General features: G+C 39.0%; 3 protein-coding genes and 1 long non-coding RNA gene across 4 annotated transcripts; 3 read left to right on the top strand and 1 right to left on the bottom strand.

The window, feature by feature from the left end:
* The first annotated feature begins 22,718 nt into the window (after window positions 1-22,718).
* On the top strand, window positions 22,719-26,334 carry LOC104453219 (probable carboxylesterase 2). Its single transcript, XM_010067743.3, has 2 exons — window positions 22,719-23,224; window positions 25,595-26,334. The coding sequence occupies exons 1-2, from the start codon at window positions 22,767-22,769 to the stop codon at window positions 26,160-26,162; spliced, it is 1,026 nt and encodes a 341-aa protein (XP_010066045.2). The 5' UTR covers window positions 22,719-22,766; the 3' UTR covers window positions 26,163-26,334.
* Window positions 26,335-30,273: 3,939 nt separating this feature from the next.
* LOC104422921 (probable carboxylesterase 12) lies at window positions 30,274-35,401 on the bottom strand. Its single transcript, XM_010035388.3, has 2 exons — window positions 34,797-35,401; window positions 30,274-30,939 (listed from the first exon to the last, which is right to left on the bottom strand). The coding sequence occupies exons 1-2, from the start codon at window positions 35,341-35,343 to the stop codon at window positions 30,419-30,421; spliced, it is 1,068 nt and encodes a 355-aa protein (XP_010033690.2). The 5' UTR covers window positions 35,344-35,401; the 3' UTR covers window positions 30,274-30,418.
* A 6,716-nt stretch (window positions 35,402-42,117) lies between these two features.
* LOC104455377 (probable carboxylesterase 12) lies at window positions 42,118-42,878 on the top strand. Its single transcript, XM_039317680.1, has 2 exons — window positions 42,118-42,579; window positions 42,873-42,878. Exons 1-2 carry the CDS (start codon window positions 42,118-42,120, stop codon window positions 42,876-42,878), a joined length of 468 nt encoding a protein of 155 aa, XP_039173614.1.
* Window positions 42,879-48,712: 5,834 nt separating this feature from the next.
* On the top strand, window positions 48,713-49,795 carry LOC120295437. Its single transcript, XR_005552821.1, has 3 exons — window positions 48,713-49,132; window positions 49,292-49,405; window positions 49,689-49,795. It is a non-coding gene; the product is annotated as an uncharacterized LOC120295437 (long non-coding RNA).
* Window positions 49,796-72,089: the final 22,294 nt, after the last annotated feature.

Genomic DNA, 72,089 nt, shown 5'->3' with positions numbered 1-72,089 from the left:
AAATCTCCTTTCATGAATGATAAACTTAAAAGAATAACAAGTTTAAGGATTCTTACTGCGGGGAACAAACAAGGCAAAGAAAAAAGGCAAATGTTCGATGAAGTTGGAACAACCCTCGAACTAGATTCGCGGACGCTGGTATGACTAATGAATCCTTCCGTACTCTGCGTACTGCCTACCGTCCGCGTACACTCGTGTCCTTTTCTTTTCAAGAAATCTACGGTGTGGTGGTTTTTAGCGTGAATATCTTCCTTTTTGTGAATGATTTTTCGTAAATTCATCCATTCACGATCGCTAAGCATGTGAAATTATGGAAAACAAATTTCAGGACACCCTTTTTTAGCAAAACACGCACTCAAATGATATGCACTTTCAATTTCGAATTGGTGATTTAAACATCGAATCTTTCGCATTTAATGATAAAGAGATTATCATTTATATATGTCTAACTTACTAGCATCATGCTCCCTATTCAATCAATGAGCCAATCTAACAAGGTTAGTCTCCTTCAATAAGTTATGAATTGTTTACAAGATAATATTTTTGTTTTTATGTTTGGTAAGGTAAGTAATATTAAGGGGATGGTCAAAATGTACAGACAAATGGCTTCAAAAAATTGTCACTCAAGATGAACAAGCTCATGATGAGTGAAAGGAAGCCAAAAAAAGGCCAATCGGCCGATAGCACCAAAACAAGAAAAACACGCCAAAGGAAGGACACGAAGTAGCACCAAGTGTCTACCCAGGCAAGGCCAACTCAGACGTTGAAGATAGCAGGGTCCACTTCCCAGGAACGTTGCACTCTTCTATTTCTTGGGGAATCCTCCACATTCTTGAAGGTGCAAGCCTTATCTTTAACAACCTTTAGAAGGTGCTTCTTCATAGCCGAAGTTACAAGATAATGTTTTGTTGGCCAAAAAGTTAAAAAATTAATTAATGTTGTTGAACCTACAGGAAAAAAGAAATGGCACCTCAAAACCATCATAGAGCGACTATGAAACTCCGTGATATCATGTATATATGTGCATCTGCATGTCCATTAGCTCATTGTCCTCTCATACCATTTTCTCTTATTATTTCATATGACAAAGTAAACTTAAAAAATGGTTTCAATTTCTTTTTTTATCAAGGACATAAAAAAATCATGGTAAATTATAATAGTACAATATCAATTGAGAAAACAAAATATAGTTTCAATTAAACAGTATTTCTAGCACTTCAAAATTAGGATTACTTAAATTTCTAACACCATCCAAACTTAAATTTGGATTTTGTTATTCTAGGCAAGTTAATTTTTTCTCATTTCCCAAAAAATGAATCATCTCTCAAATTAGACAACATTATTATTACAATACTTTATATTTTATTTTCTTCCCTTTCTTTTTTCAGGACTAATACCATAAAAAAAAACTCAAACTAGTACATCTATATTATATTTAACAAAAATTAATTTTCATATCACAAAATTTTTTATATTGTTATACTCATGTCATATTTATCCAAAATTTGCAGTAATTTTTGACATTAAAAATTAGTTCGGGATGACATTTGTATCCAGTTGGAGAATATTTTAGGTAAAAAAGTTAATTAATGTAATAGAAAATCAATTTCATGCACTTTTTTTTCTGGTGAAGGATCAGATCGAGAAGTCAATACGCTGGAAGGACAATTCATTGAAAAGATAATTACGCCCTTCTGGAGTCAAAATATAAATTGGCTCCGTGTAGAAGAGCCCCGGGCATTTTTGCGTGCTCTCTCCCTTTCTCGCAGACACAGTTAGAGCACAGTTGCTGCGAGGACCGACCGAGCTTGCCAGAGAAAATCCACCGACTCCGCCGTGAAAAACTCCTCTGAGATGGTGGAGAAGAGCAAAGTCCTGGTGATCGGAGTCAACGGACTCATCGGAAAGTTTGTCATGGAAGCGAGTGCTAAGTCCGGCCACCCCACCTTCGTTTTCGTGGAACCGCTGTCCACTCCATCCGACGCTGCCAAGACCAACTTCATCCAAGGTTTTAGGAGATTAGTCGTTTACGTAGTTCTGGTGAGTAGCTAGCTATGCCCGTGTGATCGCGTTCGTTTCTGACATCTGGTTCTGCTTCGAGGAACTGAAAGCATCGCCTGCTGTTGAATCTTGTTCGTCGTTCTAAGTGTGAATGCTAGTATGAGCACCTAGAGGGGGTGAATATGTGCGAGAACAAACTTTTGCGAAGTACAGAGTAAAACCTTAAGTTTAACTTGAATCTGTTTAACAATAGACTTTAAAATAGAGGCGAGACTCTAATAGTTAAATGAAATTACGAGTAAAGTAAAAGAGTTTAGGGAAGAGAATAAGAACACAAAGTTTATAGTGGTTCGGTTTAATCCAAGCCTATGTCCACTCTCCCGCACTGACAGCCCATCGGCTGAATTTCATTATGAATCAAAAGAGTCGTTACAGTATCGCGTCCTTAATTCCACAGTATAGAGACTTTGCTACACTTCCTCAAGATCTCACAAATGTATAAACTCTCTTTTGAATACAAGTTTACGCTCAACAATTGAATTGACAAAGAACAAGGAGCTTCAGACTTTGGAATTTATCTATCGCACATACTCGAATAACTGGAACATCTTCCTTATATACTCCTTCATGTTTTCATAGCCGTTGGCACTTTTCAAAAGAGCTCTTCCAATCTACCCGTTGGACAAAATCAATTAGGGAGATCTCGAGTTATTTAAGGAATATGACGATAGCCCACCAATCATGCTCATCCATACAATTAGGATCTAGGTTTGCATAAGTAAAATCTTCTAAGTATGCTTCGCCAATCAACGGATCTAAATTACCCGAATTAAAATCAAAACGAATAATAGATTCCGAGATGCTATATCCAACCGAAAGATCTTCTTCAGTCGATAGAATCAAATCTTTAAAGAAATACTCAATTATGGATAAGTCTTCTTCGACTGCCTGGAAATTATCAATGAGGGTAGACTTTGAATCTTGAGTCTGGAGGTTCGGCGGTCTTCAAACTTTGACGAAAGAGTCTACAAGTCTTCAAGACTAGACTGATGGAAATGTTTTGTCAGCTTCAAAACAAATACAGAATTTTTCTCCAACACCGAGAAACGTCTTCGGTAGTAGAATCTGAGCTGATTTTCGTCTCCATCTCTCATTCGATCAAGCTGATTGGAGTCACGTTGTGATTTGGTGTTGTTCATTATCTTTTATGATATTTTGTCTTCGTATGTTGGCAAAATAGGTGAAATTTTTTATGACGTCCTTCTCATTTTCTCACTTGCCTAATGATTCATCTCAGCTTTGCGCGTTGATTCGAACGTGCGCATTTTTAGACAAATCTTACATAAACTTCCTTATGCCTTAGCTGTTTATGAGACAGCTACAACTACGTAGTAACTACACTGACCTATTGTTCAGATGCCACGGAGGAGAATTCTGTGGATAGTAGCTTTTTTATTTTATTTTATTGTCATAGTTATTTTTTCCCCTTGCCTGATAAAGGTATTGAAGTCTTATCTTCATCGGTTATGAATTCCATCGACAAAATAGGATTTTTTTTTTTGGTAAAGGACAAAACAGGATTTGTTGATGATTGCCGACTTCATCAATTGTTTATTCATGCTCTTGGTCATGGGGGTGAGCATCGGTTCAGGGTCAACCCTAGATCAACCTTGGACCGGCCCAACCCTGCCGGTCCTAGTCCGATTCCTAGGAAGATTGGGTCGGTCTTTAGTCCTAGAATTCCTGGACCAGCACTGTGCGGGTCGGTCCTCAGTCCTGATAGTTCTGAGTCGGTCCAACCTGGACCAACCCTAACTATATATTTATAATTTTTATATATAGAAAACCTTATATTAAATAGAGTCAATGATATTAAATAACTCTTTAGTGAGGAGTTCAAGTAATTTTACATTATTCTTTAATAACTTAGATTTTTAATGTCTTTTACAGTGTCAATAGTCATAATTTACAAAGGAGAAAAATATTTTTGTGAGGAGTTCTCACGACGTCCAAAAATGCATAAATGGCTCATTATGGCATCCTCCTCTAATATGCGTTCTCTTTTGTATTATTTGTCCTCTTATTTTTTAATTTGCTAAAATTGAAAGAAACAACTCGTTCGCTTGTCACTCGACACTCGCCTCGCTCACTTTGGGTCATTCGTGCTGCTCGCCACTCGATGCTCGCTTGGCTTGTTGCTCCTTGCTCAACATTCGATGCTCATTTTGTTCGACACTCACCTCACTTGACCCTCACTGCTTGCCTTTCTTAGTTGACTTTGCTCATCATCGAACCCATTGGGTTGGTACAGTCCTCGATTATCCTTTCAAGGAGTACAAAAAATGAAATAAAAAATTATTAGTTGGTCTTGGGTTGACTTGGAAATCGGACCAAACCCATTGGGTCGGTCCGGTTCTTGGTCCCAAGCTCAATAGGGTTGGTATTCAGTCCCAAAAATTGAGAATCAACACTGTGTGGGTTAGTCCTAGGGTTAGGGGGTGGACTAGCTCAACCCGAACCATGCTCATCCCTACTTGGTCATTTGATTCTCAGGGAGACATAAACGTTCCACATACTTTGGTGAATGTGATGAGGTAGGTTGATGTGGTATTCTCCATTGTTGAGACATCGCCGAATGACCAATACAAGATTGTTGCTGCCATTTTGATGGCTGGAAATATAAAGGTGGTGTTGTTTCTAATGATTTTGTTTTCTAATCATTGTTCGTTTAGCATTCGACTGATGATATAGGTTGTGTTAGCTTACTTCTTTTCTTCTGGTATTAGTGCATCACGTTCTCCTTGTAAGCTTCATTTGATCAAATGGGATGCATCGACTCATTTATCTGTAGACTTCACATCTTTTTTCATCTTAATCGGTCATGATTTTGTGTAGAAGTCCTTATGGGTTTGGGTTTCCTCTAGGTCAGCCAAAAAAAATATAACATAAAAAGTTTCAATTGAAAAGGCTAGTAACAACACCTAGAGATGGGTGAATATGTGTGAATAAAAATTTTCGCAAGATTTGGCAGAAGTAATTTTGCTTTTAGAAGACAATAGACTATGAACGAATTCAGCTTTAAATTGTTAGATAAAACTTCAAATGAAATTGAGTTTACACTTAAGTAGTTAATTAGGACTACGAATCAAAGTAAAAGAGTTCAAGGAAGAGAATAAGAACATAAAGTTTATAGTGGTTCGGCTTAAATCAAGTCTACGTCTACTCTCCCGCGCTAATAGCCTACTGGCTGGATTTCACTAAGATTCAAAAGAGATTTTATAGTCTTACAGTCTCGACTTCTTAGTGAAGAACCTCTACTGTTCTCTCACAAAGTCTCACTAAGGGTTTTTCTCTTTTGTATACAACTTTGAGCTCAGTGAATGAAATAACAAGGAACTAGGAATCTTCAGACTTTGAAATTTCTCTTTCACACACACTTTCAAACAACTAAAGAGTCTGTCTTAAATACTCCCTCATGCCTTTACGACTGTTGGCACTTTCCAAAGGAATTCTTCCAATCTACCCGTTGGATAAAATCAATCAAGGAGATCTCTAGTCATTAGATAATTTGTGATGAAAGCTCATCAATCTTGTTCGCCCATACAATCAAAATCTTGGTTTCCATAAGTAGAACCTTCCAAGTTTGCTTGCCTTACAAAAGATTTGATTAATGGAATTGATTCCAATAAGGATAGTCAATCAAGTAGATGTTAAATCCAGTCATAAGGTCATTCATAAACCATACGAATCGAATCTTTAAAGATAATTTCACAATGGATAAGTCTTCATTCTTTAGTTTGGAAATTGTAGTGAGGGCAAACTTTGAATTTAAAGTTTGGCGGTCTTCAGACTTTGACACTTGAGTTTGGATGTCTTTAGACTAGACTTTTGGAAATGTTTTGTCAACTTCAAAACAATAAAAGAGTTTTCTCCAACAATCTCCCCATTTTTTATGGTGACAAAACTTTCCTGTAGATTTAAGAACTTTTGACCTGTAAAACAATTTTGAAGCAATACATGATATCTTATAAGAATAAGTAGATTGGAACCTGGATAGCATCGATTCTGCGGTCACAGAAAATATGTTAATCCTGAACAGGATAAGACAAATAACTATCCAACCACAATCAGTATCACAAAAGTAAATTGCTGCAAGCATCAAAAAGTTCAGCAAAGATTCAAAGTCAAACAGTAATCAAACAAAAGTCCAAAGTCCAAACCAATAAAGTACCAAAGATTAAAAAATAAAAAATAAAGTACCAAAAGTCAAAAGAATAAATCTACACACATTCTCCTCATTTTTGTCAACAACAAAAAATGGAGAAGGATTAAAAAAGAGTTGAATAAAATCAGGGCTGTTTAGGGATGCGAACGAGCTGGAAATCCTCAATCGACTGAACTGTGTCCTCCAACTTTCGCAGTGATTCCTGTATCTTCTCAACATCTTCAGTCTTGGCAATCCCTTGAATTTGAAGCTTAAGGTCATGTACCTAATCGTCAAAAGAGACTACATAAGCTTTTAATGCAGATTGGAGGTTCTAGATTTCATACTCCATTCCATATTGCCGTGCTTTACAAGGAGCTCTAGCAACCTTTGAAAGTTTGTTGTAATGTTTGTTTGTGTACTAACTTTAGCATGTTTAGTTTGTGGAGTGTTGAAAGATGAGGGGACATCAGCTCCTCTACTTCCAAGAGTTGGAGAGGATGCCTCAACATCAACTTCAGGATATTGAGAGGCATAGGCATCCTCTAGATTTGCTGGAGATCTGCTAATATCATCACTCGTAAAAACATGTGAAGAAAGTACCTAAGTTTACAACAGCTCCCCTGTCTTTGTGGTTACAAGTGGAGAAGAAAAGTCTTCTTCTTGTTCTTTCTCAGCTCCTAAGTGATGTTCTTTTTCTCTTGCAATTCCACTTCGAGTCTTCTTGAGTCATCTGACAAGGATACTGCAAATGTTGGCTTAAAAGGGTCATCATGACCCTCTCCCTCTTTTGCTTCTCTTTCTCCTTCTCTTGCTCCTTTTTCTGTTTCTTCTCTTTCTCTTTCCTCTGCTCTTCTTTCTTCACTTCCTTCTCTTATCTCTTATCTTTCTTCACCTCTCTGCTTTGTTTCTTCTCTTTCTCTATTCTCTCTGTCCTTTGGCACTCAAAACTGACAAAACTCCATAAATTTCTTAAGGCAAAAGTGGAGAGAGTGAGATCATCCTCATCTTCTTCTTCGTCTTGCAAGATAAGGGCTCTTTTCTTCTTGATAGGTGCGCTCATAGGCTCCTTGCCTTTCCTTTCCTTTTTTTTTTTTTTTTTTTTTGCTGCAAAGTCTTGTTGTGTTTTGGTTGGGGACTTCTCCTTTAAGCGCTCTAAGGCTTTATTTAGTTCCTTCAGTCTCATTTTCAAAACCATCTTTAATCCTATCACCATAGGAGCAATGGTTTTGACATAGAGAGATGCTGGAAATTGAATATGAAAGTGTCAAAACAATTTGGTAACCAACGTGGAGTAAGGAAGTTGTCTCTTGTCCTTCACAACAGTCCTATACATGTGCATTAGGATTGTGTGGGGCAGCGAGAACTTCATCTCATTGTTGATGGCAAACATCAGCTTTGCCTTAGAACAAGATACATCTGTCTTGGAGGTTGACTTGTGTTTGATTTAGTTGATTACAACCTTGTGTAGCAAAATATTGAAGGCAATCATTCTGGAAGAGGAAATTCCGCCTTCAGCAATTCTATTCCGAACAAGACACATTGTTGCATGACCAACATACACATTTATTGGTTGGAAGCTCCCTCTTTCTACACCAATGACATCCGCCAATGTGTCCACACCCACCACAAAGTCTTTCTCCCTTACCGTAAAATGAAATCTATTCGCGTTTAGAAAAGATAGATTTGAATAGAAGTAAGTAGTTAATTTAGGATAGGTGAGAAGTCTCTAAGCAAAATTTTTCAAAATGAAGAAGAGCAAACTTCTCCTTTAGGTTCACCTTCAAAGAATCTAAGAAATCAAAATCCATAGTTTGAGGGTTCATCACCCCTCTCTTTAGCAACTTTGAATAAGTCTTTCTGTGGTCTTTAGAACGAAACACATCCGTTCCCTCACCATGCACAGTAGCAGCAACGCCCATCCTAGGTTGAAAATTTGCATACATTCTCTTATCATCATCCTTCACCTTTGGCTGATTAAAAGTACCAAAATGTGGATCACTTGGAAAGTTAGCAAATGTCCTATCTGCCAAACCTTCGGGCGTAATGCCTAACCTTTCCATTGATCACAAGAATTGAGTTTTATTTTTGTAATCTCTTTCTCGCAGAAATTCATCAATAATGGTCATAGCAGAACCACCTTGTTTCAACTTATTGTAAAGTTTAAACAAAAACTGGGGTTTCAACGTTCTTACAGGTTCGGCATCTTCCATGATTTCCTCTTCTACATGTTGACGCGGAGGATTACGCTATGGAGAATGACGTTGTTGAGAATGTTGTTGTTGCTGTTGAGGAGAATCTTCTTCTTCGGTTAAGTCAAAGTGAGCAGGACCCTCTGGCATGTTTTGTGGTCCCCTGTTTGCGATCCGAGATGATTTCCTCTGGAAAGACATCTTCAGAGTTGAGGAGGATTTCCTTAACTCGTTCGGTTGAAAAATGTGAAAACTTTGTAGAGTAAACCTGAGAGAAAAAGTGAGAAAGTAGGAGTTTGGTATTCTAGGGTTTGTGAAAATGTAAATGGAGAAGAAAGAGTTTGATGGTATATAAAGCAAGTGAAATGAGGTATACTAACCGTCACAAATGAAAAAATAAACTGCCTTTTTTGAATATAAAAACTGCCAAAAATTCAAAAATTAGAAAAGATAATTTCCAAAAATAAAATAGGCAAGTGACAATTCAAAAATCAACGTACCTTTTCAGAATTATTATGCTAAAACTAAATTATCTACATTGAAGAGAAATTAACTTATAGATTTAAATTTTTAGGATATTCTGAGTCTGACCACCTTCAGACTTTAACTAGTAGAAGATATGATATTCAGTCTGGTGCGAATAGACTCAAATAGACTTTTCTCCAGTGGCTTTGTGAATATGTCTGCTAGCTGATTCTTCGAGTGAATAAACTGAATTATAATTTCTCAACTCTAAACATGATCTCTTATGAAATAGTGTCGAATCTCTGTGTTTTGCCCTTGAATGAAGAATTGGATTCTTCGTAAGATTGATGGCATTGGTGTTGTCGCATTTGATCTCGGTACATGATTCTTCAATTCCAAATTCTCTTAGCTGTTGTCTTATCCACAAAATTTGAGAACAACAGCTTCCAAGAGCCACATACTCTGCTTCAGCTGTTGAAAAAGTTACAATACTCTGCTTCCTTGAGAACCAAAACACTAGCTTATTGTCCAGCAGTTGACAAGTACCAGAAGTATTCTTTCTATCAACTTTACAACCAGCCAAATCTGCATTTGAATTTCCAAAGAGAATAAAGTTTCGTTCTTTGGAATACCACAGACCTAGCTTTGGAGTAGTTGCAACGTATTTGATGATGTGTTTTGCAGCACTTAAATAAGATTCTGTTGGATCTGATTGGAATCTAACACAGATACAAACACTAAACAAAATGTCAGATTTAGATGCAGTAAGGTAAAGAAGCGAACCAATTATGCTCCTGTAAAGCTTCTGGTCAACATTCTTTCCTCCTTCATCTTTGTCCAGCTTCGAAGAACTTGACATTGGTGTCTCCGTCTTTTTGCAATTCTCCAATCCAAATTTCTTGATTAGATCTTTTGCATACTTCTTTTAGTGAATAAAAATACATTTATTTGATTGTTTAACTTGCAATCCTAGAAAGAAGATTAACTCACCTATCATGCTTATCTTGAATTCATTCTGCATATATTTAGAGAATTTCTTACATAGATTTTCATTAGAAGATCTAAAAATAATATTATCAATATAAATTTGAACTAGTATAAAATCATTACCCTATCTTTTTATGAACAAAGTAATATCTACTTTTCTTTTAGCAAAACTGTTTTGGGTAAGGAATTTACTTAACATTTCATACCAGGCTTGAGATGCTTGCTTTAGTCCATACAATGCCTTTTTCAGTCTGTAGACTGAGTCTAGCTTTCTTGGATCTTCAAATCTAGTTGGTTGTTCCATATAGACTTCTTCTTGGATAAATCCATTTAGAAATGCACTTTTTATGTCCATTTGGAATAACCTAAAATTTTTATAGCAAGCAAAAGTAAGTAATAATCTAATTGCTTCTAACCTTGCTACTGGTGTATAGGTCTTGTCATAGTCGATCGCTTCTTCTTGCATATATCCTTTGGCCACGAGTCTTACTTTGTTCCTAACCACTTTTCCTTTCTCGTCCACCTTGCTCCTAAAAACCCATTTAGTTCCAATAATAGACTTACTTTTAGGTTTATAAATTAGCTTCCAAACATCGTTGATGTTGAACTGTCTGAATTCTTCTTGCATAGTTTCAATCCAGTTTTCATCAGTCAAGGCTTCTTCTACACTTTTGGGTTCAATTTCAGAAACAAGTGCTAAAGCACTAGATTCTTCTTGCCTTTTGGATCTAGTACGAACTCCTTCATCAATGTTGCCAATGATGAGTTCCTTGGGATGACTTGACTTATGCTTCCAGTTGCTGGGTTGTTTGAGAGTTTGCTGATCCTCTACTTTAGTTGAATCCTCTAGTTCTAATTGTTGTTGATCTTCAAAAGTCTGAATCACTTCGGGGGAAGTAGACTTTGTAAAGTTTATAGTAGGTTCAGATTCTTCAAGTTAAGTCCGATCTAGTTGATTCTGTATAGAGTCTTGAAACTTCACGTTCATAAATTCTTCCATAGACTAAGTTTTCTTGTTGAATACTCTATATGCTTTGCTTGAGGTTGAGTAGCCAAGGAAAATTCTTTCATTTGATCTTTCTTCAAACTTTCCCGTTCGATCATTTGCATTTTTCAAAACATAACATTTACAACCAAACACATGAAAGTAAGAGACATTTGGTTTCTTCCCTTCATACACTTCATAAGGAGTTTTCTCTAGAATAGGCCTCAAGAACACTTTGTTGATGATGTAGCAAGCTGTAGAAACTACTTCAGCCCAAAATCGAGAGGGAATATTGCCGTCCCGATTCTTTTTATCTTATTATCATGCACATGCAGAAACATGAATAAACAACTCCTTGAACAAACAATAGCTAGAAGACTGGGAGATACATCACATAGAACATACTAGTTTATATTATAATAGTACTTTTACAAGCCATTTCTCTATGGACCATCTTTCCCTTAAGGCTAAGGGAAATTTCTATCTCCTCTAGTGTGACTGCAGCTCCCAAAATTGACCCAAGACTTCCATGTCTACAAGACTAAAAGATGAGGGAGTGAGTCTTGAGAACTCAGTAAGTAAAACTCTTAATTCTCTATTAAGAAAGTATCTCATCATCAAAGCTTAATAAGTACAAACACTCGCAAATAATGTTGACGATAGAGCAATGACAAATTACTTGCCATGCCTTGATTTAACACATGATGTTGATGTAAGATACATTCGGCTTAACAATGAGCACATCAACTTATCATGCTTATGCATAATCGACACTCATGCAAATTTATTTGTCGTCGTCTTGACTCAATCAGACCCTTTCGACTCAACTAAGGCTTCCAGCTTCTTGTTAGGCTTCCTCACTTGACTAGGGTTTCTCGACTCGACCGAAGCTTTTCAAGGCTAGCTTCTCGAGACTTCTAAGTTCAAGACTCAGGCATCCTAACTCAACCAGGGCATCCTAGCTCAACCGAGGCATTCCGTTTAATGAACAAGGCATCACCGTGAATGCCGTGTGGTGATGGGCACTTTTTCCTCTTTAAATGCACACATATATGCATCATATAAGCTGATTCTTATCTTTTCCCTTAGTTGACACATATGTGGCCCGAAGGTATGCTTATCCATTCATGTATGCCATGAATTCGTGCACTACATTGATAAACATGTTGGGAATAAACCTTGGTCCATGACTTGAATCAATTGCTTAGCACCGATCGCCGGACAAGACTCATAAATGACACGCCTCAATGCTGATCAAAGACCTTGAGGCTTGGGTACACCTCGCTTTAATGAAGATCCTAAGCTCAACGGACCTTGGCCTTAACCTAGCATGAACATACTTCATGCCATGAATGACCTTTGGTTCGTGACTTGATTCAATCACCAAGCATAAAATCCTTGCATTAATTGAGACTTAGAATTGGCACGCTTTCATACCTCACCAATACCTCATGTGCTTAGGCGATCCCTATCCCAATCAAGGCTTGGAACCAACAAACCTCAACGCCGTTCCAAGACCTTGCGGCCTTGGGCGATCCCCACATCGAACGTGACTTGGAATCGACACGCTTTAGTGCTAAGCCAAGGCCTTGTAGCCTTGGTCGACCTTGTCTTGTGTTGAACTCAATTCAAACAAATCTTAGCTTCATTCCAGGCGTGAATGACTTAAGTACATGTTCAAACACAATCATAAGCAAAATTTTACAAAAGATGCAACATCCTACCCATGGCTTAACAGATCAGCACCTAACTAGACTCGACAATAAAGACTACCGCCCTAGAGGAGAAATAGGGATCTTACTTACCTGGATAAACCTCAAGAATCCTAGAGAGAGTAGCTTGACAAGGGGCGGCAGTGCAAGGTCGAGAGAAAGGAAAGAAAGGAGAGAATGGTGTGTGAATGGCAAAAAGTTCCAATGATGGAAATGAATGGAGGCTCCTCCTATTTATAGGTGCCAACATCATCATTACTCATCTAAATGGCCCATCATAGACCTGCCACTTAAGGTTCTATAGGTTTTGACTTTCCAATTTTTCAAAATTTCTAGACCTTCGCCGCTTTCCAATTTTATGGAGCTTTTTTTTTTATATTCAAATTTGGAGAACCTTCCTTCATGAAAGTTGTTCAAAACATATTTATCTACAATTACTTAAATTTTGGATTTTTCTGAAGTGAAATGGTTGGGATGAAGGCCAGATCATTTACTAGTTAGAACGTGCCCAATGTAGTAAAAACAATGACCACATTACTTTCTCGAATTTTTATAAAATGTTTCCTTTTGAATTTGAATATGCTTTCTTCACAAAATTTTTAAACAACATCCATATAAATATTTCAAAGAGTTTTGTGGAGATTTGGATTTCAAAATGAGTCTCTCTCTCTCCGACCGTTGAATCTACTCAACGGTGAATTTTTAGGGTGTGTTTAATGATTTGCTGCTCTTTCCATAGAAAGAATTGGGCTTGGATTCTTTCATGAAAAATATTTTTTAAGGTCTTCTCTATAATATATTCAAATTTTATAATTTTTTGAGCCGTTTGTTAAGGTATTGACACTGATTTTAAAAATTACTCGAAACTATTTTTCACCCCAGGATAAGAAGATTGCACGCCCAACTTGGAAGGGAAGGGGGTTGCATGCCCAACTTGAGGGGCAAAGCTAATCTAGAATCTTCTTGATCTAGGATGAGGATGCATTAAATACCTTTGGACTTTAGTTCTTCAATGGCAAGTCGAGGTGTCCCTAATCATTCCCTAGGATGAGACTAGAAGACCAAATTGCCATACATTTAATGCCCTCCTTAAATGATTCTTGACTTAGGAAATATTAGATGCCAATAATGGAGCCCTTCAAGAAGATCTTGGATGCCAATTATTGGGGAGACAAGAAGGATCACTTCATTTATTAAGAGCCATCATTATAAACCTAGATGGAACAATTAGGAGCTTGCCACTTAGAAGTCTTTGGAAGATTTTATAGGCTTGCCACCTTGCTTTTAGGCTTTCCATCTAAGCTATTGGCATTAAATACCTTATCAAAACCATTATTGGAGGGTGTTCTATAAATAGGGGGAAAGCTCATTCTCTCCTAAGCTTTCACTCACAAAAAAAAAAAAAAAAAAATCATCTTCCTCTCTTTTCTTCTTCCTTGGTCGCCCACACCAACCACTCCATCTCTCTCTCTCTCTCTCTCTCTCTCTCTCCCCCCCCTTTAGGTGTCATTGCCATCATTTGCCGCCACTTGAGGTCATTGGTCTAGAAAGTTATAAGTAGATTTACTAATGTTTGATTAGGACGTCGTGTTACGTCAGTCCAAGTTGGTAACAAGTCCATGTTTAATTTGTTGTTCTGATTGAGGTTTTATTTATACTTACTTGAGTTGGTATTGGAATGATGTTGGACCTTGGTTTAGCCTTTGGCTTTTGAATTCGAAGTAGCCTAATTCTTATGCTTGATTTTTGTACCTTGGCTTGGATTGTTGAGGTGACTCGGTTCTTGTGCTTGATCTACTATACCTTTGTTTTACTTTGATCCTAAGTTTTGAAATGAGTTTTAAAGAATGCTCGATGTTGTTTTATAAACTATTTTTGTAAGTGTATGTCCACATCCTAAGTTTTCAATAAGGGTTTGGTCAGCCTTGGACGAACATGAGACCATGATGGATTGGTCCCTCTCATGGTCTCAGTGCGATATTGAGGCATATCGTTCTTGAGCCAAGTTTGGTACTAAATCAATGTATTGAGAGGATTCGACTATGCCATGAACCTTAACTTGTGCTTGGCATGTTCAACGACTTGGAACTAGTAAAGCATTCCACACACTTATGCATGGCACGCCCTCAGGCCCTAAACTAAAGATGAAGATAAGAACCGAATTATGATGCTTGATGCATGGACACACGAGAGACTAAATTCTAGCCGTTGACCATTGGATTCGGCAATGCTGCCCAATTAAGTTTGGATGCCCAAAGAACTCATTGTTGGAGGATAGCCATCACCTTGGATTAGGGGGACGTTGCCCGACAAACTCATTGTCAAAGGATAGCCATCACCATTGGATTAGGGGATGTTGCCCGATGGATTTCAGATGCCCAATGGATTCCAAAAGAGTTTATGAATTTCGGCTATTAATAAATAAATCTCATGTGCATGTGTTCCTCTCATTATGGAATGGATCCTTGGTGTGTGCTTGCATTTAACTATTTGAGGATCTCTCATGTTTTTACCAAAAGCATGATTTTCATCTTTCTATTGATCTACCATCAACAAGTGTTTTAGATAAGTTATGTGCTTGTTGAAAGGCAATGCATCATTCTACCCGGATTTTAGTTGGTTTTACTTACTAAGTTATACTCACCGGTTGTCTCTTTTCAGACTTGTAGGATGGCAGCGCTGCACTGCCCGTGAGGATTGGTGTCCCCATAGAGATGACTGTTTTGAAGACGTTGCTCTACTTTGCTAGTATAGATAAATACAATCGGATCGTCACTACGATCGTTTAGGTGGATGAAGGACTAGATGAACTCATTCCCCACAAGTATCGAGCTTGGTACAAGTGTTTTGATGGGGATTTTGTTGGTCCACTTCGCGGTTTTGATGGACCACCAGGGCCAGATGATGACGCTCCACCCGACGGCGCCGTAAAGGACTACTAGATAGCCGGTCATTGTAGGGGTACCATTTTGTTTAGGATCTTGTTAAAGGAGATAAGGTTACCTGAAATTGATGTACTTTTTGGAAGGGATTGTTTGTTCTTATAATGTGAAACTTAGCCCAAGTAGATGGGCTTGTAAATATCAAAAGAAAAGACATGTAATCATATATAGTATGCTATGTATATGTAAATATATGGTTGCACGTGTGTTTTTCCTTCTACCTGTTGATGTTGTCGATACTATGGTGATTGGGTGTTGATTTATCACTTCCGCATGTGCATAACTCAAAGATTAAAATAAACAAACAAGTACAGGTCGGCGACACACCTAGGATGTCGCGAAAAAATTATAACCCTTACCGCTCATAACCCTAAAAGTGGAGTTGGGGTTGTTATAGAATGAATTGGATCGTGGACTAGCCTTAGACCTCATCTAGGCCGACCTTGATTGTTATGTGGCCATTTGAGATCGTTTAGATTTGTACCTGACGACGATCATATCAAGTCAAATCATGATCATCCATAGCCAGTACATGACCAAACGAAATCACTCACAATTGGAACATGATTGTTTGGGATCGATCCACGATCTTCGATTAATCCATGGTGGATGTGACCATTCCTCAGCCAACCCTTATGGTCGGGTAATCGTCCATCGACTGGACTGCTTAGGCCCATTAACGTGGTTAATAGATTGGTCCACAACCATTCCCTTGATCAATCCATGATTGATAGATGGCTGATTCTTGGAACGATCCACAACCTATCCTTGCCACTGGCACACCATATTCACAATCATTTCTAATAGGTCGAAAATCGGGATGTTACAACAAGTCTCACACTTGTAATGGGCATCCAACTCAAACCTTGGAATTAGCTCCATGTTTGCTATTTTCTTCACTTTACCATAATTTACATGTCCTAATCTACCATGCCATAGATAAAGAAATGCAACAGTATAATCTGAAGACTTATCTTTATTAATAGTCTTTGGCTACAAGGATTTCGAATTAACATCAATGACAATCATATTGGCTTTAAATATGTCATTACACAAGTACCATTTCCACACAAATATCGCCCCTTTGGAAAGTACAAACTTGTCCAATTCAAATATAATTTTGAAACATTTCTTGATAAGTATGGGGCTAGAAATTAGATTCCTTTCAGATCTCCGGTACATGTAGCAAATTAGCAAGGTGATTTCTTTGCCAAAGGTGAATTTCAAGATCACATTTCCTCTCTCGATAATATTTGCTGATGTAAAGTTAGCCATATAAAGCTTCTCTTCTTCCTCAGTCTTCTCATAAGATAACATTTGTTTTTCCACACTATGATTAATCCGATGCATGGCCGTGGTGATGTACATCCATATAGCTAGTTAGCAGGCTAAGGTCTTGTTCATGGTCGAAATTAACCAGACAGATCACTCCACCAACTAAGAATGGCCATGCACCACCACCCATAGAATTAAGAAAGAGCCATCAGTCTGTTAATCCTTATTATGTTTGGACCTGGTAAGTTTCCTTATGTTGATTCAAATTAAGTCATAAGCTCCACTCCTAGTGATGCCCTTTCATCAATTCCTTTAAGTTTCAGCCTTGCAACCATACTTCCCTTGGAACCCAAAAACTTTGATTTCTCATAAGGTGCCGGCAAAGTCCTAAAAGCAACATCCGCCGATCCCTAGTCGGCATAATTTATGATTGAGACTAAGACGGTATCTTATCATCTTTGAGCTCCCAACTTTCGTTCTTAATTAATGAAAACATCATTGGCAAATGTTTTTGTAGTTGTTTCTTTTTTGGTAACCCAGGGAACCTCGTAAATCGACAACTGACGAGCAAACTCTGGTGGAGGAATTGCAGGACCCACCACCACAATAAGAATCTCTAACGATGCCTTTGGGATTCGAACTTCTCTCCCCTTCGTGAAGGGGAGAGAGCTCGAGCCAAGCTGCGCCGCCGAGGGCAGTGGTATGTTTTTGTAGTTTTTTTTTTTTTTGTGCTGGAGGAATCGGCTTGCAACCGACAGCCGCGCCGTAAACCCCCAGGTGACACTTAAGCAGGAGGACCCACCACCCTTGAGTCACACTTAATACACCTAGCGCCTCCCTTGGGTTTTGAACCCTTCACCTCTAGGCTGAGGATCAGCAGGGCCTTATCCAGCGGAGCCACCGCGGCCGGTGGTATGTTTTTGTAGTTGTTCGTCTTTCATAAATGCAAGAATCAAGAATTTCACCAATGACTATGAAATACAAATGCTCTCGACTATCTTTGTTAATCATTACTCTGATCTCGAAGGCCAACACAATAGGACTAGAATCCTATGATGTTATCCCATACTAATATATATAGAGCGTAGGCTTGCTTTGAGCACTCTAATTTCTTCAAAGTAACAACATTGGAGGCACAACTCAGCCAGTTCAGCTGAGCATATCGTCGATAGAAGGGAGGAGCTAATCGGTGCACATCGTGAGGTAAGCCGGTCAACCTAACCCAAAGTCCAACTATGAGCTTTTTAACTACAACAACTTAAATATACACTATTGGAGTTGGAATTACCGCGGCTGCTGGCACCAAACTTGCCCTCCAATGGATCCTCGTTAAGGGATTTATATCATAATCATTTCAATTACCAAACTCAATGAGCCTGGTATTGTTATTTATTATCATTACCTCCCTGTGTCAGGATTGGGTAATTTGCGCGCCTGCTACCTTCCTTGGATGTCGTAGCTATTTCTCAGGCTCCCTCTCCGGAATCAAACCCTAATTCTCCATCACCCATCACCTTCATAATAGGCCACTATCCTACCATCGAAATTTGATAGGGCAGAAATTTAAATGATGCATCATTGGCACGATGGCCATGCGATCCGTCAAGTTATCATGAATCATTAGAACAATGGGCAAAGCCCGCATCAACCTTTTATCTAATAAATGCATCCCTCACAAAAGTGAGGGTTGGCACGATGGCCATGCGATCCGTCAAGTTATCATGAATCATCAGAACAATGGGCAAAGCCCGCATCGACCTTTTATCTAATAAATGCATCCCTCACAAAAGTGAGGGTTTGTTGCATGTATTAGCTTTAGAATTACTACGATTATCCGAGTAGCAAATATGATCAAACAAATTATAACTGATTTAATGAGCTATTTGCAGTTTTATAGTCTGAATCAGTTCATACTTACAAATGTATGGCTTAATCTTTGAGACAAGCATATGACTACCAGTAGGATCAACCAGGTAGCATTCCTTTACGACATCTACCAAGCATGATCCATCACAATGCCCGAGGGCTTTGCATGGTCAAAGACAAGGTGAGATCATCATTCTAGTGAAGCAATAAACACTTAATGATTAGGGAATAAGGGCCAATGACTCCATACCCATGAAGAGAGTTCCGTATCCGAGAGAACGAGTAGGCACTCGTGTCTAACCACCAGTCAGTGTTATTCCATGCAAAGAATATCTTAGACATTACCACAACAATTAGTCTCTCATCTCCTGTTTGCTTTGTCAGACTCAACTGCTTGGCTGCTCTACTTCCTTTGCCTTTGTTTGTGTGCTTCTTGCAATACTTAGCTCGATGGCCAATCTTGTTATAAATAAAGCATGTCCCTTGGTTTCTGGACTGTTCCTTTTGCTTGCCTTTTCCTTGAAAAAGACTTCTTCATCTTCCTATCTTGCTGGAAATTGGAAAATAATGTTGGCCTTTGGTTCCATCAGAGGGTTTACATTCCTCTTATTGTCCTCTCGATTATGAGGTACAGAATGAGATCTTCAAGTCTTATCTCTTTCCATTTGTGCTTTCAATTTTTTTTTTTTTTGAAATCTGACCAGCCTGAAAGTAGGTTCTCAATAATAGCTGCAACTTAGAATGATTCACTAAATAACATTCCCTTAGCAAATGTCTTTCATAATTATTTGTAATTACCGAACCTAACTCATGACAGATTTAGAATCCATTACTTGAAGTCCAAGAATTTGACAACCATGAATTTCTTGGTGCCTACATCCATAGTTTTGTATTTCTTTTCTAAGTACTCCTATAATTGTTTAGCAGTTTCAATGTTACAATAAATATTAGATAAGGAATTTACTAAATGATTGAGAATATAGTTTCAGTATAGGAAGTCCCGTGCTTTCAAACCTCCAATGCCCCAAACATAGTGACATCTTGCTCATCAAGATTAATTATTGGGCACACCTAAGATAAGTACTTGATCGATTTAGGGTGGTCGGTTAGAAAAACATCTTTTGTTGCCACCGCTTAAAGCCCATATTGGTGAATTTCTTCAATTTATCATTTGGTGTTACTTGAGTTGGTAGCATCATATTAGGCAAAGCTTGTTGAACCATGCCTCTAGAAATTGAACCATACACCATTTGGCCCATACTATTTTGAAAACAGTCTTAGGGATATCAATCAAGCGACTTGTACCAGTACCACTATAAATGGTTTTGGGCCAAAAAACTAGCAGCATTTATTGCTGGAACACTAGGCGATGAGGTTTGAACCTCACAAGTCAAAACGACCATAAAAACGTCCCCAAAAACATTTTGAAGATCATTGGGTACTTGATTATTATCAACCATCACAATTTTTTGATAAACCAACAAACGGTAAAAATCACCAACTAAGCGCCTTAAGATTATTGGAAAAATTAATCACATATTAGGAAAAAAGAAAGTAACATTGTTCGTCGTAATAAAAAAAAATCCCTAAAAAGCAATAATAAAATAACAGGATGTAAGGCATGGTTAATCGAATCTCTTTAAGGTGATTAGTTACCATCAACAGTGCCAAGCAGTTTCATGAACTATGCCTCTAAAATGCAACACCTCAAATCTGTTTGTAGTAGCACTATACAAACAGGTTTTTTCGAATAATTCTCGAAACTAGAACACTTAAAGAACGACTATAGAGAAAATTAAATGAGTACTTTGAGGAGTTTTTTGTTGTACTTTTGAACTAAGGAGCATGCCTATTTATAGACATGGGAAACGGTTATAGAAAATTGAAAGGACATGAACTCAAGAGTCATGTCAGTTATGCTCACATTAGTTGAGCCATTAACCCTTAATAACAACAATATTAAATTCAGAAACTGCAGAAAGAGTCATTGACCCATAATTGCAACAATTAGGGCATGACCCGAGGAGACATAACGGTTACAAGTGAATAATGTTGAGCCATTAAAACCTATAATTACAGCAATAATTACAACACTCGTCTCCAAGGTCAAGCTCTCCGCCAGTGAAATCTCCGCTTACGCAAACAACGGGAGGAGGAAAACTGTTGGAGAAATCTTTCCAGAATATTTTGAAGCTGACAAAACGTTTCTATCAGTCTAGTCTGGATAAATATAGACCTTCTGTTTAGAGTCTGAAGACTTTCAGATCACCAAACTCAGCACTCAAGACTCAAGACTCAAGACTATTCTCATTGACAGTTTTTTTCTAATCCAGTGATGAAGGCAATCCAGAGCCGAAGTATTTGGTTGAGGATTTAGTCCTATCCTCTGGAGAAGATCTCTTGGCTAGATAAAAATAACGGATTCTTTTATTCGTAATCAAGATCGTTTGAAGATCCGATGGTCGACGAAATATTCTTGGAATGTTCTATTCTTGGAAACCAAGATCCTGATTGTATGGGCGAACAGGAGTGATGGGCTATCGTCGGAGTTCCTTTAATAGCTCGAATGATCTTCTTGATTGATTCCGTCCAACGGGTAGATTGGAGGAATTCCTTTGGTAAGTGCCAACGGGTATAATGGCATAAATGAGTATAAAAGGAAGACATTCTAGTTGCTTTAGTGCATGACAGATAGAGAAATTCCAGTCTCGAAGCACCTTGATTATTAGTCGATACATTTTGAGCGAAATTGTATACACAAAGAGTGTCTATACTTAGTGATACCTTGAGCGAGTGTGGTAGATCATCTACACCAAGAAATCAAGGGAGAACATCGCTGTAACATCTCTTTGTTCATAGTGGAATCCAGCCAATAGGCTGTCAGTGCAGAAGAGTGGACGTAGGCTTGAAATAAGCCGAACCACTATAAACCGCATGATCAATTTTCTCTTCCCTTCTCTCAGTCCTACTTTAATTATTGTTTGTCTCAAATCTATCAACTGTCTGTTATTGTGAAATTATTGAGAAAAATCATTTATATACCTATTCACCCCCCTCTAGGTACGTATACTAGCTATATCAAAAACATCAACGACCACAGCGTCGTTTTCGTCAGTTCCTCTAACAGTCCTCAAATGCGCCGGAATCCAGAGCACCACCTGAAGGTGGATTTAAAAGTTCTCTTTTTTCCTCCTTTGGGGTTCTCTTCTTTGGTGGTTGGTATTCTCTGCTGTTCCGCGAGGCCATATGCTGGAGTCTTGCTTGTTTTGGTTCGATTGTGTTTCTTCGCCCGGTGAAAGTTTGTGTCGTTGGGGTCCATTTTGCTCTAACTTCATTGTCATGAGCGTGTCTGAAAAATTGTCTTTTCTGTTTCTTGGCCATGTTTAGGTTTCTGCTAAAGATGTTTTACCTGATGCCCGTAAACTACTCGCTTTGATCTGTTTCTTGTGGGGTCTGCTGATATGTTTCGTGCATTGTGTGCATGCAACAAAAGATGGTGTCCTGTCGGCATGATTCTCATGGAAGGTTGGTCATCAATCCGCAATCTGCTACCTTTTTTTATTTTTTTTTTATTTTCTTATTTGGACTTGATTTTTGTCAATTACGTTTTGTTACACCGGGAGCTATGATTGCAAATTGAATAAAATAAAAATGGGTCGATGTCGATTAAATGTATCTGTTTAGGATAAACCTATTTCAATCTAGAAAGTTTTATTCGATTTCTTAACTCTTAGGCATGGTTTTGTGTTTTGAGACCTTTTTCGAGTATCCAAAGATTTCATCAGAATTTGACCCCGGCGATTACTTTCTCATCCGACATTTGATTGACTAGATTTTTGTTGCAATACTTACGATCCATACTTTCAAGATGAGTAATTGATATCCGCAAATCACAGGACTTTGCGAAAAATGCAGAAATAATGGGTGACCGAATTTGAAGGATCGACAAAAATTGAGTGTTGAATTCAAATGGCAATATCGATTAGAAAAGACTCGTTTCGTGTTTCTAAGGAAATACGTCAGTTCATCTTATATTCCACTCAAATCCGGCCCTATCCATCCACTTGAATCACTAGCTACAACAATTGGTCCACCTTTTAAAAACATCGAAACGGCACCATTTTGGAGCTCCTCCGCATGAAAACTTCCTCTTGTCTTGATCATCCCCTCCCTCCCTCTCTCTCTCTCCCTCCCTCTCTCTCTCAGTTTTACACCGTTCTCGCAACCCACACAAACTCGAAAAAAATGAACTCAGGCGCTTCGGAGGTAGCTCACGATTTCCGTCCCCTCTTTAGAGTCTACAGGGACGGACGCGTGGAGAGATACAAGCTGTTCGATCGCATCCAACCCGTCCCGGCAGGGCTCGATCCATCGACAGGGGTCGAGTCCAAGGACGTCGTGGTCTCGCCCAAGACCGGCGTGTCAGCCCGCATCTTCGTCCCGAAGATCGATGGCCTGGACAGGAAACTGCCTCTCCTCGTCCACTACCACGGCGGCGGGTTCTGCGCGGGGTCGCCGTTCGATACGATCGTGAACGATATTCTCTCCACGATGGTGACTCGGGCCCATGTCGTCGCTATTTCCGTCGGTTACAGGTACCGCCGGCAGCGTCCTTGGTGAACTGTGATGCTTTCTATATTAGTCTTATCGATAGTCTCCCCCACTCAAATTATTATTTGATTTTTTTAAATTTTTTTTTTTTGTTTATATTGGGAATTAAACAATAAAATTTTGAATTTTAATTGGGTTTACTGCCAGTGTAAAAAATAAGTTATATATTTACCATACGATGGTTGATATGTGAAAAAATTCACATCACTCGTCTAACAGTGGACGTGTACAAAATTTTTCTACACCAACAGTGGATTGAATAACAAAATTTACCTCTACTCTATTCTCTTAGCAGTTTTCACTTTCACCGACAATCTCAACTTTGTGCTTATTAGAAGTTTAAAATTTTGTTCTTTTTACCTTCATTTTGTCTTCTTTTTTTTTTCGTGGCTTTACTTTTGTGGTGTTTTTATTTCGTAGAGAATGAATGATTTGGAAAATATTTTTAAAAATATGGTAACTTGTTTTGCATACAAAATATAAATTAATGAAAAATTTTTTTTTTTCATTTACGAAAATATTTAGATATAAGATGTTGTCAATAATGAAAAAAAAATTTATTGACTAATTATTTGAAATAATATAAATGATTATTTTTAGAAAAATATTTATCAAATCATTCATTTTCTGCAAAATAAAAGCACCTATTTCATATCGAGCATGTAGCATTTTCTACATTTTTTCATTTTTTTTAAAATAAAGCCAAACGTACTTAAAAAATGCAGGAGCCAATCGATCTTCCAATAAAGTGATAAATTCTAAACATACATAAGAATTTAAAATAGCCCAAACTTACTAGCGACAAGTCCCTTGATCAAAATTAAATACAACTAATTTAACACTAGTTTATATGTATAGATTCGTGTGGAAAGAGTTTTCGTTTCGTCGCTCGGATCTTGACGTGATGGCGCGGCATGTTAAAGAAGTTGCTTTAGACCTGAAGAGGTCGGAATTAATTATTTGTAGCAAGTTAAAAATTTCGGAAGAAGGTTTGATGTAAGGCGGGCGGGCACAAAAAACATATTTTAGTAGTGGGTGGAAAAATAAAATAAAAAAAAGTTGCACGTTTAAGATAGGTTTTTTTTTTGGTCTTGTAAAATCTAAAACTTATACTCCATAATAGATGTATTTCTAATTAATTTTCATCTCACAAAATAATCTAAATTAGTATTTTCCTATTCTTGGTACCCATGACACATTAGTCTTAAGCTAATTTTCGTCTAAAGAAAAAACCAAACCAGTACCCCGTTATAAATTTATCTTCCATTAGCAATTTGTTGAATATTCTGTTTAAATTGCATATGTGTGGACACACATGACATACAACTGTAAGACAAATGTAATGCGAGAAATGATAGACTAGATGTGAAAAATCCACGTATATTGACAAGTATGCATTTAAAAGGTAAGGTAGGTTTGGATTGAGAGTACAAGGTTTGGGGTTTTTTATGAGACAAAAATTATTTTGAATATATTTGTCATGGAATACCAGTTTAAAATTTTTATGAGACAAAAATTTATTTGAAGTAAATGTTTTATGAGGATACCAATTTGGTATCTTTTTTTTAGATGAAAATTAGTTTGAACTAAATAAATCATTAGGTAGAAATTTGAGTTTTTTTTTTGTGATATTAATTCTTTATTCTCGTACATAAAGATTAAAATTCATTAGAAGTTTTGAAGTAGATATTTTTTATCAGTCTAAGCTGGTTTTAGGTAACTTTCATAGGCATTGTTATAAATTCAACACATGCAAATGTCTATGTGAAAACGCATCTCAAATCCTCGAAATTTTTTATTTTTCTACCTTCTAACGACTGCTTGCAGAAGTAAAAGTTTGTGCTGGGAAAGATGTAATTATCAATCGGGATTGGCCCAGGAAATGGTGGGGTAAATTTCATGGGTGGTCATTAAGGTATAGTAAATTCTGCAATCAATTCGATAAACTTTGATTCTAATCACTAAATTTACTAAGTTTTCATACTTTTTCGATGGATGCACTTTGATCAGAATTTAGCTAATTTTTAGGGAGTGCATTTTCCATTGTTAGTGCTGACATTGCGGAAACATGGCCAATTTTAGATGCAATGTCATTGTCATGTGTCCACAACATTAGCATTTTGTTGAAATATTGGTTGCGATCCTGACAAAATGTATCAATCGTAATATATATAAAAGGGAATGTGGTATATTGGGTAATTCAGATCAAAATCCAATAACTTGTATCGCAAATTTAATTAAAGCTTACTAACCTTCGTTGAATTTTACCGGGTGATATTCTAATCATAGGAATATGATATGTATAGTTATAACCGTGTTTAAACACAATTTATAATTACTTCCGGTAATTGAAGGTTGGCCCCAGAATACCCACTGCCCATTGCTTACGAGGACTCGTTCGAAGCCCTAAAGTGGATCGCAGGTCACTCCGACGGATCCGGCCCAGAACCATGGCTGAACCGGTATGCGGATCTCGGGCAGGTCTTCATACAGGGGGAGAGTGCCGGAGCCAACATAAGCCAATACGTGGCGGTCCAAGCAGGTGCGGCCGGATTGACGGGGGTCAGGATCAAGGGCGTGTTGATAGTCCACCCATTCTTTGGCGGCACAGAGATGGACGAGATGTACAAGTTCATGTGCCCGACGAGCTCCAGGCTCGACGACGACCCAAGGCTGAACCCAGCGGTCGACCCGGACCTGCCAAAGATGGCGTGCGAGAAGGTGCTGGTGTGCGTGGCGGAGAAGGATTCGCTGAGGAATACGGGAGTGAAGTACTATGAGACGCTGTGCGGAAGCGAGTGGGAGGGGAAAGTGGAGCTTGAGGAGGCCAAGGATGAGGGACATTGCTTTCATGCATTTAGCAAGAACGAGAGGGCTGAGCAACTAATCAAGAAGATGGTTGATTTCATCACCAAGGATTAAGAGGAAAATAGCCTTTTAAGTATCGGTGACTGACTTTCCACATGAATAATTGAAGCCTGTTTTTATGCGTTTTTTTTTATTTAAAAAAAAAACATTTCTTCTTGTCAAGTCTGCTTAATAATGGAAATATCAAAATACATGTTAATATAATTTGAGAGAGGTGATTTTCATATTGCCCCTATGTTTTTTTTGCTTGTTCTAGCACAAATATGAGCATCCTTAAAATTTATATTCAAAGTCAAAAGTAGTGCAATTGATTAGGCAATTGATAAATAGCGATAAATTTGATTTATTTTTATCAAGAGACGGAGTCAACGAAAGAAACAAAAGGACATTGTGTTCTCTCTCTTTTTGCGGTCGTTTCAACTAGGGGTGATTGGGTCCAAGGTGGGTAGGGTCTAGACCTGGATCCTATACCCAACCCTATTATAACCAATTCCCCTTCTATGGATCCTATATCTGACCCTGTTTGTATTGGACCCTATACCCGACCTTGTTTAAATAGGACCTTGTACCCGACCCACCCTATTTTTCCAATCCGATTCTAGGGTCGACCCTGTTTTCACTAGAACCTGTTTTACAATCTCCTGATATCCTATATGACTTTGAATTTTATATTAATACGCAAGAAAATAATGTAATCCTCATAATTTGTATTGAAACATTAAGCACTTAAAATAAATAAATACATGAACTTTTTGATTAAATGAAAAATTAAAGATCTATAGGGTTAATTATAATAAATAAAATCATAAGGCAAAGAATTAGCAACAAACATGAGTCTAATATTAGTCTTATTCCCACAACTACTATATGAAGCTACTCATTTATGTAATCATAACTCTTCCTACAAAAGAGAAATTAGGTGAGCCAATCCATGTGACACACAAGAATTTGGCGGCAGCAAACATCATCCGTCCATCAGGCAGTGCGAGAGGGAGCCAGGGAGGGAGGGAAGCAAGTGAGGAAGAGGAATGACAAAGAAGGAGTGCCGTGCATATTTGAGAGAGCCAAAAGGAAAAATATCGTTTGATTGCAGGAGTAAGAATAGGAATCGAAAGAAAAAAAAAGGGTTTTGGACCTCTACTTCCAAAACCGGTCCGTGAACCGATTCCAAAATCAGTCCGGAAACCGGTTTTCAGGTGGGTAATCACTCGGAACCTGCTCCTGGACCGATTTGAACCGGTTCCAAATTTGGGAACCGGCTCCCGAATCAGTTTCCATGGGAACCAATTCCCGACCTTGTTTTCTGAGTGGGCTGGTCCAGGAACCAAGTATACTCGGTTTGGTTGCACACCCCCAATTTCAACTCATCCCAATGAAACTCATAATTGATCATTTCTACACAGTTCCCAAAATTTATTTCGTTGTAGTTGATTAGTGGCCCATGGATCTAATCACTTTACGTGAGAGAATTCGCCTGTGAACTTGTGCTAATGCTTGTGTAGCATAGGTTTATGCAGCGTAATCGAAGAAGTCGCTGGAGATGCTAGTGATGTTGACCAATTACTAAGTCGTTGACCAAGTAATGAAATCTGTCAAAGACTATGATTGTGGAAGTTGACTCACCTTCACTAGTCTCTCACACGCAATGGAACGTCCGTTTTTTTTTTTCCGGGGGTGGGGGAGGGGAGGATAGAAGAGAGTTTAGTGACATGGCCCACAAACGAAGCATAATCCAAGATTGACTAATGGGGTCGTGTCACGCACGAAGGGTAGCCCACAAGTAGTCCACGACTAATCCATAAACGATCCTTGATCAATGCCCAATCGGCCCATGCACAATATGGACAAAAGCTCATGACCATTCACCTACTTCATGTCAAGCAGCCCTGCTAGCCCTGCCCTTACTTCTAACACACGCTTTGGGCTTTCCCAAGGTCTAAAGCCATTGAGTGGCCTAATGTATAGACTTGTAATGATGATACATGTTCAAACACAACCGTTGGATCAAAGGGAAGATTGGATCGGAGGGAAGATCAACTAATGAGATAAGACTTGAACTTGTATAAATAGGGGTCCCTCCCCCTCATTGTGTTTAGGTCGTTCATAGCAAATACACTCGCCCACTTTACTCATACCCTTGTGTTCGTGCGTGTGTGTAAGGCTGACTTGGGAGTAAAATCCTTAGGCTGTACGGGTGTTTGATTGTTTGTAATCAACTGACCCGTGACACAAGGTTAGTCGTTCACAACACCTTTTGACAAAATTCATGTCTCCTTTTTGTTGGATTTGAGGTCCATTTCCCTAAGATTTTAATAAAGATTAATGCTATGAAAAATCCTAAATTAATACGCATATAACAAATTTACTTTAAATTAATTTTTGGATCATTAAAATTTTCAAGCAAATACATTATGATAAATTTATCCTAAGCTACTCAAAATTGATATATTTGTGATGAGTTTACCTCAAACTAATAAGGATTTCCACGTGAACTGGCCATGTTAATTGAGTTATTGTTACATGTTATCCAACTTAATAGTTTTACGACAAAATTTTACAGAAATTAATGAAGGGCATGTATGTCACGAGTTTTCGGTGATGTAAAAATAAGTTTAGGATAAATTTATCACAAATATATTAATTTGAGATTTTTCATTATAGTAATTCTTTTCATAATGTAATGGCGCTTTGTACCGCCTTTCTTCTCTAAGATGAGCTTGCTTTAGTGGGGATCCACAGGTTCTTGAGTTTTCTACTCTACGCGCCCATGTTTTAATGTTGTACCGTTAGTTATGATCTAAGTCATCTTTATCACTATGTTTGAAATAGCTTTTTTTTTTTTTAAAGTAATTATCCGTAGTTACGTAATCTATGTTTAAATAACTATTCCTACATGCCAAATGCCATTTTCTTTTTGCTCGAAAAGTTGTTTTATTCATTTTCTCGAGAAAACCAGAGGAGCCGAGGCTTTGTTACATAAAAGAGTCGAAAGGGCTTGAGGAAAGAAAGGAAAACCAGTTCTGAAAAACATTTTTCGTTTGAGCCTTAGCTACCCTAGTTATGATGTATTAGCCTCTACGAAACAATGGGCTAGCTTGATATCGGAAAAGTGGGATAACAAACCGACCACTCGTGAAGGGGAAAAGTAATATTTGTCATCTAACCAAACATTTTTTTCCTACCACTTAATTCAAACATGCGAACCACTGGGGGTTCGCCTCAGTGACCACCCTTCCAACTTGGAAGGGGAATGTGAGGGGTTCAAATCCCCACCTTCTTAGGAGAGATTGAGGTGGGGACGATTTCATTTCAAGAGTGGATTTCGATTCCCACGCCCTGCAAGGAGGCAGAACAAAAGTCTGAGAGTGAGTGTTAGAATCGGATTAGAGTAGGACCGACCAAAAAAAAAAAAATTCAAACATGCGGAAAATTAACATTAGTGTCTTAGTATTTGTTTAATCATTAATGTGTTCAAGGTTAAGCCAGTCGATAGCCTTATATAGTTGCATCATGTTAATTTGGTAGACTTTTAATCTCACGAACTTCTCTGTCATCTTTTTTTTTTCCCTTTTTCTTTTTGGAATCAATTGGAATTACGTGGACTTTGGAACAAAAAGTTAAGTTCATTTTAGTTTTCTACCGAACAGATTTTCTTTAAAGGATATAAAATATAATTAAAGTAAGTGGATTTCAAGTGAAGGACATAAAATTTATTAGATGTCATGATGCATGTTTCCAATCAGTTGAATATTTATCCTTGATGAAATATTGAGTAAATGAAGTCAACAAGATGTGCTATCCTTCAAATTATTCTAATGTTAATCTAAATTGAATAGAAAAATTGGTTACTTATTTATATGTTGAAATAAGTTAGACAAGTTATACTTCAAAATTATGATTATAAATAATCTAAAAAAATATATATATATATATATATATATATATATATATACTTGTTTTCTAATTTCTTAATAAACTATGTATATATAAAAATTATTTATAACTATGCACTTTTTTTCAACTATATAATCAATGAGAGCTAAAAATCGAAATGTTTCAAAATGATATTTATATATTTCAAATATTTTGTCCCTTATTAATTTCGTACAAATTTAGAACTAGTGAGAGAAAAAAAAGTCAATAGAGATAAATATTGGAGAATATATTCGAGATACTTTCCCTTTATTCATTCTGTTATTTTATATCACAAATAATAATAAGTCCCCGAAATCAAAAGCATCTACCATAATCATTATAGAAATAATTATAAATGACCAATGAAAATCTAGAGATACGCCTTGTTTATGACTTTATTCAACACCATTAGCAGTCACCATACTAAGCGAAGAGGAAAAAGAAGAGCAATCACCGTCACCCTGACTGATCTCGTTCTCGTTCAGGAAAGAAACGAATCGCCTCATCAGACTCACTGCATCGTCGCTCGTTGGATGGAACAAATGAAACTGGTGACCCTCTCCTTTCGTCTCCATGACCTCCACGGTCCCTTCCCATCCGCTCTTCACCAGCGAGTCCCGGTAAAGCCACTCTCGCTCCCTCTGCACCTCTCTCTCCGCGATGAAGATGAGGACCCGAGCGCAACCCATCCTCGAGAGCCTCAGATCCTTTTCTGGGTTGATCCACGGGTCGTCGCACCCGTCCTTGGCCGACGGGCATGCTAGGTGCCACAGCCTGACAAGCAAGGACCGGGTCGCCTGGTCAGTTCTCTCGTTACCAATTGGTTCATTGCCCATGAAAAATGGTTGAACTAGGATGATGCCTCTAAGGTCAATTCCTTCAACCCAGTCTGAAGTCTTAGATTTCAGTGCACAACCTGTTAAAGAAATATATTAATATTACAAAAAACCTCAAACTTAGATTTTAGGGGATAAGTACACTATCAGTGCTAAAAGTTGTATACGACGCTCACTTTGGTGTCAAAAGTTTCCATCGGATCACTTAAGTGCCAAAAATTTTGAAAAACGATCATTTAAGTGCCAACGCCGACGAAATTGGCCGGAATTCCGACGTAAACTTTTTTTTATTAATTTTTTAAGCCGATGTGGCTCGTCGAAGAGTTGAGTCAGCATTCAAACACCAAAACGACGCCATTTGGCATCTTTCCCCCAACTTTGAAACCCTAATCCCCAATTTGAGAGAGAGGGAAGGCTCGTCTTCGTGTCGTCTTCTTCCTCGAAGACCCACACCAGTAGTGGCACCAGCATGGCACCAGCAACAGCACCGACAGCGCACCAGCAACAACACCAGCACCGCACCACCACCACCAGCGCACCAACGGCACCTTCAACCCATCTTCTTCCTCCTCCTCCTCCACCATGACCTTCGATTTTTCCTGTAACTTATTGCTCGAGCAACAATCTCAATCTCTCCTCGCTCACCTGGTGGAGCAACTACAATGGTGGCCGAACGACGGTGGCCGAGCAGCGACGGTCGCTGAGTGACGGTGGCCGAGCAACGGCGGGCGAACAACGGTGGCTAAGCGGCGGAAACCCTAATTTCAATTCCCTTGTGAGCTAAACAGCGTTGTTTCCGTGAAGCCATCCATGTAGGACGGCAAAACGGCGTCGTTTTCTTAAGGAGGACCCGAAAACGACGTTGTTGAAAGGCCTATAGATTTTTTTTTTTTTAAAAAGCCACGTAATCATTTTGGCCGGAATTTTTCGCTGATGGCACCAAAGTGATCGTTTTTCCTCCGATTTGGCACTTAAGTGATCCGACGGAAACTTTTGGCACCAAAGTGAGCGCCGTACACAAGTTTTGGCACTGATAGTATACTTATCCCTAGATTTTAGTGTGCAATCTGTTAAAGAAATATATTAATATTACAAAAAACCTTAAACTATGCCGACTACAATATAAATACACCGAACTTTTTTTTTTGGTAACCCAGGGAACCTCCGTGTGCCGCTTCACGGTTGGAGTAAATCTTGGAGGGAGTAGAGTCATCACCATCCTTGTTCCCTAGATAAGTTGTGGGTTCCTTTCAAACAAGGCAGACGATGTAGGGATTCGAACACTAGACCTCTCGAAAGGAACCAGCGCCCAACCACTACGCCGCCGCCACGGGTGGTAATACACCGAACTCTTTTTGTATAATGAAAAACCCTAAATTTACCCACTTTAACACAAATATCCCCCCCTTTTTTTTTGTATTATAAAAAATCCAAAATTTATATCAATGTGACAAAATACTTGAATGGAACTGTAATAAAAGGTATATATATCACATATAAGTTTGGCATTTGTATTATAGTGGATAAGTTTAGAGTTTTTGGTGATTGAGTATATGTGTCACAGTGGGTATAATTTGATTTTTTTTTTTGGTGGTATTTGCCCAAAAAAAAAAAACGGTAAGATGTGGATAAATTTATATATAGGCCTAGCTCATTTTCGTGGGATATACATATAAGCATTTATTCGACATAGTATACTAGGTTTCGATAAAAAAAAAATACATAGTATACTAGGTAACAATAGTAGGGGTTAGTTAGCCACGAGCAATTTGTCTAACATATCTTCCCCACCTAAAATCACATGTAAATCTAACTTATTTCACAGCACTTGGATTCATCAACTATCTTCTATATTCATCTATCTATATTCATCTATTGCCAGCAGCTTTCGTATCACTTTTGGCCCCCTATTTTTCCAATGAATTATATGTACTTGGAACATTCTAAAGGAGTAGTTTTATGATTTGAACGCATATTTTGAAATAAATAACTAATCTGGAAAAAAAAAACAAAAGTAAGAATTTAACTTTGATCCACTTTTCTGACTTGCAACTCTGGGACCATATTTTCTCTCAATATCTCTATCATATATTCTTTTTCCCTCAACTTTGAGTATTAATTAGTATCGTGTCATTGAAGGTAAATTATTTACGTCTGTATCCATACCCATCCTTTAAAAGTGCATATCCTTTCTTTATCTCCACTTTTAGTTTACGTAGAAGTTTGAATATCTTTCTTACCAATGACTTTTTAAAAGGCCGAAATCATTAAACTACTGAGAACAAGAAGCCACAACCTTTTACATTCGAGAACCATCCATTTACCTAAAAAGAAAAGGAAACTATTATTGATTTCCTCTTTGACATATTCAATTATTTTACCATTTTTAAATAAAAACGGCATAAATGATTTATGAATTTTAACTCAATATGTAATGTGATTTATGATCTTTTAATTTGTTCACTATGGTTTTTGAACTCTTGATTCTTGATTTTTGACTCAATATATAACGTGGTTCATGAATTTATTTACTGTGGTTCTTAAACTCTAGTTTAATATATAATGATGTCCTCTTTTAATTTGTTCCTATACTTTTGGTACATGTTCAATCTACTCATTGGATTATATGAAAATGCCCAATATTATCTCACATTGAGTATTTTCATATAATTCGATGACTAAAATGAATATGTACGAAAAGTCTGGGACCACATTGAACAAATTAAATATTTATGAATGACATTGTATATTAGGCTAAAATTTAAGGATTATATTGAAAAAATAAAATAAAAATTGAAGAATCACATCACACATTAATAATTTATGTCATTATTTCGTTTTAAATACGCAAAGAACTACTCCTGACTTCATGCAGGCTGCAGCTAGGCACATGGCAATGCTTGTATTTTTTTTTTTTTTTTTTGGGTGGGGGGGGGGTGGGGAGGTTATCCCCAGCACATGGCAATGCATGTATTTTGGGGGGTGGGGAGATCCCCAGCACATGGAAATGCTTGTATTTTGGGGGAGCCCCGGCACATGGCAATGCTTGTATTTTGTTTGTTTGTTTGTTTTTTTTTGGGTACCCAAAATCTGGAACCAAAGTGGGAAAAATTCTTTTTTAAATTCATTTCACGAAGAAATTTAGATAAAGCAGTTTGCGGCGTACGGTTGTTATTTTGATTAGCCACGCCAACCAATCCCTAGAGTCAAAAGGAGGTATTTAACTCCTGAATGTATTAAATTTGGCGCGCCTCGCGAATCAAAGAGTGAATAAGACTACATGCCTTAAATTTTCTTAACACTTATGAGGAGTATTATAATTTTTATCTAACTCTTACTTAAGTATCATAACTTACTATATGATCACTTAATTGTTATAACTTTTTAAAAATATTCACCTAAGTGTTAGAAATTCGACATTACATAACATTGTGGTAAACATTTTTAAAAAGTTATAACACTCAAATGGTTATTATAAAAAAGAAGAAGAAGAAGAAGTTATGACACTCAAATAAGTGCCATAAAAAAGTTATAGTACTTATGATATCCTTATCTCTTACATTGATGATGTGTACTCTAATTTTCTATCTATATAAAAAGCCTTAATGAACATTGAGGTATCAGAATGTTTTTAAACAGGCTACTTCAATCACATATCCAAGCCAAGGCAGGATCATTTATAATTTGAAGGATGTAAAGGTACTCCCTCCGGTGCTGCAATCAATCTTAATCGATGACCAACGGCTCGTTTATTACAGACATCAAATATGAGATCGATAGAGGCATCAAATGGCAATCCTTATGATCCATGGTTTCTCGATCAATCTCAACCATTGATGTTTATAAATGAGGTGGTCAGCAGGTATGATTGATTAAAACACCGAGGGAAGTACCTTGCAAATAGAGATCTATGTACGACTAGTTGGTACTAACTCACCAAATCGCAGCCCCATTCGGTGCGCTATGTTACCTCCGGCACTGTCTCCGGCCACGTACACCTTCCTCAAGTCCGCGTACGCACTCAGCCACTCATCAGGACCATCACCACCCAAATGCGATGACACCCATTCAAGTGCGGTCCATGAATCGTCGTAGGCCGCCGGTAGTGGATGCTCCGGTGCTCTCCTATAGTGAACGGACACGGCGACCACATTGGCCTCTGACACCAAGGAGTTCAGGTAGTTATGGTACATGGGAGAGAATGGAGTTTCCAAGCAAAAGGCGCCTCCATAGAAGTAAACAAGAAGTGGGAGTTTTCTTCTTTTTGCACCGCAGTGACTGTTGATGGTGTTTTCTGTTCGGATGTAAACCCTAGCAAAGAGGCATGGTGTCGAGGCCGAGATGATGACGTCCTTGGACAGGACACCGGTGTTCTGGTCGAACGATGGAGGGACGGTGGCCGTGCCCTCGAGTCGTTCCACTCGGCCGTCTTTGTAGACTCGAAGGTGTGGAGAGAAATCATGGGCTATTTCAGAAGAACTCATGGGATTTGCAGGACTACTCAGTTGTGCTGTGTAATGAAAATAATACCGGGGTCTCCTTCTAGTTTGGGAGTTTCTTTGTTCAATTATTAATAAACAATGCTAGCAAAACAGCGCACAACAGTTGTTATTGACAGCAACTGTGGCATGTGGGCCATGAGTTGAAGTTTATCCTTTCGATATATGAAATATGTTTGTGAAACCATCACGTATTGTCCAGCAAAAACTGAGACTTTAGACACGATATTTGTATAAAATAAAACACTCAAAAATAAACAATTAAGCATGAAAAATTGAAATTAATTAAATTATGCACGTTGTTGCCGGGTAGCAGCTTTTTCTCTCAATCACAACATGTGGCCCACTTGCCCCCGTTACTTTACTATTTTGCATTATTTATCGTATTGATACATGGGAATGACTCTCTTTATTCAATTATTTAATGCATTATTACGTGGCATTAGCCTTTGCCGATTAAAGAATTCGCGGGACTGTCGCCTCGGCATCTCCTCCGTCCTGAGCAATCTTTTTCTGAGAAGATAATGTAAAAATAAGGCGGGAGATCTGACAAAACTTAAACCTTGTGCATTCCATTACAAGTTACTCAACTATGGAATTTTTATTCTCCATAAATTCCCCAATCTTGTGCAACACGCTAGGCTTGACCTTCAGGTTCGACCCGCCTCAACCCTTGCGCACCTAGTGATCATCTCGATGTCCAATTATACGCAACAACTGACGACTTCTGGTCTTTGTTTATTGATACATTTCATCCGGCAAGAATGAAAAGAATTCATATAAGATGGCTTTGAAGAAGTCATATGAAATCATTTAACATTATCAAAATATCTAACCTTGTTTGATAGCAGAATTCTATTTTTCCGTACTCAAAAGTATAGAGTTTTCTTTTTGGGAAAAATTAATTAATCAGGAAGAATAGAATCCAATTTTTAGGTGTAAATACACTACTTTTAGATAATTATTTACCTCAAAATGTTACAAATAGTTACTGGCAAAAATCTTTCATAATAGAACAAAGTCTCATATGAGGTCCTTCTGACCAATCTTTTTATGAGTAGATTATCTAAAAATAATGTCTCGGCATCTGTTCTCTTGTCTTGACCAATCTTTTTATGAGTAGATAATCTAAAAAAAATGTGGAAGTTCCGATAAAACCATTGAAGCATGTGCAATCCTGTGGGCTCAGTGCGCATCTCACTTCAAGCTCCGTGTACACGATCCATTACAAATTTACTCAAATATGGAATTTTTATTCGGCATGAACTAGCCAATCTCGACGGGGACAGTTGGCCCTGACTAGATCGCGAGGTGATTTGATTTAATTTTTTTGTTTGGTCGAAAGGTAATTTGATTTGGGTGAGTAAACAATTGTAGCAGTGTCTGACAAATAAAAAATTATCGCTGCACTTTCAACCGTTAAAAAATTGAGCCGCTACGATTTTTGTAAGGTTTTTATGACAAATATTTAGACACGATAACTTACCGCAACTTTTTAGCTGCGTCCGTCCAATATCGAAGTAGTTTTTCGAGTTGTTTTGACCCGTGAGGTTTCGAACTAGGAGCCATATCGTGCCCAAAAGAACTTGAAATATTAGAATGGAAAAAGAGAGAAGAGCAAGAGGGCCATTTGCCAGCTTTGCTAGAGGGTCGCCAGCCCTTAGCAAATAATGGCAGAGGGTTGCGAAACCCTATGCAAGCAACCGCAAAAGGGTTGCCTGACCTTAAACGAAAACGGAAGAAGGCCAGTGACCCTCCATGGGATGTATTAGAATAATTTCTATGATTTTCTCTACTTATTTTGATTATACATATACATATATATATATATATATATATATATATATCTGATTTGATTACATTCGATTGGTTTATATAGTCATTTAATAAAACCTAAGCTATCCATGTACTCCTTTTTTGACACATTGAAATACACATAATTTTGTCAATTATTATTTTCTGCATTAGTCTTAGCTAAAAGATATATAAATATTTCTAATAGGATCTTTGCCTACATTAATACCTAAATTTTGATTAGATTTTTAATTAAGCCTTAATTTAATTTAGGGAAAATTTCAAATAAGGACCCGAAGTGAATCTTTTTTCTCAAATAAGGACCAAAAATGAACTTTATGTCAAATAAGAACCCAAAGTGGATCAATTGTTTCAAATAAGGACTCAAAGTGAATTTTGTGTCAAATAAGAACTCAAAGTGATCAAATTCAGGTTCTTATTTGGAATTGATTTAACTACTTCGGGTTCTTATTTGAGACAATGGGTTTACTTTAGGTCTTTATCTGACACAAAGTTTATTTCGGGTCATAATTTAAGAAAACTAGTCAACTTTGAGTCCTTATTTGAAATTTTCTCTTTAATTTATTTTTCCTTTTTTTTCGGATAATAAATAATAATAATAAAAAAACCATAAAAAATAATAAAAAAACAAAAGAAGAAGTAGCCTATCAAGGCCGAGCCTTCGCACTTAGACCCTTAGAGACTTCGGGGAACTCAAAGAGCGAGCGAGCGAGAAAGGTAGAAATCGGGTTGTAAGTTCAAGCGACCTTCCACCAAGAGACTTCAGGGAAGGCCGGTGGCAAGCGAGCTTGTCGCGACCTCTTTTTTTTGACGCCTGCGATCGGGTACGAGCGCCTAAAGGAGGCTAATGGCTCGGCTGAATTTATTAAGCATGGACTCTCCCAAGTCCACCAATTCACGACTTAATCGTTCAAGTTTTTAACCCGTAAATTAATTTTAAAACGGAGTCGCCACTAATCGGTTTGGGGTGGGTCGATTAGAAACCCAAGCGAAGTATCGGGAGAAATACTCGCTCCTACGCAACCAGAGAAATTAGGATCGGGGACTTGATTATACTAGTTAATTACTAATGCCCTTTCGGTACCTAATCCCGTTTAAACCCTAAGGCTTTTGGATGTTTGAGGGATTTTCCATGCATTTTGGGAGGAAATTTTTCTTTTAGTCTTTTTTCTAATTTTTTGGACACAAAAAGGATTTTTTTGGATTTTTTGGTATTTTGGAAAAATACAAGTCTTTTCGGCTTTTTCTTAATTTTTTGGCTTTTTCATGAATTTTTGGCTTTTTTTGGATTTTTGGCATTTTTTTTTTTTGGGAAATAAAATATATTTTAATATTTTACAAAATATTTTTGGAAAATAAATTATTTTTGATTTTTCTCGATTTTTTAGAAAATAAAACATTTTTCGACATTTTCTTAAATATTTTTTGATTTTCTGGAAATTAAAACATTTTTTAATATTTTTTTGAAAATAAAACACTTTTTGATTTTTTGAAAATAAAATATCTATTTTTTATTTATTAGAATATTATTTTATATTAAAATAACAAAATAAAACCAACCCGGGTCGAATCCGAGGGTTGGGTCCGACCCGGATTTTTCGCTTTTTTTTTTTTTTTTTTTTAATTTTATTTAAACGACGCCGTGGCCGGGCGTTTGGGGACGCCCGGCCCGGCCCGACGACCCGGGTTCCTAGCGGAGCCCTACCCGGGTTTGACCAGGAAACCCAACCCGGAACCGGAAACCGGGTCGGACGGACCCGCGAGCCGACCCGGTCCCAGCCTCCTTTCTCCTTCGCTCGCTCACGGCGCTGGTGTGGGGGAGAAGCGTCACTGGCGACGACAGCAGCGACGGCGGCCACAACGGCGGCGACGACGGGCTAGACGGCGGCCACAACACGACCGACAGTGGCGACAAAACGGTTCCGGCGAGGATGAGTGAGGATGGGTCGTGCCGGTGTGGCGGCGGCGGCACGGTTTGAGAGGGGGGCGTGATGACGACTACGCGACCGAGGCGGCGGATACAGTGGTGGTGGCGACAAAGGGCTGCGGTGTACGGGCGGCGGATTGGCGACGGCGTCCCTGCAATTTCCAGATCTGGTGCAACCTTGGCTGGTCGGTCGCGGCACGTCATTGGGGCGGGGACGGTAGCGACGAGCCGCGGTTGCAACGGTGGTGCAGAGCCTCCGGCTTCACAGATTTGGCGTTCCCTCCTCCGGCTCCCCTCGCTCAGCCTTGATTTTCTCTCACTCATGCCAGATCCGAGCCTCCACCGGCCGGATCTGACCTTCTCGAAGTCGCTCGCTGCCGGCCTTCCTCGAAGTCTCTCGGTGGAAGGTGGGCTAAGCTCGCAACTTGAGTTCTCTCCCTCGCTCGCCCTTCAATCCTTCCCGATGTCTCTCAATGAAGGATCTCCGAGCTTGCGATTATTGTTCTTCGACGAAGGTGGTGCCCTTTTATAGGCGTGGGAATTCGGTCGACGAAGCTTCGACCGCCGGTGCCCTTCGCGCGCCGAGCGGTTCTCCTCGGCTAAACCGGCGTCCCATCCGAGCTCATCCAGCGAAGCGTGCTCGGCATTGATGGCGCTCAAGATCTTATCTTCTCCGACCGATGTCGGCCTACTCCTCTCGGCCGTAGGCCGTCCTTCGCGCGCGTCGTCGTCTTCTGTGCGCGTGAGTTGCAGAGGCGTAGGGGGAAGAAGAAGGAAGAAGGAAGAAGGAAGAAGAAGAAAAGAAGGGGGCCGGGCTTGGGGGAAAATGGTGGGCCTTGGGCCTACGTGGAAAAGAAAAAGAGGGGGCTGGGCTGGCTTTTGCTTTTCTTGCTGTTTTTTTTGTTTTTTTGTTCATTAATAAAATAAAAACTTAATTAATAAACCTAATTAAAATTAAGGTGTCAACAGAGCCCAAGAGAGAGGAGGAGGCTGAGCGAGAGAGGAATTGGAGGGTGGAGGGCCAGATCCGGCGGGAGAAGACTCGCCATCACCAACACAACTGCTGCTCCACCACCGTTCCAACGCTGTTCCTGCTGCTGTTGTGGCTGCCACCCGAGCGGTGCCGCCGTCACCCCCAGATCCACAGCTGCTCTGGAGTTAAAAAAAAAAAAAAAAAACCGGCGCGACTCGGAGCCCCATCGCGAGATCCACCGCGCTGGGCCGCTGTCGCCTCGCCAAACCTAGCGCCGCCGCCGTCCGTCCGTCGCCGCTGCCCACACCGCCATGCCGTGCCAACGCTGCAGGTAACAGCCACCGCTTGCCGTGTCGTCTCCAGTGAAACCCTAGCAGCCGTCCCTACGTCTCGGCTCGGATCGGACAAGCTAACTGCTCGCCGTCTCGACGATCTGCCACCACCTCGCCTTCACGCCCGCCAGCCGCAGCTGGTTAGCCGCGCACGGTCACACCAGCTAGCGTCCATCATCCACCGCCGTCTCCTTCCCTATAGACAAGCCGCGGCAGAAAGGGGAGTCGAATCGGGTTGGCCAGGTCGGACGCGTGACTCGGCACCCTAGGGTTTAGTCGATCAAACCAGTCGTCGGTCGGACCCGGCCGGCGTCCGGGTTGGGTTTGTTCAAGTGGCCGGGTAGCCTTTGGGCTGGAATTCTTTTAAAGAAGCGGGCCGAGTCGGTTTGGGCTTTTGTGTTTAAAAATCCCGGGCGGACCCGTCCGCGTCTTGGGCGGACAACCCAGGTCGGACCCAACCCGGAATCCAACCCGGTTCGTTTTTATATTATAATAATAAAAAATAATATTTTAAAAAATAATAAAAAATAATTTATCTTCCAAAAAATCAAAAAATAAAAAATATCCCATTTTTCCTAAAAAAGCCAAAAAAAAAAAGTCCGAAAAAGTCAAAAATGATTTATTTTAAAAAAGATCAAAAATAAAAAAAAATTGCTTTTTATGTCCAAAGAATGAGAAAAGGATCCAAAAATGCTTTTCCTCCGCAAATGTATGGTAAATCCTTCAAAAATTCAAAAAACCTTATGGTTTAAATAAAATTAAGTACCGAAAGGGCATTAGGGATTAACTAGTATAATCAAGTTGCCGATTCTAATTACTCTAGTTGCATAGGAGTGAGTATTTCTATCGATACTTCTCTTGGGTTTCTAATCGACCCACTCCAAATCAATTAGTGGTGACTCATTTTAAAATTAACTTATGGGTTAAAAACATAAAATTATTAAGTCGTGAATTAATAAACTTGGGAGAATTCAAGTTAAGTCTAATAGACTTAGTCAAACCATCAACCTTGGCGCTCGCCCCGATCGGACGCCCAAAAAAAAAAAAAAAAGAGGTCGCAACAACCACTTGTTCAATTGTTTATATATTTATTTTTTCAAATTTTTCTTAGGGCTAACATGACACTTAGTGGACATTATATTAGGACCATGTAGTCGCCATGCTAACATTTTGTCAAAAACTTGGTTGGAACTTGGCCGAAATACATCAATTTGCTTAAGTACATTAGGTGATTGAAACCACAATTCAGTGGTCATGTTGTGAATGCCACCTAAGTTTTGTGATCGCATGCGGAACTTATCCGGTAGGCCAGGTACACAGATATCATGAGCAATATCATTTGGATTTGTCCTTTCGAGAGAAGGGAACTAACAATTGACTTCTCATGATAAATGAAACTCATTCAAGTAACTGGGTCGTTTGCCAATTGATAACCATATAGATTGACTCCATATCTTGCGAAGACTTAATGAAACAAGTAAATGTCCCTTATTGGTTGGTCAAAAGAAAGACCAAGGAATCAATGCAAACGTGCCTATATCAAGTCAATGTCACCATTTCAAATGAAAATTCTTTCCTTCCACATATTACAGACTCTCGACAATGGCAGAGCATATATAAACATCAAAATAATGCAAAAACGCTACGAACTTTTCTTCTTCTCTTCCTCCTCCCCAACATAATTTTTCCGCTTCCATTTCACATTAAACTTAATGGAAACAGAAGTAGTTTATGAGTTGCTTCCTCTCCTAAGGGTTTACAAGGATGGACGAGTAGAGAGACTCAGGGAAAAAGCCACCGTCCCTCCGTCGGTCGACGAGAAAACTGGCGTCCAATCGAAAGACCTGACCATTTCGTCAGACGGTGCCGTGTCGGCAAGGCTTTACGTCCCACAAGCGGCAATGGGTTGTCCCCTGAGGCTCCCCGTTCTCGTGTACTTTCACGGAGGCCGCTTCATAGACCACTCAGCTTCGTCACCAATCTACCACAACCATCTCAATACCCTCGTCGCAGAGGCTAACGTCATCGCCATCACCGTCAATTATAGAAGGGCACCGGAGCATCCTCTACCGGTGGCTTATGATGATTCATGGACTGCCCTCAAATGGGTGGCCTCTCATTCCGCTAGAAACGGCCCCGAGGAATGGTTGAATTCTAATGCCAATCTAAAGAAGGTAATCTTGAATATTCAATTTTTTATCTTCCGTTTGTAGCCTACTTTTTTTTTTTTTTCGTTTGAAATTTCGAGACTACTCAATGACATATAGATACGAGTCCATTCTCATTATATCCCTCAAATGAATGTATAAGCTCTTATTTGAGGTGTTCAACATTGAAAAAGTGCAACTTTAAGCTCTAACAGTTCGAGGGAAAAAAAATGGTAAAAAAGCACACTAAACACCTAGACACTTGTTAGTCTGAGATTTCTGTTTCTTGTTTGTGCTTTTTGTATGTTTTGTCCCAAAAGGTCTAGACGATTTTTTAACGAATTGATCGAATTGCGATTTCTTGAAATAGGCGACAATATATTCCCGACTTAAGGAACACTTTTTATTGGTCTGAACTTAATGAAGAGTTAACTAAATAGGATATATTTCACGTTGATTGTGCTGCTAAGTTTTAAAAAAAAAAATGATTTTTTTTTTTTTGGTCGTAGAGGTAAATTTCTAGAAGAATCGATATGTTGCAAATGGTAGTGGTAAAAAACATTACCTGCCGCCTAATATAGTTTCTGATGACCTATCAACACTTTTATAAATTTACCAACTCCTTTCACAGTTTCTAAATTACCAAAATTTCTATTTTTTACCAACTTTTACTTGTTTTTTTTTCTTAACAATGCCTTAATATCTACTAACTCTTGTATAAATTTATCCGTCTTTATTCAAGTGACTTACCAATATTTATTTAAATTTTTTCCTAAAGATATGAAATATTCTATTGAGTTACCACTTTTATTTGTCTTGCTTACCAATTTTTTTAACTTTACTAACTCATTTTCAAAATTACCAACCTCAACAAGTGTTATTACTAACTTTTCTCCAACTAGAGTTATTACCAACAAGTATTGCGTTACCAACTCTTATTTGACTTATTACCCACATTAATTTGGATTTTTTAAAATTACCAACAACACTTAAATCTGCAGAAAAAACTTCTCTTATCTTTGACCAACTTTTTATTTACGGCCCATACTAACAAAATACTTAGAAAAAAAGGGACACCTATCATTTTTTTTTACCAACATTTTTTTTTTGCACTCACCAACATTTATTGATGTTAAGTAGCATGGGAAAAATGTTGATAGGTTGTCTGTAAAATAAACAAAAAGTGCCTTATCCCACATAAAAAAGATAGGAGTGTGTGGGTCAATATATAAGTGTGGAAGTCTTCCAAAATAACAATTAAAGACAATGGGCTAAGTGAGCGTGTCCCTACAATACCTATGTGGAGGTGTCCGATTATTAGGCGCATTATAGAATTTTGCACACTTGCCACTAGAAATCACAATTGGCACTACTCAGTGATTATTATTCATGATTTTTTTTTTATTCAAGCGATTATTTTTTATAATGGTTGTTAGGCATCTTACAACCTTTGAAAGGTTGTATCTTTTCAGAATTGATTAAATTTGGAATAAAATTATTATTATTATTATTATTATTATTATTATTATTATTATTATTATTATTATTATTATTATTATTATTATTATAGTTTTAATTTACAATTTGTCTTCTGTTCTTAAAGCAACGTTTCAGAGTGAAGATTGTATCTATTCTAAAACATTGTTATAAATTTGTTGTCTTCGTCTCGATATTTTTTACAAGTATTATTTTTAATTGTTTCCTTTCAAGAGTTCTTTGAGAAATAGCAGAATTACTATCCAGTATTTTCATTTGAAACATTATTCTATTCTAAAGGATTTTTGCCAATAATTATTAATAACATTATGGGGTAAATAATTCCTTAAAAAAATACATTCACGCCTCAAAATCCTATTTCTTTCTTCCCGATTGATTAGTTTTCCCCAACAAAAGAAGTCCCATACTTTTGGGTATGGAACAATAGAATTCCACTGTCTAAAATGGTTAGATATTTTGACAATGATAAATGATTTCATATGACTCCCCCACAGACATCTTATATGAACTTGTACTCTGAGAGTAGTTTTCATTCTTGCCGGATGATATGCATCAGTAAATAAGGAGCAGAAGTTGTCAGTTGTTGCGTATAATTGGACATAGATGATCATTAGAAGGGCAAGGGTTGAGTCAGGTCGAATCTGAAGATCAAGTCTAGCGTGTTGCCCAAGTTCACCTGTCATATAAAACTATTATATAGTAATTTCTGAATTGGGGAAGCTCGGGATTGGACCAAAAATGAGTGGGTCAAGCTTTCTTATGCTTATTTATCTCTCGGATTAGGAGAGCCGAGCGGACAGACCATAAGTTTTTTTTTTTTGGTCGAAAGAAAACATATATTAGATCAAACGGTAGTACAAGCAGATGCTAAAGCTTCCGAAGAGGTGATATCCTGGAAAATAAAGGGAGGGAAAAGAAGCCAGTTGCGTACTGGGCCATGATCTCGGTGGGCTTTAGAAGCCCAATCAGCTGCTAGGTTTGCTGTTCGGCGAACATGGTGGAGAGAGATATTAGGGCATCGAGAATACACTTCGCGTAGAATCGCAAAAAGATGGCACTCCATCCATGGTGGCTACTGCTGTTGCTGAACGATTTCCACTAACGACAGACAATCAGACTCAATCACGATGTGTTGAAGATGAAGTCCCTGCTGGATCAGATGTTGGATAGCCGATATGAGAGCATAGATTTCAGCTTGGAGGCCGATTGGGCTGGAACAGTTCTGGTAATCACATCGGTAAGAACTCCTTTACAATCTCTGTAGATACACGCAATTGATCCATCCTCCGACCCTGGTCGAAAAGCCCCATCAACATTACATTTAAGGCATCCCTTTTCAGGCGGTTTCCATCTCCGATTTGAACTGACCAGGTTGTTGTTGATCCGTTGTACAGAGGGGTGTAAAAGCATGATGATTCGGCTGTGGGCTAAGGCGTTGTCCACGGCTTGGAGAGGATCTAGTTGGTGTTGCCGAAAAACTGCGTTGTTTCTTTGTTGCTAGATCTCCCACAGCAAACTAGCGATCACTTTGAAATCAGGGGACGCCTTTGGGAGGGTAGCTCGGGTGGCAACCCAGGCATCAAAACGTTGAACCGAGGTAGGTGAAATCGAGACCCTAACTTCTTCATGATTCCATATGTTTTGTGTCCAAGGGCAGAAAAAGAAAAGATGTTCAATCATTTCTGGAATGTTGAGGTTACAAAGTGTACAGTAGGGGTTAGGGGAAATATGACATTGATAGAGATTAGCTTTTGTAACAATGGCGTTTTTACAGGCTAACCACAGAAACACTTGAAGCTTAGGAACAGTTCACATATGCCAGATTTTCCTCCATAACTAAGCAGGGGTGTTATAAGAGGATGAAGCTACATTAATTGGGGTATTTTGGGTCGAAGAGATATAATGATAACAGCTTTTCACTGTGTAGGTACCGGAAGAAGTAGTAGTCCACACTAATTGATCATGCAGGAGCGAAGGGTTGAGAGTTGTATTCAAAATAGCTTCACTGACCTGGGCATCAAAGAAAGTGGTAACAAGAGAGGTCTTCCATTCCGATCTTGGTAAGTCTATTAGATCAGCAACTACATCAGGTTCTCCCTCCTCTGCTACTCCTCCTATATGACCAAGTGGTAGTAATGTATCTTCTCTTATTCGAATCTGTGATCCATCCCCAACGAGCCAACGAAGTTTAGCTGTAATAGTATCTCGACCTTTTAACATACTCTGCCACCCCCATGAAGGTCGATAGCCTGATTGGGCATTTTGGAAAGAGGAATACCTAAAATATAATCCCTTGAAAAGCTGACTCCATATAGCATTAGGTTGTTGTAAAAGACGCCAAGCTTACTTACCAAGCATTGCTTTATTGAAGTTAATCAAATCTCTGAATCCTATCCCCCCTGATGCTTTTGACTGCTTCAATTCTGACCATTTTTGCCAATGAATTCCAGATTGATTGTTGTGTTTGCTCCACCATAATGCTGAAATCTTCCTCTCTATTATCTGCAGAGCGACAAGGGAAGCTTAAAGATGGACATGGCATATTGAGGTAAGGCCTAAATTACTGATTTCAGCAAGATTTCCTTGCCACTTTTTGATAAGAATTTTTCCTTCCAACCAGCTAATTTAGTATTGACTCTTGCCAGGATCCAAGAGAACATCTCACGTTTGGAACGACCCCAATCAGAGGGGATGCCCAGGTACTTACCATATTTACTGACCAATGGTATTCTCAGTTCATTTGCTAAATTGGTTTGTAAGGAGATAGGCAGTGTTTGCTGAAAAATAAACCTGATTTGTTCCGGTTAATGAGTTGGCCCGTAGCTAGGCAATATTGGTTTAGGATATTAGCAAGATTTTGGCATTCAGAAATTATGGCTTTTAGGAAGAATACTGAGTCATCAGCAAAAAACAAGTGGGATAACTTAGGACAGGCTCTATTGAATTGAATCCCCTGTAGGTGACCCATATCCACAGCTTGGCTGATAGTAGTTGATAGAGCATTAGCAAGTAGAATGAAAATATATGGGCATAGGGGGTCACCTTGGCGAAGCCCTCTAATAGGCTGAAAGTAAGGGAGCTGTTCCCCATTAAAGCGAATACTAAAGGAAGCCGTAGTAATGCAAGCAATAACCATAGTAACCTAACTGTCATGAAAGCCCAACTGCTGTAAATAGGCTTCCAAGAAATCCCATTCAACCCTATTGTAAGCCTTCTGCATATCTGTTTTCAAAATAAGATTGAATCTTTTCTTGCATGTTCTTACTTTAAACTGATGAAGCACTTCTTGCACCACCATGATATTGTCTTGTATCTACCTGTCACCGAAAAATGCTGCCTATTCTTTTGATATCAAAGTAGGGAGCCAAGGCTTAAGTCTGTTGGCCAGAATTTTCGAAATAATCTTATAAGCGAAATTACAAAGACTGATGGGTCGGTACTGGTCAATGCTTTCTGGATGGTGAACTTTAGGAACGAGGGCAATTATTGTTCTGTTTAGTCTAGGAGGCATACAACCTGTTGTGAAGAAATCTTGAACTATTTTAATGATAGTTGTTTTGATGATATTCCAGTGTTGCTGATAGAAGAGGCCATTAAGGCCATCAAGTCCAGGAGCCTTAGAAGCACCAAACTGGAAAGTAGCCTAGTAAATCTCCTCCTCTGTTACCCCACTCATCAATTGTTGATTCATTTCAGGTGTTACCACAGCTGGACATTGCTCTAAAAATGGACGAAAATCCTGGTATCCCACATAGTAATATAATTGAGAAAAGAAACCCATTGTCATAGCCTTGAGCTGTTCTGGTTCCCTGATCCAAGTCTGGTTAGCATCTTTAAGCATAGCAATTCTACTTCGTTGTCTCCTTTGCATAGTACAGGCGTGAAAGAATTTTGAATTTTTATCTCCCCATTTCAACCAATGAATCCGTGAGCGCATGGCCCAGAACTGCTCCTCTTGATTCCACAGTTTTTGGATTTCAATTCTAATAGCAGTGGCTTGCTCCTTATCGCCAGTCTGATTAAATTTTCCTATTGATAATTGTCTGCAGTTGATGTTGTAATTAGGAGATTCGCTGATGGCCATTACTAAACCTTGCCTTACTCCAGCTAGCTAACTGATCAGCAACTGCTTGCAATTTAGAGACCAAAAAGGTATTCCTTCTCTCCCAAGTCTGTTTTATTACCTCTTGACATTCTTGATCTTGACTCCAGAAAGCGTCATAATGAAAGGTCTTTGCTCGCTTGACAGATGGAGAACGAGTGTGCAGCAGTATAGGACAGTGATCCGAACCTATAGGTGGTAGGGCAAACACTTCTGCAGAAGGGTATGATAGCATCCAATCCGTGGAGCAAAAAACACGATCTAACTTCTCCTTCACCAGAGCATCCCCTGCTCGATTATTTGACCAGGTAAATTCACATCATTTACTGTGCAGTTCAAGTAAAGCACGGTCATTGATTAAATTTCTAAAGGATATCATTCGCGAGGTAATGGCTGGTCTTTTTCCCATTTTCTCTTAGGGGGAAAGGAAATAATTGAAATCACCTACACACAGCCAAGGTAAATGATTTGCAGTAGATATTACCCTAATTGTATCCCAAAATGCCTAGCGTGTTTGATAAGTTGAAGGGGCGTGCAGGCATGTTAAATGCATCGAAGCAACTGTCAAAGGGTCAAGGACTATGAGATCTACAAAGTGATCATCTGACTGTACAATAGTAACATCAAACAGGCCAGTCCAGAACACAGCAAGTCCACTTAAGAAGCCAAGTGGATCTTTCAAAAAAGAGTGAGGGAAGTGAAATCTTCGCTGTAAGCTAGTCACAACTTTCTATACATTCTTTGTTTCCATTAGAAAAACGATGTCGGGCTTTTCAGAGGCTAACAATGCCTTCAGTGCTTGAATTGTCAGGGGATTGCCAACCCCTAACAATTCCAACTCAGGAGTTTCATTTGGAAACGATGGCTGTTGAGGGCCAGCCACTAAAGCCCAAGGAGCAGGATTGTCTGCCACAATCATAGGAGTGTCCATAAGGTGGGTTTCATCAAAGTCTGCAGAGTAATTAAGTCGAGTGTCATAAGGTGAGTATCTTTTGGTTTTCTCACTTGATCCCCCAATTGGCATTGGTCGAGGGAGTTTGGGTTTCTTCTGTTGGGGAATGTCCAATGAAGGTAGCTGAATGCTCTTCATCTTTGCCTTTGCAAGTACCAACTCTATAGTTTTCGCTATTGGGTTGACAGAGTTCAGATGCGTGAAAGTCCCTGGTGGTAGAACAGGGGCCAAAACAGGGGCCTCTGATGCAAGAATGGGAGGGAGAGCTGGGATAATGGCCTGCATAGCTGGAGGGGTTTCAGGTACTGTCTCTTCCATCTATTCTATAGGTGCTGAAGGATGATAAAAAGCATCCCAATGAGGGCTAAACCGTTTAACCTCCGCTCTCAGCCACGGGCCATAGGCCATCGTCTCGCGGCCTTCAAATTGTGCTTCGTCATAAGGGTAATCTTGACATGACGCTGCATAATGACCAAGCTTTCCACAAGAATAACAGTAGTGGGAAAGTTGCTCATACCAAAAATCTAGCCATAGGGGTTTGCCTTCAATTCTTATAAGCTTGCCTGACCTTAAAGGTGCTTGCAGGTCTAATTCTATGCGGACTCTCCCAGATGTATCCGGTTTCACTTCCAGAACTCGACCCACCTGTTGCACGGCTCTTCGAAGAAGCGGTGGAGTAGTCCACTCCAAAGGTAAGCCTATCATATGCACCCAAAAAGCGCACTTAGAAAAATCGTAACAGTGTAACGGAGTATTGGGTTGCCATGGACGTAGATGGACCAAATGACCTAAGAATAACCAAGGGCTACCCTCTAATATACGCCGTTTTTCCATTTCAGATCGAAATGTAATGATATACAGCCCGCTATCACTAGGAGAAATCTCAACTTGATCAACACGCCACGCTTTCTTCATCGTGACTTGAAAAGCAGATAAATTGACAGTAGGATTTGTGAAGATATTACCAACCAGTATAAGGCGACAGTCCTTCAGTTTTTCTGAGGCAGGTATGTCATCCCAAACCTCCAACTCCTGTTCCGAACACAGACGTCCCAGACGATGACACAACGAAGCAAGTCGCGAGGTATTTTCACTTTCATCCATAGCCAAAATATTACAGGAATTCAGTAATTTGGGTTAAGTGACAGAAACATAGTACTGAAACTAAGCTTTCAGGGGTTGCATGTTGCGGATCGCATACATGCAAATCTGAAATTGCGGATTCAAGTGAAATTGAGAAGACTGGTAGCAAACAGAAGGGGTTGAGAAGAGGATGAAGATCGCGATGACTATAAGGGATGAGAGAAACTTCGCATGCAAGGCAATCCACGAAGGCGGGATCAGTTATGGCGGAATTTGAAGTAAACAAAGGAGGGTCAAACAGAATGTGAAGTGCAGAAAGATAACTGGGAAGACGGGAGACATTGGTGAAGACTCGATCATGACGCGAGGAGAAGCTCTAACATAAACGAGAGAAAAGGATGACTTTCATTGGGCAGACCATAAGTTGATCGCTCTAATTGCATCATTATCATAATAAAATAATAAAATACTAGCTTTTGACGAGCCACAATAGATAAAAGTCAATGTGCACTTTAGGTTGACGATATAATAAATCATAAATTGGTGCTCAATCAATTGGTGGTAGTATCAATATAATAAAATCTATGGTCAATTCAAAACTTGCACTATCTCATACTTTAATACCATGTAAAATTTTATGGGGACATTACTAATTAGTTTAAATGTTTAAGCTATTAGATGAGTGGATAATATACTATTTAAAACTTGTAACACCTTAAACATGCTCTCTCCAATGATATACATTCAAGCAACGCTGACCAAAACAACAATCTATTCTCTTGTCAATTTAACTAGGTCATTTTTCGTTCTACTTAGGTATTCCTGGCTGGAGATAGCACTGGTGCCAACATAGTTCACAACATGAGCATTCGATTGGGAGAGGAAAAGCCAGAGGGAATTGAAGTTTCAGGAGTTATTATGGTGCATCCTTTCTTCTGGGGCGATGAACCGTTACCTTTTGAGACAACTGAACTTGAAAAGAGGTCCTTGGTCAAACGGTCCTGGAACATAGTGAAACCAACCAACGTTGGCTGTGATGACCCGCTAATAAACCCGACAATGGACCCTAGACTCTCGAGTTTAGGTTGCAATAGGGTTCTAATCTGTGTTGCTGAGAAGGATATTTTTTGACACAGAGGGTGGTATTACAAGGAGGTGCTTAGTAAGAGTGGATGGAAAAGAGTTGTGGAAGTGATGGATGCACCAGGGGAGGATCATGCATTTCATTTGTTTAATCCTACTTGTAATAATGTTGTGAATTTGATGAAAAATATGGTTTTTTTCATGAAGGAAGATAAATAGTGTTATGACATATTAGTGTTAGCGACTTCTTTGCTTAGGCTAAACCTCGTTTATCTCTATCTCTATTTGTATTGAAGATGAATTCCTCATGCTATTTATCTTCTTGAGATAATCTTTGTTGTCATATCAAATGCACTTTATAAGAAATGTTATACTTTCGTACTAATTTAATTTTCGGATGATTTGTCAAAGGAATGCAAAATCTCCTTCGAGTTTTTCATCGGTACAATCCTTGGGATGTGTCACCCTATAAAGTAATTTCATGTAAATTAAATGACATTATAACCTAATGCATGATTGGTCATGGAGAGAACTAGAAGGGATATCCCTCTTCGGTGGAAGAGCTTCTCTCTCTCTTTAGTGATGAGCTTTCCTCCATGGCTTCAATGGCTGCTCGCACAAATCAATCTCTGAATCCTCCACGATTTTGGCTTCGATGCTCTCTCTAGATGGCTTTGAGGGCACTCCAGATCTGGTAAGGAGATACCCAAACCCTAACCCTAATCCTTAGGGGTGATCGGTTCCCGGTTCGGTCCGGTTCCACCCAAGAATCGGGAACCGGACCGGGAGGACCGGTTCCCACTTTCTGGACCGTGGACCGGATTGGCTATCTTGGAACCGAGAACCGAACCGGACCAACCTATCCGGTCTGGTCCGGTCCGGTTCCAATGAACCATCACTTGTTTTCATTTCATTTAACAAAAAAATAAATAGTAATTACTTGTAAAGTAATGTGCGAGATTATGATCTGGTCAAGTTTTTTTATTCACTTTGTGACCAACAAAGTGACGCCCTACTAAATTAAAAATGTCAACTTTGTGGAAACAAAGAGAGCCAAAAGATTGAAATCTCCTAACGAAGAATTAAATCTCAACAGAGAGCCAAGATATTGAAATCCCCTAACGAAGCGTGCTCTTACCCACACCAAAATGCGCGGAGGAGACGAAATCCAACCACCCACTGCCCCCCCAAATGCGACATCAATACATCACAATTGCATGTCAGAAACCAACGAAGATGGGACTACAAAGTATAAATGATCAAACAACGAAGCCGCACGGCAATGAAAACATAGCAAAAGAGCTGATCGAGGATGGGACTCGGGACTCACCTCAAAGAACAAGAGGGCCTTGGGAATTGTCGGGGCAACAACGGGAGACGGGAGAGAGCGAAGAGGGAGGAACTAGGAAGGGTTTGGGAAAATGAAAGTTGAATTGAATTACCGCTGAGTTGGATCACAAAAATTGGGAAAATAGAAGTTGATGTGATGGTTACTGTATATTAAAGCAGAAACTAACATAAAAAAAGAGGGGTTTAGCCGTTCGTTTAGGTTTCAAGAGGGAAAGGCAAGTGAGGAGAATTGCAAAAAATTGGAAAATAAAAGCTGATGTGATGGTTACTGTTGAGTGTATCTCAGAAGCAAAAAAAGGGAGGGATTATTAGCTTTGAGTTATGAGAGAAGAAATGAATATGATGGTAATGGGTACTATAAATTATTTCATAAAAATATATATATATATATATATATATATATAAATGGTCGGTCCGGTCCGGTCCGGTTCCGACCTTGAAACCGGGAATCGGATCAACCGGTCACTGGTTCCAAAAATAGGAACCTGAGATCGGACCGAGACCCTCTAGGACCCGCCCGAAATCGACCGGTCCGGTCCAGTCCGACCGGTTCCCGGTTTGTGCGGTTTCCGTTGCACACCCCTACTAATCCTTTCTCTTTCGAGTCTTCCCCTCCATACTCCACGGACCCTCCCACCCACAATCCACCAAGTCTTCCCCTCCGCAACCCACAAATCCACCCACGACCCAAAGCTGAGTGGCCTTCTTATCCCTCCGCAATGCCATTCAGTGCTATTCCATACCAGCCCCACAGAGCCCCCTTCAATCTAACCCCAAACCATAGCTCCCCAAAACATTTAGCACCAGCAGAATCGATAACTTCAATCTTAGCACTAGTGCGCAATTCAGCCACAGAAAAGCGAGCTCCTACACAACGAAAAATGGAAGGTGAGCAAGAGAATGATCTGAGATTAGCAGCATTATGTAAAAGCCTAGGCTCTCTTTGGTCAGCAAGTGATGTGGTTAAGGTCTCTACTAAAATTCCTCCTACTAAAAGGCAGGAATGCAATCTCACTCTCTTTGGTAAGTTGTTCTCTAAACCTAATGTTAATTTCCAAGCCTTTACTACCATAATGAAAAAGGCATGGAAAACAGAATATGTTGCTTGTCTGCAAAAAGAACCAGGGTTATTTTCCTTCGTGTTCCAATCTGAAGAGGAGAAAGATAGAATTCTAAAAACAGGCCCGTGGTCCTTTGCAAGTAACCTTTTAGTTCTGAAGCAATGTGAGCCAGATATACCAGAGCACTATTATGAGTTTTCTTGCTGCGCCTTCTGGGTTCAAATGGGAGGGATACCTCCAGGGTGGTTTAGAGAGGATGTAGTTGCTGATTTGGCTGAAAGAATAGGCCGAGTAGTAGAGATATAGATGGAGGCTATAGGGAATGGACCAAACAAAGCAGGAAAGGTGAGAGTCGAGTTGGATTTGAATTCACCCTTAAAATCGGGGGCTATATTGGACATTGGGACTAAAAAGCTATGGGTGGAATTTAAATACGAAAGACTTCTACATTATTGCTACTCATGTGAGAGAATTGGCCACTATGCCACCAACTGTGAGGAAATCCCTTATGATCAAACTAAATGGGCAGAAAATAAGGTAGGGAAATACGAACCTTGGTTGAAGGCAAAGGTACGTGACCATAGCCCTCATTGGGAAGCCTTCTATGGAAAATTAGAAACAAATTCAGAACCTGAAGAAGTAATCCCGGAAATGCCTGCAACAGAAAATGAAATGGAAAGGGCCGTGAGAATTGAATCGAATACACGGGCTACTGCTACGCGAAACAAGAAAAGACAAGACTGTTATTCCTCTGATTATATCCAAGAAGATGCAGTTATAGACCAAAGTAAAAAAGACAAAGGGAAACAGATTATGTGTGTGGACTTCCCTAAAGCAAACTTTCAGCCAGAAGACAGCAATAGAAAGAAACCTCTAAAAACCCAGAAAACTAAAAAACAAAGGCGATTAGTAGAGAATGCCTTGACACTTGTTGAGGATATGGAGTTATTGGAAACCCCTGTTTAGATAGTAAAGGAAGGAAATGATTAGGCTTTGGTGGCTAGCCCTAATAAGCCACCGAAGACATCATGAAGATCATTAGCTGGAACTATCAGGGGTTGGGCAACCCCCCGACGTTCCAAGAGCTGAGAGCCTTAGTAGCTCTCAAAAGGCCCACTATCGTTTTTTTAATGGAGACAAAGAACAAGGAGATGATGGTTGAGGGCGTGGTTAAACATCTGAAATTTGCAAATAAACTTGTAAAGAATCCGAAAGGGATCGTAGGAGGCTTAGTACTAATATGGAATGAAGAGGTGGTGTTAAGAGTGATTTCCAGCAACAACAACTTCATTGATGTTGATTGTTATGATCAGACTAGAGGCAGCAATATGCGAATAACTTTTCTTTATGCTCCTACCAATTATGGGGAACAACTACTCTTCTGGCATCAATTAAGGGAAATTCAGGCTCAAAACACACTTCCATGGATATGTATGGGGGACTTCAACAAAATTTTATATGCTTGGGAAAAGGAAGGTAAAAGGGCAGCTGATTACTACCGAATGGTAGCCTTTCGAGATTTATTGAATGACTGCTCTCTAATGGAAATTGACAGTAAAGGTTGCACTTACACATGGACCAACAATAGAGATGGAGAGGAACTGGTAAAAAAAAAGATTAGATCACGCTCTATGTACCATGGACTAGCGAGTGACCTTCCCAAAGGTTGAAGTCCAGGCTCTCCCAGCTATCGGTTCATATCACATCCCACTCCTTATTGTGCTTCACCCTGAAAATCCGAAAAGAAAAAAACAATTCAAATTCAAAGCATATTGGTTGGAAGAAATAGAATGTAGGGAGATCATCAAGCAAGCATGGGATGAAAGTCTCTCCAATGAAAGCAACTTCACAGCCAAAGTGCATAATGTGTCAGAACAACTTGAAAGGTGGAGCAAGAACAAGTTCCCAAACGCAGCCACACACATTAAAGGGTTAAACCGGCGGTTAACAGACCGAATAAATAGACACCCTGAAAGCTACAGTAAGGAGGAATACTAGCAGGTGGTGGATCAAATTGAAAAATTATGGCGACAGGAGGAAAAGTATTGGGGGCTAAGGGCACGCATAAATTAGCTTAAATGGGGAGACAAAAACACGAAGTATTTCCACACCACCACAGTGCAAAGAAGGCAGAGAAACATAATAACTATGCTAAAGATAAACGATGACACTTGGTGTAGGGAGCAGAATATGCTTAAGCAAAAAAATCCTGGAATTCTATCAAACACTTTATGAAACTGTGGGCCCAAGGAACTTCCAGCCAGTCCTAAACTAGTGTCCCAGTCCAGTAAATGAGGAGATGAACAAACAACTAATGGAAAATGTGACAATTGAAGAAGTCAAAGAAGCGGTATTCCAAATGGGTGCACTCAAAACTCCGGGTCCTAATGGATTAAATGGGCAATTTTATCAGCATTATTGGGAGGAACTCAAAACCAAAGTCTTTCAATTAGTACATCGATTCTTTGAAACATGTATTCTTGACCCTACCCTTAACCAAACACATATTTGCCTCATCCTGAAAGTTAAAAATCCAGAAAGCATAACCCAATTCAGACCAATCAGCTTATGCAATTTCAGCTACAAAATCATCGCTAAAGTGCTAGCGAATAGATCAAAAAGATGGCTCCCAGAACTTATAACTTCCGAACAAAGTGCCTTTGTACAAGGGAGGCAGATTCAATACAACATCCTCATAGTTCAAGAAGTTATCCACTAGCTCAGAACCAAGAAGAGAACAAAGAAGTTTCAAGCTATTATGAAATTAGATATGCAAAAAGCGTATGATAGAGTGGAGTGAGACTTTATGAAGGAATGCCTACTGAAAATGGGATTTAATACAAGGTGGGTAGGGATGATAATGCAATGTGTTTCAACAGTAACTATCAGTGTGAAAGTAAATGGGGAGCCTTTGGAATATTTCACACCATCACGGGGTTTAAGGCAATTAGATCCTCTATCACCTTATCTGTTTATTCTTGTCTCGAATGTGCTATCATGGTTAATGTACACGGCTATGGCAGATGGGAGTCTACAAGGGATGAAACTTAACTCACACTGCCATACTCTATCACATCTACTTTTCACTGATGATTCTATTTTCTTCTTGGATGGGACCATATCAGAATGTCAGAACCTAACAGTAGTCCTAAACCAGTACCGTTTTGCTACGGGTCAAACAATCAACCTCAACAAATCAGGAGTAAGCTTCAGCAGAGGCTGTCCTTTAAGTCTTCAGAGGAACTTGGCTCAAGAACTCAGAGTGCCGATCATAGCTAAGACATGGAACTATCTAGGTATCCCGACGGATTGGGGCCGGTCAAAAAAAGAGATGTTCGCCTGGATCCTAGCCAGAGTAAATATGAAGATGGAGGGTTGGAAAGAGAAATTTTTGTCAAAAGCAAGAAAAGAAACGCTGATAAAAAGTGTAGTCCAGACACTTCCTCAATATGCTATGTCGTTATTTAAAATTCCCATCTCGATATGTAAATCAATTGAAAGGAGAATTGCATCCTTTTGGTGGAAGCAAAATGTAACCAGCAGCGGATTGCATTGGAAGAAGTGGGAAGATTTGAAAACGAGAAAGGATGAAGGAGGGCTTGGATTCAGAGATTTAATAAATTTCAACAAAGCAATGTTGGGAAAACAAGCCTGGAGGTTATCTCAATCCCCCATAGCCTTATGGAGTAGAATCCTTAAAGGGGTTTATTTTCCAAATGGCGATATGTGGAAGGCAGGAAAAGGGTAGCATCCATCATGGGGTTGGCAAAGCATTTTGATGGGAAGAGAAGCTATTATAAAGGAGGTCCAATGGCGAGTAGGTGATGGCAAGAAAATCAGAATACGGGAAGACAAATGGAGTGTTTGTCATAATGCAATCCCAACAAGAGAAAATATTTATAAATGAAAGGTATTACCTCATCCCATTTGCACGCTATGCAACAACCATATGGAGGTGACCGAACACCTGTTTCTTCTCTGCAAATGGACGAAGAAAATATGGACAGATCCACGAGTCAACCTCAAATGTGAACCTAATAGCATATCCTGCTTTGATAAGTGGCTCATGGACAGATTTGAAGAAAGAAGGAACTTACCCGAGAAGGAGCTACTGGTGACGATCCTCTAGTTTGTTTGGAAAGCTTGCAACAACTCGATCTTCAGAGCTCAAAAACTGGAACCGAACACTATTGTTGACCTGGCGCAAGCACATCTTCAAATTTTTAACATATGGCAGCAAAAAGAAGCCACGGAGAGTTCAGATCTGCACTCACCGAACCGCTGGAAACCACCGAAGGAAGGATGTTTGAAGTTAAACGTTGACGGCTCATGGAAACACGATGAACAGACCGGAGCAATCGCCGGCATCTTGCGGGATCACGCTGGGCAAGTGATTGACGACTTCGTGCGGCAGTTCCGAGCTTCCTCCCCTGTTCAAGTTGAAACCCTAGTAATTTTGCAAGAGCTAGAGTTTCTGCATATTAGAGCAGTTCCGCACGAGGGAGAAATAGAACTCGGTAAAGTACAACAAACCGAAGTAGCATGCGAAACTGATTGCTTCACTGCACACCAAAGTATTATGGGCCGGGCTGAGACTCCTTGGCAGATAAAGCCCATCACCGACCAATGCACAAGTCTTCTATCTCACTTGACATCGACAACACTGGTGAAATGTTCACGGGACGCGCTGCACCAAACTAATACACTACCTCAAAATTGGAAGTCTTATCCTCCTCCAGCACTTTCGGAGATTTTATCTTCGAAATCTAACCTATTATCTTCTTGTAAGTCTTGCATTTTATAAATGAAAGTATCAATCATTCCCGACCAAAAAAAAAAAAGTAATTTCATGTAAATTCCCTGATCTTGATGTGGACAACTGACCTTAGATTGGACCAAGAGATGTTTTAGTATGGTGAGCAAAACTTGGCTCAAAAGGTTCCCTGACTGCTTTAAAAAGTTATGCGTCTCGTCATTTTATCAATGTTCGATTAATTTAACATAGTCGAATAAGCAAGTAAAATTTTCTTTCTATAGACTCGCAATAATGTTATGCTTCCGAATCATCTATTCATCCCTACATTATGACATTATGTTTGATAAATGCCATCTTGGTACAATAATTTTGCAGAACTTCAATAGTGAAAATACGGGATACTATAGTTTTTGTAAGGTGCTTGGCAAATGTCTCGTTTTAATGGCCAAACACGAGGTCCTCATAGCAAAGAGGTGGAACTTAGGCCTGTGCATGAAAATCACTTTTCATTCGAAACGCACCTGCAGAATTCGAAAATCTTATTATTTTCATTTTTGAAATTTCATGTCACACAACACGTCATATGTATTAAATTCCACGTCACAGGACATTTCGTTTCATGTCACTTTTCCAAATACCACGGTTACCCAACAAGTCCTTTGCATCGGTAATCGTTTCGAAATTTAAGGTCCCATGCCATTTGATTTGAACACGTCACCTTTTCGAAATTCCAAATTAATCCGTCATATCTTAGCATACTTTCCAACCCTGTCACATACGCAAATGGGTAATTCCGGTCCACAAGATGACGTAGACATTTCGCCTGATTGCTGACCGGTACATGTCGATGTCCAAAAACCATGTTGGAATATAATTTCTATTTCGAAATTAAAAAAGTGCACGTTAAAAATATGATTTAGAGTTTAATTAAAGGGTTGCGGCATTGAGAGGGTGCCGTGACATGCTAATCCATCCTACTCACAACCAAACCCCTAAAAACTCTAGGATAACACAATAGACCATCAACTTGCACATGTAACTTGAAGTGGGTTTGATAACATTTTTATTCTCTGGAACAATTCTTTTTAGAAATAATTCTTAACGCGTTTGGTAACTGTACAAAATTTATACTCTTAAAATAAAAAAAGAACAAAAATGCATTTGGTTTGATTCATAAATTTTTTGGTGGCATAGAATTTTTTAAAATTTTAAATAATTTTTATGAGATGTTTTTTTCTTTTCTTTTTCTCTTCTCTTCTTCCTCCTTTAGTCAATCACCGGGGGGCGGTAGGTGGTGTCCGATGATGGCAGGTGATAGTCAACGGTAGTGGGTAGCGGGTCGTTGACGGTGGCAAACAAGTGGTAGCAACGGTGCACGGCGGCGGATGTTGGCAAACAGTAGCAGAAGCAACCAGTGGATGATGGCGGTGGACGATGGTGGTGGTAGTAGGCGGATGACGGTGACTGACAATGGTGGTTAGTGACAGTGGATTGCGGTAGAGGATGGTGGCATTCAACAGCAGCCGACAAGGGGCAGTGATGAAGAAGAAGGAAAAAGAAAAGAAAAGAAAGAAAATGACTTACTTCTAAAAATTGTTTCCAGTTTTCTACTTCTTTTTTCTGTTTTAAATCTATTTCCTAGCCACTTTTCTATTCTGATGAATAGAAAAATTAGCTGATATTACTAAATGGATTTATATTCTTTTCTTATTTCAAGGAGTAAAAGAATAAAACAACATAGAAATTGGAATATTGCCATGCAAACCCTAAGTAGTTTAATCCCATAATACTACTTAGGTTTCTAAGTGTCCAATCTGCCCGGGCTAAATAAAATGATTGGTGGTGATTTCTCTATGTTCTAAAATATGAACCTGGATTAGGGATTTCTAGGAAATCTTGATGCACCACGGGACTGGTGTCCCTAGGAGACGTTCTCTTCGAGGGAAATTTCGGGTCTCTACAAAGTTTATTGAGTCATGTGGCAAGATTATGTCACTTGTCTTGTCACATGACAAGTATATAGATAAAGTGAAATGTCACACGATAAGTACATGAGCGAATATTCTCTTAAGCCGGTCTTAATTAAATATAAGTGATGAAAGTGCATATATAAATTTTACGTTCATAAAATAATAATGAGTTCATCGTTCGTCTACCTCGACCCCGTATAATTTCACAAGCTGGTCTGGCACGAGCTCCAGGGATTCACATACACTGTCGCACCACGGTCTCTTTTCACTTCGTTTTGAGCGCATGGTCAGCATATCATAGAAATGAATTATACCAACGTATCACAACCCAAGGTATCAAGCAAGAAAGAAGGTTGTTGGGGCTGTTGGAGATGAATTTGAGATGAGATAGAATTTTGTGACTCTCCCAATCCCGTCACTAACTGAACTCCACAATCAAATAACGAGAATTTTGTCTGATTGCCTATTTGATTCGTCACGACCGACTAGGTGTCATTGACCCATCATGGGCGCCCCCACAAAGAAAAACTCAATCTTTTAGTCATTTAGCCTAAATCACTAAATTATGCAAGTCAATGAACAAAAATCTTAAGCACAACTCAATTCAAACTTCGCTTACTTAACAATCGAACAAAAATGGTATTGAATATATATCATGACTCGATGTCCTTTTTATATGGTCCAGATAAAGGAAATAACAATGGAACAAAAATGGAGCTTTCGTGGGAGTTGCCGTGATTATCAAAACTAATAACCATATAATTCAACCCCCATAATTACGAAGGTTTATGCAACCAGTAAGTAACTTTTTGCTCTGCCTAAATCAACACCATATAAACATTCTGATTAGCTCTCTTTCTTCTCGTCCTCGATACTAATCTTTCTTCTATTTCGCTCAAAACTTAATGGAAACAGAAGTGCTCTATGATTTGTCTCCATTCGCAAGGATTTTCAACGATTGCCCAGTTGAGAGACTTTGGGGGACAGACACCGTGCCCCCGTCCCTAGACAAGAAAACTCGCGTCCAATCGAAAGACGTCGCCATGTCATTCATCCGATTCCACCAACCCGAAAGCGGCAATCAGTTTTTCTCCAAAAGCTCCCCGTGCTCGTGTACTATCATGGAGGATGCTTCATATTTGAAACGGCGTGGTCGCTGACTTGTCGCAACTATCTCAATGACCTAGTTGTCGTTGCTGTCTCCATCGAGTATAGAAGGGCCCCGGAGGATCCTCTTCCAGCGGCTTATGACAATTCATGGACTGCCCTCAAGTGGGTGGCCTCTCATTCCCACGGAAATGGCCCCAGGAGTGGCTGAATTCTTGTGTTAATCTTGAGAAGATGATCAGGAGTGGCTGAATTCTTGAGCTAATCTCGAGAAGTGTTAGCTGGGTTCACTCCTATGTGGAGGAAGCCCAATTAGTTGCAAGCTCAAAAAAGGGCTTGAGCCCATATGATAAGTCATATGGATAAATAGGGTTTCTCATTGTCTTTAAAAAGTGGTAGTCGCAAAAAGACGTATTAACAAGAGAAAAAGAGAAAGCAGAAAATCTGGGATTGGGGTAAAGTCTCATTTACATCATGCTGGTATCGAAAGTCGATTCGTGGTCCAATTGAGCTCAAATTTTGTCAACATGTTCGTGGCGCAATTTTCTCGAATCTGAATAGTTTGATTTTCGTTTGAAGCTCCCTACATCAGGTTTTTTGTGGATTAATCAAAACCTACATTTTTTGTCAGATTTATCATTGATCTCTTGTGAAATTCATGTGTATTGCCAAGAATTATGTTCTTGAGGTTTTTTCTGCTATGTACCTCTAGTATTTGCCAGAGAATAACATTGTTCACCCAATTTTGTTGATAGTGAAGATTTTCAGGTGGACTCTGGTCCTGTGGTTTTTGATCTCCTCACATCGAGGAGGTTTTCAACATAAAAAAAAATCGTCATGTGTTTGCGTACTTAATATTTATTTCGCTCTATTATATCAATTTTTATTAGGTTTACATAATAAATGAGATTATTTTATTCCGCTGCATTAATTCGATATTGTTCAAATTGTTACCGTTCTCCCATCAGAGTGGTATCAAAGTTTCTGGTTATTGCTTGATTTTTTTTGCCTCATGTTAAACAATGGAAATGAGTATGAGTAGAATGGTTAAACCATATGGTTCGAATTATCATATTTGGAAAGGGAAAATGGAAGACCTTTTATATGTGAAAGATTTTTATTTGCCCGAATTTGCCGAGGAGAAATTGGAGAATAAAACTGATGCTGAATGATTTATATTTCATCGTCAAGTGTGTGGTTATATTAGGCAGTGGGTGGATGATAATGTTTTGAACTATATTATTGAGGAAACACATGCACGCAATTTATGGGATAAGCTCGAACAGTTATATGCTCAAAAGACTAGGAATAATAAGTTATTTTTGATAAAAGAGATGATGGCTCTGAGATATCAAGATAGTACTCGTTTGACTGATCATTTAATTTATTTTCAAGGAATTATAAATCAGTTGGCTGCGATGGGAATCAAGTTTGATAATGAGATACAAGCACTATGATTGCTTGGTACTTTGCCGGATTCATGGGAGATGTTTCGAACATCTTTGTCTAATTCTGCCCCGGATGGTACGATTACCATAGATTTGATCAAGAGTTAGTATTTTGAATGAAGAGATGAGAAGGAAGACATAAGGATCGTCCTCTTCACATTATGATGTATTGGTTGTTGAGAAAAGGGGAAGAAGTGAATCTCGTGGTCTGAGAAATAGAGATAAAAGTCGAGATAAAAGTAGAGGTAAATATAATAAATTTGCTAATGTTGAGTGCCATTATTGTCATCAGAAGTGACATATTTAGAGGTTTTGTTGCCAGTTAAAAAAGGAGAAACAAAAAGAGAAATGTAAAGAGAAGAAAAGTGATAATAACAGTGACGACAATCGTGTTACTCCACTTAAAGAAGACTTTCTCATCATTTTTTATGGTGATGTGGTGAATTTTTTATCTCATGAGACCAGTTGGGTAATTGATAGTGGTGTATCTATTTATGCTACATCTCATAGGGATTTCTTTACATCATAGAGGTCAGGTGACTTCGGATCTGTGAAGATGGGAAACAATAGGCTAGCTCAAGTTGTAGGCATCGGTGATGTGTGCCTAGAAACCAGCAATGACAGAAGGTTAGTATTGAATAATGTTAAACATATACTTGATATCTGCTTGAATTTGATTTTTACAGGTAAGTTGGATGATGAGGGGTATTGCAGCACCTTCAATAATAGTCAATGGAAGCTCACCAAAGGTTCTCTTGTTGTGGCTAGAGGTGAAAAATCTTTTTTTTTTCTTTTTAAGTGACCCGGGAAGCTTCATACAGCTGGCAGCCGGCGATGTAAACCCAGGGCGACCTGCAGGGACCCACCTCCCATGAGCCACAGGTAAGTTGTGCAAATGACGAGGTGGGGAGTTGAACTCTGGCCTTGCAGGTGGCCAGCGTGCAATTCCACCATCTCTGCCACCAACGGGGTGGGTGGTGAAAAATATTCTTTGTTGTACATTATGCAAGCAAAGTTGTCCACAGACAAAATTAATACAATAGACAATGAAGATGCAGCTGAGTTATGTCATAAGAAGCTTAGTCACGTTAGTGAGAAGGGTTTGTCAATATTGTCCTAGAAGAAGCTCCTTTCAGGATTGAAAAGTTTGGTGCTAAAGAAGTGTGCTCATTGTTTAGTAGGAAAATAGAACATAGTTGCATTTAAAAGCTCACCTCCTTCAAGAAAGTCAAGTATACTGGATTTAGCGCATTCTGATGTTTGCGATCCTATGAAAACAAAATCATTTGGTAGCTCTCTTTATTTTGTTACCTTCATAGATGATTTTTTAAGGAAAATTTGGATTCATACCTTGAAAATTAAAGATCAAGTATTAGATGTTTTTAAGCAATTTCAGGCTTCAGTTGAGAGACAGATTGGAAAGAAACTGAAATGCATCAGAATTAAAAAATGGGGAGAGTATATTCGACCTTTTGAAGAATGTTGCAGACAACAAGGTATTCGACATCAAAAGACACCTCCCAAGATGCCTCAGTTAAATGGCTTAGTTGAGAGAATGAACAGAACACTGGTTGAAAGGGTAAGATACTTACTTTTACAGTCAAAGCTACCTGAATCCTTTTGGGGTGAGGCTTTAAGTACAATTGTGCATGTATTAGATCTTACTCCATGCATTCCTTTAGAGTTTGATTTCCTAATAGAGTTTGGACATGCAAAGATGTTTTTTATGATTATTTGTGTGTCTTTGGGTGCAAAGCATTTGTGCATATTCTCAAAGATGAGAGGTCTAAACTTGATGTGAAAACACAATAGTGTATATTTATTGGTTATGGACGGGATATGCTTAGCTACAAATTTTATGATCCGGTTGAAAAGAAAATTGTAAGAAGCAGAGACGTTGTGTTTATGGAAGATCAAACAATATAGGATATTGAGAAATCAGAGATGATTTCAGCACCACAAGTTAGTGATAACTTGGTTGATTTGGATCCAGTTCCTCTTACAAATATTTCTACATAGGTTGATGAAGAGCAGTGGGAAGTTAATGTTCCAAATAACGCACATGTTCTTGAACATGTTGAAACAAAGGCTGAATTAGATGTTTCACTGGATGTTCAAGTCTAGAGATCTATTAGAGACTGGCGACTTTCTACCAGTTATTTTGAAGATGAGTATGTCTTATTGACTGATGCAGGTGAACCAGAGTGTTATGCAAAAGCAATAGAATATGAGTACAAAAGCAATTGGTTTGATGCTATGTGAGATGAGATGTAGTTACTTTATGATAATCATACTTTTGAGTTGGTGAAATTACCTAAAGGTAAAAGATCTTTGAAGAACAAGTGTGTATATAGGTTGAAGCAAGATGAACATACTTCGCAACCACAATACAAAGCTAGATTAGTTGTTAAGGGATTCAGTTAGAGAAATGGTATTGATTTTGATGATATATTTTCTCAAGTAGTGAAAATGTCTTCTATCCGTGTGGTATTAGGCTTGGCAACTATCCTAGATTTGGAAATTGAGCAAATGGATGTCAAAACAACCTTCTTACATGATGACTTGGAGGAAGAGATATACATGGAACAATCTGAGGATTTTAAAGTGAAAGGAAAAGAGAACTATGTGTTCAAATTGAATAAAAATCTCTATGGCCTAAAACAAGCACCGAGGCAGTGGTATAAAAAGTTTGTGTTAGTTATAACATAACAAGGCTATAAGAAGACTTCATTGGATAACTGTGTGTTTGTCCAAAATTTTTATGATGATGACTTTATTATTTTCATGCTTTATGTCGATGATATGTTGATTGTTGACAGGAATGCTTCAAGAATTGAGTTATTGAAGAAACAGTTGAGCAAAACTTTTGCCATGAAAGACTTGGGCTCGGCGAAGCAGATTCTTGGCATTAGAATTACCTGAGACAGAGATGCTAAGAAGTTGTTTTTGTCGTGAGAGAAATATATCGAGAAGATCCTTTAGAAATTTTACATGGACAAGGCTAAAGTGGTTAATACTCCTCTTACTGCTCACTTTAAGTTAAATATGAAGCAAAGTCCTATGACTGATAAAGAGAAGAAATATATGGAAAATGTTCCATATGCCTCAGCTATAGGAAGCTTAATGTATGCGATAGTATGCACACGCCCAAACTTGGCACATGCAGTTGGCGTTGCTAGTTGCTATTTGTCAAATCTAGGTAGAGAGCACTAGAATACAATGAAGTGGATTACGAGGTATCTTTGGGGAACTTCAAATTTGAAACTCAATTTCAAGACCGAGAAACTTGAGTTAGTTGGATACACAGATTCCAACTTGGTAGGAGATATTGATACTCGTAAATCTACTTCGGGTTATTTGATTTCTTTTGTGGGTGGAGTTGTGTCATGGAAGTTAAGACTGCAGAAGTGTGTTACACTTTCTACAACTGAAGTTGAATTTATTGCAGCGAATGAAGCTAGTAAAGAGATGCTATGGATGAAGAAGTTCTTAGAAGAACTTGGGTTCAAGAAAAAAATGTATGTGCTATTTTGTGATAATCAAAGCACAATTCATCTTGGTAAGAATTCATCTTTTCATTCTAGATCGAAACATATTGATGTTAGATATCATTTGATAAGGGATGTCCTAGATGAAAAGTTGTTGGAACTTGAGAAAATTCATACGGATCATAATGGCTCTGATATGATGACGAAGACCCTACCAAGAGAGAAACTTGAACATTGCCAATTGATAGTAGGGATGGTGAATCCCTCCACATTGTCGTGAGGGGGAGATTTGTTAACTGTGTTCACTCCTATGTGGATGAAGCCCAATGAGTTGCAAGGCCGAAAAGGGCTTGAGCCCATATGATAAGTCGTATGGAGAAATAGGGTTTCTCACTATCTTTAAAAGTGGTAGTTGCAAAAAGACGTAGTAACAAGAGAAAAAGAGAAAGCAGAAAATCTGGGGTTGGAGCAAAGTCTGATTTACATCAAGCTGGCATCGGAGGTCGATTTGTGGTCCGATTGAGCTCAAATTTTGTCAACATGTTTGTTGCCCAATCTTCTTGAATCTGAATGGTTTGATTTTTGTTTGAAGCTCCATACATCAGGTTTTTTATGGATTGATCAAAACCTGCGTTGATCTCTTGTGAAATTCATGTGTATTACCAAGAATTATGTTCTTGAGATATTTACTGTTATGTACCTCTAGTATTTGCTAGAGAAGAACATTGTTCACCCAATTTTGTTGATAGTGAAGATTTTCAGGTGGACTCCAGTCCCATGGTTTTTTATTTCTTCACATCGATGAGGTTTTCCATGTAAAAAAATTGTCTTGTGTTCGCATGCTTGGTATTTATTTTGCTATACTATATTGATTCATATTAGGTTTACACAAGAGGGAAGATTATTTTATTCCGCTATTTTAATTCGATATTGTTCGAATTGTTACTGTTCTCCCATCAAGAAGGTGATCTTCAATGTTCTTTTCTTTATAGTGGGATGCATGTGCATGTGTATGCATGGTAACAAAACCCCCAAGATTGGCATAGTTGATTGACAATTGACTAAATAATGTTCATCTAGATACCACGAGTTCAAATTCCACTAACCACGTGTATCAAAAGTCTAAATTTAACTGATATGTATTGATTAGTGGGTTCTCGTAGGGTATTGTATGCGTCAAGTAGCCTGGCCATTGTGAGCCGTGCCCTTGGGTTATTAAAAAATTTACAATAACCGATACAACACTCTCTTTTTAATCAATATAACAAGTTCAATTCTTTTTATTTTTCATAGGTGTTTCTGGCTGGAGATAGTGCCGGTGCTAACATAGTTCACAACATGGGCATCCTATCGGGAGAAACAAAGCTTAATGGAATCAAAATTGCAGGCGTTATGATGGTGCAATGAACCATTGCCTTTGGAGACCACAGAACCGGACAAGAGGTCCTATTGGAAGTTTGTTTGTAAAAACAAACTAAGTGCATGTTTCCTTGTCCCATATAGCAAAAGTGAGAGGAAGTGAGCCAATTAATAAGTGTGAGATTTCTTTAAATTATCTAAAAAAATAATTGGGTGTAGGTTAGACTCCGCCATACCTGCGTGCGGGTGCACGATTTTGGCGCATTAAGAAGAGTTGATTAAAGTGCACCAAATAATTGCGCACCCGCACGCGGGTATGGTGGGGTCTAGCCTATACCCAATCATTTCCTTAGGTACATTAAAGAAACCCCACACTTATTGATTGGCTCACTTCCTCCCACTTTTCCTATGTGGGACAAGGAAACATGCACTTAGTTTGTTTTTTCAAACAAACTTCCAATGGGTCCTTTTATGAAATGTTTTGGCAGGCGGCAAACCCAATGACTACCGGGTGTGACCTGCTAATTAATCTGAGGAAGGACATGAGGCTCTCGGGTTTGGATTGGAACAAGGTCTTGGTTTGTGTTGCTGGAAAGAATGTGTTGAAATATAGAGGGTGGTATTACAAGGAGGCGTTGAGTCAGAGTGTATGGAGTGGAGTGGTGGAAGGGATGGAAACGCCCGGAGAGGATCCTGTCTTCCATTTGTTGAATCCTGGTTGTGATGATGATGTGAAGTTGATGAAGAAATTGGTCTCCTTTATGAATGAGGATACATAGGGTAGACGTTGTGGTGTTGGTAACTACCTTTGGTGGGCTAATCCTTAGTTATTTCTATCTCTATATGTAAGTATTACTTGTGTGAAGTTAAAAAAGTCAGGAGCAACTTTTCTGCTTTATCTAATATGATATGTGAATGCGTGTGCGTAACACTATAGATAATATATCATATATATCCAGTCGTATGTATTTCTTATTTCTTAGTCAAATAGATTTGGTTGAATTAATTAGTCTGTCATTTAAATGAATTATTGTCTAATTGTCAGTAGAGAGTCTCCAATACATATGGGAAGGAGTGTTATCCGTAGTGCTTATACGCCTTTGAAAAGTGTTCAGCTCAAGATGAAGTTGAAAAAAGAAACTCCTAAAGTAGTAGATATTTGTGAAGTAATCGAACAAACGGTTCTTGTAGCAAGGTAAAGGATATAAAATTGATAGTTGTTGTGACAGTTGAATTTGATGAAGTGTTTATTCAATCTCCTGGTAAATATAGGTGCAACAATGCTTTTTACTTTATATGTGATAGGGGAAGTTGTGTTTGAAAATCTTATGTAGTATCTAAAGCTGCATGTGGAGTTAGCATTCAGTTAACATTTAGAGCTATGGAAAAATTTAACTGTAGCTTGGACTTAAAAAATATTTGTGATGATCAAGCCCATGAGAGACTATGGGAAAGTAGAAGTGATAATATGAGGTTCCAACAAAACAATTGAGTCACAGTTGGAGTCGGCCAAGCGCAAAAAGAGCTTGTTTTTCTTTTGACATGTAGGACGACATTTCCTGGGCTGTTTAAAGTGTGCCATGCGAGTGCTTTGGGCGCTGCTTTTTGTTGGTGTTACGCTCAATGGGTCGCATGCTTCGTGGATATGATCCTCGCGGAGAAATTGCGAGTGTTTTGTTTTGAAGCCAACAAATTTTGCGTTACTATATTGGTAATTTTATTTGGTAAGATTTCATGAAAACTATGAGGGCTAAACATCTTGAGTTATCGGATGTAATTATAGTTAGGAAACATTGAGTGTTTAGATGACTTAAAAGTGTGATTATAATTTTCGATCATATCACTTGACTGACATATGGAGTATGGTGCTACTTTTCTATAGAGCAAGTCACACCGACCGCAGCTAGAAGTGGCAAATTGGTAGGTCTTGTGGGTTATAATTGGGTTCAGCCCGAATTCACTCATACTAATTTATTCGGTAGATAATTTAGATAGCCCATACCCTACCATACCCAAATCCAACCCAAATTTACTCACATAACTCGCTCAAAACACATAGAATAAGTCCAGTATATCTCCAAAAATAGAAACCGGAAAATAAAAGAAATTTAAGTTGCTCTTAGCTCAACCCAATGGAAACACCGCCCTCGTGAAATCCCCCAGCAACCACTCCTCCCCCGCCACCAGGGACGGATTTGTAGCCAGAGGATGGATTATCAACGAAGTAACTGCGATCAAGGATAAGCCATTCCCGTCAACTGAAATCAGGTCGGCATCCGTGGCTGCGCAGTGGAGAGGCTGAGGAGATGCTCCAGCAATTCATGGGCGAGACCTTCATTCTAATTGTTTGCGATGGATGAGTAACAAGTGTCATTCCCTAAATCCAACAAGATTAGAGGATGACCTGGCTATCCTTCTATTTTGATAAAAGGTTATTGTTATATTTGAGATTAAGCCATTCAAATGGAATGACGGCCATGTCATTCACCTAATCTTGTTGGACTCAAGAAATGACAACAAGAGCATCTACGTGCAACCGCAATGGGATGGGCAGAGGGTTTATGGAGGATTTTGGGAGAATTTGTTCGTTCACTCACTAAAGGCCACTAACGTCAAAATGGGCCACTGCGCCTCCGACGGCACCACCACAAGCCTCCTCCTCCAACCCTGAAGCCTCACTGGAGCAGGGGTAGGGGTGATCGAGTCCAGGGTGGGTGGGGTCTAGACCTAGACCCTGTACCTAATCATGTTATAATTGGTTCCCAGTTTTTGGACCTTATACCCGATTCTATTTGTATTGGACCTTGTACCCTACCCGTCCTGTTTTTCCGGTCCAATTCTAGGGTCAACCCTGTTTCCACTGGAAAGTGTTTTACAATCTCTCGATATCTTATACGACTTCGAATTTAATATTAATACACGAGAAAATAACGTAATCTTCATAATTTGTATTGAAACATTAAGCACTTGTAATAAATAAATACATGAATTTTTTTACTAAACAAAAAATTAAGGATCCACGGGACTAATTATAATAAATAAAATCATAAGGCAAAGAATTAGCAACAAACATAGATATAATATTAGTCTTATTCCCACAACTATTACATGAAGCTACTCATTTATACAAGCATAACTCCTCCTATAAAAGAAAAATTAGGTGAGCCAATTCATGTGGTACACAAGAATTTTGCGGCGACGAACACCGTTCGTTCGACAGATAGATGGACGCGAGAGGGAGCCAACAAGGGAGAGAAGCAAGTGAGAAAGAGGAACGATGAAGGAAGAGTGTCGTGCGTGTTTGAGAGAGTCAAGAGGAAAAACACCGTGTGATTGTGGGAGTAATAATAGAAATAAGGAGAAATAAGGAGAAAAAAGATAGAGTTTTGGACTTATACTTACAAAACCGGTTCCCAAACCGATTCCAAAACCGTACCCAATCCGATTGCACACCCCTAAGCAGGGGATCTTCAATTTGCACGTTCACTCTTTGAGGTTCCATCTTTCTCTTTTCTCGATTCATAACAGTTGATCAAATTGTCTTACGAATTTAATACCCAGATTGCGACTTTTCTTAGGAAAAGTCCATCCTGCAAAACTCCGATCGTCTTTGACATGACTTGGCAACCGCTGTTAGTGAAGCTCAATCCCACCAATCCTGAGCGTTGACTTGACGCGGATCTCGAGGAGGTGCTTGATGCAATTGACTTTGCAAGGGCGAGTGGCCTCGAAGATGTCACCATTGGGGATCCTCTTGAGGGCAATAGAATAATCGAGGTCGAAACGGTCGAGGTCAAGGCCGTCCGTGTCAGGTTCAAGCATCCAAGAAGGGCTCTTGGGGGAGTGACCTAATAATGGGGACGATGGAGGAAATGAGGTGGCTTCGATTGTGGAGTAACAGGGAGAATTGAGTTGGAAGGATGTTAATAGTGGTATTTGGGCATGAAGAGAGAGAAGGAAGAGGAGGAGGCGAAGGAGGAGGGAAATTTTGGTCTTTTGGGATTACACCGGTAGGGTTATAAGAGAAACGGACAAATATGTTGTAAAATGAAAATGAGTTTATTCATAGCCCATTTTTAGACCCATATATATTTAGGCATTTGTTTTTTAAACCCATTTAAATTTGTTTCTAATATTTTAGCCAATTCATTTATAACCTGATTCATAAAAGATGAGTTAAAGAATAAGTTTTGAACTCATTTTGATGCCTCTAACAATAGCCACGTAATTCTTTAATTTGCAAATTCTCCATAAGCCATATTGACAAACTTCCCAATATAT

Source organism: Eucalyptus grandis, chromosome 7 (genome assembly GCF_016545825.1).
Source record: "Eucalyptus grandis isolate ANBG69807.140 chromosome 7, ASM1654582v1, whole genome shotgun sequence".
In the NCBI taxonomy this organism is placed as follows: domain Eukaryota; kingdom Viridiplantae; phylum Streptophyta; class Magnoliopsida; order Myrtales; family Myrtaceae; genus Eucalyptus; species Eucalyptus grandis.
The sequence above is the reverse complement of the archived record's forward strand: the minus strand, read 5'-3'. Positions and strand labels throughout refer to the sequence as shown.

What these genes read in the sequence shown, in the direction of transcription:
- LOC104453219 (XM_010067743.3), top strand. Translation starts at nt 22,767, where the DNA reads ATGAAAACTTCCTCTTGTCTTGATCATCCCCTCCCTCCCTCTCTCTCT. An exon ending in GCTATTTCCGTCGGTTACAG is followed by an intron (nt 23,225 to 25,594) that starts GTACCGCCGGCA and finishes CGGTAATTGAAG; the next exon opens with GTTGGCCCCAGAATACCCAC.
- LOC104422921 (XM_010035388.3), bottom strand. Translation starts at nt 35,343, where the DNA reads ATGAGTTCTTCTGAAATAGCCCATGATTTCTCTCCACACCTTCGAGTC. An exon ending in CCGAATGGGGCTGCGATTTG is followed by an intron (nt 30,940 to 34,796) that starts GTGAGTTAGTAC and finishes TTTCTTTAACAG; the next exon opens with GTTGTGCACTGAAATCTAAG.
- LOC104455377 (XM_039317680.1), top strand. Translation starts at nt 42,118, where the DNA reads ATGGAAACAGAAGTAGTTTATGAGTTGCTTCCTCTCCTAAGGGTTTAC.